Source organism: Gossypium raimondii, chromosome 10 (assembly GCF_025698545.1).
Source record: "Gossypium raimondii isolate GPD5lz chromosome 10, ASM2569854v1, whole genome shotgun sequence".
NCBI lineage: Eukaryota > Viridiplantae > Streptophyta > Magnoliopsida > Malvales > Malvaceae > Gossypium > Gossypium raimondii.
The window spans coordinates 9,870,186-9,941,665 of record NC_068574.1 but is presented as its reverse complement, the minus strand read 5'-3'; the positions used below and the strand labels follow the sequence as shown (position 1 = coordinate 9,941,665).

General features: G+C 32.0%; 8 protein-coding genes and 1 long non-coding RNA gene across 13 annotated transcripts in view; 5 read left to right on the top strand and 4 right to left on the bottom strand.

Annotated features, from left to right (window-relative positions):
• The window catches only part of LOC105778569 (uncharacterized), a 4,086-nt gene extending 3,660 nt beyond the window's left edge, over positions 1-426 (top strand). Inside the window, exon 3 of the long non-coding RNA XR_008189665.1 lies at positions 229-426. This is a non-coding gene — a long non-coding RNA (uncharacterized LOC105778569). The remainder of the gene's footprint in view (positions 1-228) is intronic.
• Positions 427-3,299: 2,873 nt separating this feature from the next.
• On the top strand, positions 3,300-5,998 carry LOC105778128 (uncharacterized). The gene is made up of 2 exons (XM_012601741.2): positions 3,300-3,447; positions 5,340-5,998. Exon 2 carries the CDS (start codon positions 5,350-5,352, stop codon positions 5,743-5,745), a length of 396 nt encoding a protein of 131 aa, XP_012457195.1. The 5' UTR covers positions 3,300-3,447; positions 5,340-5,349; the 3' UTR covers positions 5,746-5,998.
• Positions 5,999-9,443: 3,445 nt separating this feature from the next.
• Positions 9,444-10,346, top strand: LOC105778414 (uncharacterized). Its single transcript, XM_012602106.2, has one exon. The coding sequence runs from the start codon at positions 9,444-9,446 to the stop codon at positions 10,344-10,346; it is 903 nt and encodes a 300-aa protein (XP_012457560.1).
• Positions 10,347-12,456: 2,110 nt separating this feature from the next.
• LOC105775015 (uncharacterized) lies at positions 12,457-16,532 on the top strand. 2 transcript variants are annotated; one of them, XR_008190166.1, is made up of 3 exons: positions 12,457-13,758; positions 14,101-14,290; positions 16,155-16,532. XR_008190166.1 is itself a non-coding variant. In XM_012597560.2 (2 exons), the coding sequence occupies exon 1, from the start codon at positions 12,861-12,863 to the stop codon at positions 13,755-13,757; it is 897 nt and encodes a 298-aa protein (XP_012453014.1). In that variant the 5' UTR covers positions 12,459-12,860; the 3' UTR covers position 13,758; positions 16,155-16,532. The 2 variants fall into 2 exon arrangements, 1 of the variants encoding a protein (XP_012453014.1); XM_012597560.2 differs by lacking the exon at positions 14,101-14,290 and having other exon boundaries at positions 12,459-13,758.
• Positions 16,533-30,689: 14,157 nt separating this feature from the next.
• On the bottom strand, positions 30,690-31,621 carry LOC105775248 (uncharacterized). Its single transcript, XM_012597777.1, has 2 exons — positions 31,372-31,621; positions 30,690-31,258 (listed from the first exon to the last, which is right to left on the bottom strand). The coding sequence occupies exons 1-2, from the start codon at positions 31,619-31,621 to the stop codon at positions 30,690-30,692; spliced, it is 819 nt and encodes a 272-aa protein (XP_012453231.1).
• Positions 31,622-38,789: 7,168 nt separating this feature from the next.
• LOC105778319 (cytochrome c1-2, heme protein, mitochondrial) lies at positions 38,790-42,169 on the bottom strand. 2 transcript variants are annotated; one of them, XM_012602005.2, is made up of 8 exons: positions 42,026-42,169; positions 41,513-41,583; positions 40,707-40,915; positions 40,051-40,330; positions 39,898-39,969; positions 39,417-39,533; positions 39,237-39,302; positions 38,790-39,154 (listed from the first exon to the last, which is right to left on the bottom strand). In XM_012602005.2, the coding sequence occupies exons 2-8, from the start codon at positions 41,567-41,569 to the stop codon at positions 39,038-39,040; spliced, it is 918 nt and encodes a 305-aa protein (XP_012457459.1). In that variant the 5' UTR covers positions 41,570-41,583; positions 42,026-42,169; the 3' UTR covers positions 38,790-39,037. The 2 variants fall into 2 exon arrangements, with proteins under 2 accessions (XP_012457459.1, XP_012457460.1); XM_012602006.2 differs by having other exon boundaries at positions 42,128-42,160.
• A 1,597-nt stretch (positions 42,170-43,766) lies between these two features.
• LOC105775069 (COP9 signalosome complex subunit 3) lies at positions 43,767-47,127 on the bottom strand. Its single transcript, XM_052621553.1, is given in 12 exon segments — positions 43,767-43,944; positions 44,031-44,085; positions 44,225-44,346; positions 44,423-44,581; positions 44,697-44,735; positions 44,737-44,787; positions 44,929-44,994; positions 45,143-45,232; positions 45,333-45,390; positions 45,464-45,710; positions 45,811-45,926; positions 46,935-47,127. Coding segments are annotated over 12 exon segments (1,257 nt in total). The 5' UTR covers positions 47,120-47,127; the 3' UTR covers positions 43,767-43,875.
• Positions 47,128-61,308: 14,181 nt separating this feature from the next.
• Positions 61,309-67,487, top strand: LOC105777003 (uncharacterized). Of its 3 annotated transcripts, none has more exons than XM_012600029.2 (9): positions 61,309-61,476; positions 62,177-62,937; positions 63,230-64,338; positions 64,753-65,047; positions 65,174-65,398; positions 65,763-65,936; positions 66,322-66,498; positions 66,588-66,701; positions 66,945-67,487. In XM_012600029.2, exons 2-9 carry the CDS (start codon positions 62,245-62,247, stop codon positions 67,278-67,280), a joined length of 3,123 nt encoding a protein of 1,040 aa, XP_012455483.1. In that variant the 5' UTR covers positions 61,309-61,476; positions 62,177-62,244; the 3' UTR covers positions 67,281-67,487. The 3 variants fall into 3 exon arrangements, with proteins under 3 accessions (XP_012455483.1, XP_012455484.1, XP_052478042.1); XM_012600030.2 differs by having other exon boundaries at positions 61,315-61,499; XM_052622082.1 differs by lacking the exon at positions 61,309-61,476 and adding an exon at positions 61,519-61,667.
• Positions 67,453-70,693, bottom strand: LOC105775247 (protein LYK2). The gene is made up of 2 exons (XM_012597776.2): positions 70,590-70,693; positions 67,453-69,080 (listed from the first exon to the last, which is right to left on the bottom strand). The coding sequence occupies exons 1-2, from the start codon at positions 70,691-70,693 to the stop codon at positions 67,766-67,768; spliced, it is 1,419 nt and encodes a 472-aa protein (XP_012453230.2). The 3' UTR covers positions 67,453-67,765.
• Positions 70,694-71,480: the final 787 nt, after the last annotated feature.

Here is a 71,480-nt window from a genome sequence, read left to right as displayed (position 1 = left end):
TGTGAATAGTAAAATTAATTTCAAAAGTGAAATTTTATGCCCCAAATTTTTAAGTTAAGTAAAGTAATGCCTCGAGCTCGACTCCGGCAACGGTCTCGGGTAAGGGGTGTTACACTCAACCCTTCATTAGTACTCTAACCAAATTGCTTACTACATCATTGATACAATTTTTCAATAGTTTGAGTTGTTGGATAGTCCATTCATCCAAAACTTCATATTTTGCTGCAGACTTGGCATCCATGGTTTTTTCAGGTTGAAACCTTGCTCCCCTTTGGTGGTGTATTACCAAACTTCCAGTGTAATTGACTAAATCAATCAGGTAAAACATCACCTGCTACCACATTTTAATTTGTTCCGCATCAGAAATTCCTTTCAAATCTTCTGCTGTGATCTTTACTTTTACTAAATCAGTGTTACTATCCTTAGAATTACGTAACAACATCATTTCAAATTGTGAAGCGATCAAAGACTTAACCGCCCCGGGCTGAAAACATGAAAGTAAGGCAACTATCAGATGCCATACATGATGAGGTTGGGTACGTGGACCTTGTTGTCAAAGTTATTTATTACTTTAAACTTAATAACTTCATTTATATGTGTATATATGCATATAAGAGTGAAAATTAAGAATCCATATTGGATTTCTTAGTTGAAATAATGCGTGTTCACGAATAAAATGCTTGCATATTTCTTTATGGTGTGTTTTATTTATGCGAAATCTGGTTATTAAAAATTTCAGCATTGGGAATAATAAGATATGGATATAAGTATAAATTGGGAGCAGTTTGTGAGAAGAAAATCAACTCAGAGTTTCGTTAGCTATTCAAGAGTATGTTATATTTTTCACTTAATCTTCACATATGTTTCACCAGCTAGAAGTTCTTGTTGGTTGTTTCCATGTAGTCAATAATGTTGATGTTAATGTGACACTTCAATTTTTTATAATGATTAGGAACAAAGTGATGGGCCAGATTTCAGATAGTCTCTAGGAAATAATAAGATCGGAAGGTAGCATGAGAACTGAAATTACAGAAACAGTTATTTCCCACAGAAATAATAATGAGAGTAAACTTGCAAGTTGTTTCCCATAGCCATCGTGATGTAAATGTTGCACTATAAATGGATCAGTCGTGAACCACTGAGACGATATACCTCTTTCTCTGCTCTAATGGCCTTTCCTTTTTGTTTTCAGTTGGGGAGGGAGCCTTTTATCTGCTAATTGTAATAACCCGGTTCCATATTCCTTTTTGATAATTTTTTCTATGCTAGCATTCTTGAGAATCAGCAAGGGGTTACTAATATTATAAGAGGTTGTTTTACTAAAACAACCATTCTTATTGTCATCTGTTGGTTTTCACTAGTTCCTAATCTCTGTTGCTTTATTTGATTGTTACTAATAACTGGTTTATTGGAGCTTTTGAAAATGCACAAGGTAGGGATGTGAAAATTAAAATTGTATGTACCTCTTATTTGAATGACTTTCTAAACTTTGTATCGACTCTGTATTTCCCCTTTTTTGGAGAAATTTACCTTAATTCCAGCAGCAAACAGGCTGATTTTCCAATGTTTCTATTTCATATAAATGCACTTTGTAGGACTTCTTTGGTACATGAAATGATCATATTAATTATTTTCATGGATTTTTCTCTCAAACCTTTCTACTTATTGTTGTTGTTGATCTTTTAATAGACATTATTACTATTTACATTTTTTAAGCAACTTCATTATCACGTATTGATTTTGAGTTTAGAAAAGCAAAGATACTCCACATCTATAACTGGATGTAATTGATGAGCGTTAGATATAGGTATGTACTTGACATACCCTTGAGTGAATTCACCAATTTTATATTCTGATTCTGCTCGAGTAAATGTCATTAAGTTACCTTGTGCAAAAGATGAATTTTCCTCACCAACATTTGTCAAAGTCCTTGTGCATATTTGAGATGGTCTTAATTTGACAGAAAATGAAGTATAGTTTAACTCTCCTTGCGGTTTACTTGGCTTTTCTTAGCACTTGGCCGATTTATGTGCAGACATCCCAATATATAATATAGAATTCACCATAAGGCATTATTCTAACAGCCATCCTGTCTGTGGGAAATCTCTCTCAAGTTATAATGAACAAAAAAAATAGAAGAAGAAATTCGTTCATATGATCATTTCTGTAAAAGAAATTATAATCCAAATGTTGCACATCAAAGTTACCAAAAAACAACTTTCCAATTCTCCATTTCATAAGTTGCACAGTAATGGGTCACTGCTCCATGCTAAAAGCAATCAAATTCCTTCAAAATACTTGAAAAACAAACAAAACGGTAAAAGTACTATAGAAGCCATTATATTAGGAGTTGTATTGTATTTTGCCCTCTCCACTAGAAAAATGAGTAAATTACTCCTTATACATTAAATCAAAAAGTAAATTAGTTTTTTTATTAATATATGAATATTATGTTTGTTAATATATGAATATTATGTTTGGATATTATGACATATAAACTAATGAAATTATGTAACTTTTGTTAATATATGAGTATTATGTTTGGATGTAAAATATAATTCTCAAGTTATTTATTACTTCTAATATTTTTGCTTTTATTGTAGAATAATTAAATTATTTGTTTCACTAATGATATTTTAGCACATTAAATATGTATTGCGGTTTAAAAATAATAAAATAGATTATATATTATTTTTATAGTATTATATATTATGATTTTAGTAAATTCATATAAGAATAATTATATTAAGAATTTTATTAAATTATATATTTTTATTAAATTATATTTAATAATAATTATGTTAAAATATGATTAAATTATTTATTATTTATATTAATAATCTTATTAAAATTTAATAACAATAACAATAATCATCTACCTAAAAAAAATTAAGGGTATTCTAGTCATTTTAGTTTTTTTCCTTATGCTATTATAACATCATTCCATTCAACCAAACACAAGAATACTATTACAGTTCTATTCCGTTCCATTCAACCAAACAATTGAATTACTATTACAGCTCTCTTCCATTACACCTCTATTCCATTACAGCGAACCAAACGTGCCCTTAGCTTAGGTACCAGGTTTGACTAAAAAAAGTTTTAAGTACCAATATGGAAAAAGGGATATAGTTTAGGGGGCAATTTTTATATTTAAGCCTTTTTTAAATAATAAAATGTGTTACGGGCTGATCAGAGCCCAACATTTCAACGGTCCATTCTTGTCTTGGACTATAGGTCCATGAAAACTGGGCTATCGTCATATTAAAGGTCAGCCGAAACAAGCCCAAAGTAGTACTCTGGTCCAGTCAAAAGAAACTCCTTTTCTTCGTCTTCCCACTGGAATCTCCCTCAGGTCCTTTTGTCTCGTAAACCCTAAATCCCTAAATCTGAATCCGGAAAAGGGAGGCGCAAGAATTGAATTTTTTAGGAGCTTTTAAAAAAAAGGTAACTTCTTTTAACTTAATTTCCTTTAATATTGCACCGCTTAGTTACTTATAAACAGCTGAAACACAATTAAGAACTGAATTTTCCTTTACCATTTTCTTCCATTGATTAAAAAAAAAGAAGCTTTTTTTTTTTTAAATGCTAACCGATTGTTTGGATATTCTGTGGAATGAATGCTTGTTTGATTTATTTTTTGTAAACTTCGTATAATTTAGTTTAGATGTTCAACTGCATATTTTTAATTTGAAGCTTGCAAACTGCTTTATCTATGTGTCTAAAAAATTGCATTATTTGATGCCAGTAGAATCAACTTGCTTGATTGAACTTTGTTCTTGCCAATAGAAGGAACTTTGCTTGACTGAACTTGTATCATAGATGTAATATCTATGTTACTCGAACTTAGGTGTTAGTTTAGGATACAGATGTATGCTCAATATGGGTATATTCAACTTTTTTCTAGTTTGTCTTGTATGTACAGTGTCCTAGGAAGGTTATATTACCGTATTCGTGTCTTAACATACGTGGGGTAGTTCAAGAAAATGAAGAGACGGTAACATAGGATGCTATAGTGTTATCTTGGGCACTGCATATGACTACTTTCATACTATGAATGAGCTACGATAAGATAGGATGGAGTATAGATGTGTGGAAGATTTTCATGTTTATTGAATATTTTGACTATGATGAAATAGAAATTTCACGGCTATCGTTTCTGCATATCGTTTTTATCTTCTTCAGCATGTGTGATAGGAAAACAATATTCAGGTACTCTTAGTCTTTATCTACTGAGGAAAACTCAATCCAAAGGACTTCCATTGCTTCTTTTTTTTCTTTTCAATTCTGTCATCTTGTGTCTTTTTTATTTCATTAGTGAGCGTTGGCCCCCAGATTTTAAGATGGAAATTTTTTTGAGAAACTTCTTTGCTTGAAAATCAATATGTTGAACAGCTGCAATGTATCTACTATGGATTCTATTCTTTTTTCAAAGCAGGTACATGCATTAAACACATTTCTGTTTATATGGCCTTTACAAGCGTTTTCCATATCTTTAGGGGGTCTTGGAGTTGTACGCATGTCTGTCTAAAGTGACTGCTATGTTTTTAACTTGGGTATGGGAAAATGAAGAATTCAGTGCGAAAATTGGATCCTTTTTAACATCACGGTTGTATATGAGTATCAGAGTAACATAGGTAATTGAACATATTCTAGTAACTGTTTAGAGGTTTCAATTTTTCTTTTTACCATAATCATTACTTGATTAAAAAAAAAGAAAGAAAGAGAGGAAACAAATACTTGGGATCCTCATGGATAGAAAAAAGATTAGATTACGGTTGGTTTGATAATTATCGAGTGTCATTACTTCTTACTTCTGTCTAAGCTAGGAAATCCCTTATATATGATGCAAAATGGATCATATCTGCGGTTTCTGTATAATAATTATGATTAAGTTATTTCTCTATTGAGTTTTGGCGTTTTGGGGAGGGAAAGGATTAGGTTTGCAACTCTTAATTTTGGTTTCCAAGGTAGCATTTTATAGACTCCTGATGCTATAGATCTCTAGCTTTGTGCAATGTTTCTCCGACTCTTCATTTTTCCTTAAGCACCCATGTTCGGCATCTTTATTTGACACACAAAAAGATATGAGTACGAGGATATGATCTTCTAAAAACCCTCTAAATACATAAAAGAAAAAACTTGGAAAAAAAATAAATTTTCCCATGTTTGATGATCACATTCTAATGAGTAACATAGGTTCTGTGAATATTAGTCTTGGTGCCTATAAATATTATTGCTTTCTTCAATAAATAAATAACTAAATACAAAAATAAATGTTTCTTCATATTTCTTTAGACGTTTCTACAATTAGTGAGGATTGACCTAAAATTTTACAGGGACATAGCCATGGCATTAACTCGAAGTGGATCATGGAGAAGTGTCATTGTTGCCAAGGAGGCAATTGCTTTTGGACAACGAACATTTGCTGCTGCGGCTGGCAAATCCAAGAAGGGCTCTAAAGGGGCAGCCAGCGATGCGCCAAAAGCATCAATACTCAGCAAAGAAGTCAAGTCCACAACAGTGGTTGGTGCAAATATACTCAAGGATGGAACTGATCCGAAGATCATGCCTGATTCTGAGTACCCTGATTGGGTATGGCATCTGCTCGACAAACGTCCGGCATTGAGCGAGCTAAGGAGGAAAAACATCGAAACCCTGCCATATGAAGATCTTAAACGGTTTGTCAAGTTGGACAATCGAGCTTTGATAAAAGAAAACAATTCAATCAAAGCCAAAAACTAATAGTAGTAAAAAGTAGTAATGATGAGGCATGATTTTGTTGGTCAAGGACAATGCATCTTTTCTTATGGGTTCTCTTTGTTGATTGAGTTGCATGATGGAATGACAGAAATATATGGTGTGATGTTCTCAAACCCAGGTTGCTGCTTATGGCGGACTTGGACTTTGTAAGAATATTTACAGTACTTGTCAATGATGCTCCTTACCAAGTCATGCAAAATATAAAGCTGTCATGTATCCTTCCTATTTCTTCAACTTATACAAGGGCCATTTCCATTGACAAGCAACTGGTAGTAGGGGTGACTATTCGATTGAGTCAAAAAATTTCAAGTTAGTTAAGTTGACGAGTTCTATTTTAGCAACCGAACTTAATTTGATTTTTTTTCAAATCGAGTTAAAAAATTTCGAGTCAAGTTGAGTCGAATTAACGAATACTATTATTTATACTCAATGTTGCGTTTACATGGAGTAATTATTTAACTAGTAGACGAAGTACAAGATTATTTAACTACATAAAAAATATAATGATTTTGTCTTTTAACTTAATGGGTAAACATTTATCAAAACGATGTAGTTTTGTCTTTTAACTTAATGATTTTGACTAACTTAAAAAAAAAAAAAAGCATTTATCAAAACAACATGGTTTTGTCTTTTTTTATTCGGATTTTCGGATAACTCGAATTGTGTAATTCATATTCAAGTTAAATCGAAAAACTTAATTTTTTATTCGAGTTGATCCAAATAACTTGATTAACTCAAATAATTCGAACTATTTAATTCAAAATTTGAATTTTGCTCACTCCTAACTGGTAGGGCATAGTTGTGACTAACCGTAGGTTTTCTGATTCGTTTTATGGTTTGAGCTTTTGTTTGAATCAAAGGTAATATTTAAGTAAACTCTTTTCAAAAATGTTATTCTAAAACTCGAATTTGTTCCAAATATCTGAAGAAGTTCATTTTTACTCCTTCCAACCACTTGTTAGTATAATTAAGACACGAGTTTAATATCTCTTTAGTCTATCAATTATTGAAGGCAATAGCTTCCAAGATGCTATGAAGAAAATTTTTACTTGTCATAGGCTTCATTTATATCCAGCTTTAATCATCTAAAATATCAATAATTTAGTTCCAACTAATACATAGTTTTAAAAATACAACAATATCATTGATATTATTTTTATTAAAATTTGAAGTATGAATAATATGGTTTTTAATATTTATATTATCACATTATATATTTAATTTCTGTTATATAAAAATAATAATTTATATTAATATTTAAATAAATTTTGTTGGAAAATTTATTAAATTATCCTTACTTTACGAGGTAATTAATATTATTATAAGAGTATTTTCCTCTTTCTATATTTTTATATAATCTTTAAATAAAACAATTAAAAATTTATTTGGGAATCAAATACAAGACCAATAAATTTATATAGAAATCTCTTATCATTCCACCATCAATCGTTTGTTGAATTTTTTAAAATTTTTAATATAAAATATTTTTTAATCAACATCAGTGTTATTAAGTTAAAAATAGGTATAGTTGAAATTGTGTTCAAGCTTAACCCACCTTTTGAACAATTTAATTATGTCATTCACGTTTGTTTTATGACTCAACATTTTGTTGAGGTTCCAAAATTATCGAATGAATGAATGTTTCAGCTTGATTGTTGAATAAACTCATACTTGATTTTGTATAATCTTATATATAAAAGTTTGATTTTTTTCGGTGTTCACAAACTATTAACTGAATTATCTATATAGCATCATTTTAATTTTATATATTGTATAAATAAATAATTATATTTATCCAATATAAAAATAAATTGATATAATTTATTTCTTTAAATGTGTTACAATTAAACTAAACTCAAACTTTTACGTATAAATTTAAATCTCAATTAAATTTCATCTCGTATAGTTACACCAAATTAAAATTTATACATTAAATTACATATTTAATCAAGGTTGATGACGTAAATCTCTTTATTAATTACTCGATTTCAACTTATTTACATTTTGTAGCCAAGCCAAATAAATATTAATTTATATATAGTAAGATTAGATTTAAACAATCAAAGTTGAGCGCAACAAACGCCCAAATGCGGATTTTATTTTTCCATTCATATTGGGACGCACGCGGCTAAATTAGGGGACACCTGCACCCATCAAACTCCTTATTTTCCATCCAATGGATTTTTTTCCACGTCACATCATAAATCTATGCCCAAAGATTCACCCTCCTCCCACACCATGCACGCGTCATTCCAGTACCTCAACAATGTTGTCATCGACCCACATTCCCCCACTCCGCGCGTGCTTACACCATCTTGCTTACTTGCTGCATCCTTAATTAGTTGCTAATTAATTTGCCAATAAAAATTAACTTAATAATAAGGTTCAACTTAGGTTGGTTTATCAATTTGGAATTTAGTCTTCTACTTTTATTTTAAAGATTGGTTTCTCTATTTTTTTAGATTTTAAAATTCAGATTCTACTGTTAACATTGTTAATTTTTTTTTGTTAAATTTAAGTTTATTACAATATCATTATTTTACTTACACTAATATCAAGTGAGATTTTTTATTTCAAAATGTTATACCAATAAATTTAACAAAAAATAACAATGTTAATAATTGGGCATAAATTTTAAATTTTAAAAAGTAAAAGAACTAAATTACTAGAAATAAATTCTAAATTTGTGAAGAGTATAAAAACTTATGGCATATTTTAACTAATTAAAACTATCCAAACACCATCATATGGATTGAATTTTCAAATTTTCTATTTTTCTAACCGCATTGTTTTCATAACCGAACTTGATTAGGTGATCGAATTGAGAACTGATATTAATTTAGTGAGAGGATTGAACTGATTAACTTGTGAATAGATATTGATCGATCAAATTGAATCGAAAAATCGATTAAATCAACTACTAAATTGACTGATATTTTTTAAAATTTTTATAAATTTTTTATAATTTAAATAAAAATCAATAATCTAATAGTGTTTGATTTTGAAAACCTTAGCCTTGAATTTGCAATTTGTTTGAGAAAAAAAAAAACAACATTTGGATTCGGCGCTTCATTGCAAGACAACTGGGTGTGACGGTAAATCAAAACTTACTCTTCCGTAACAAATAAAAAGTTACCACGTGTTTACTAAATCTGGCATAAGATTTCCAAATAACTCGAGAAGTTAACGAACGGCGAAAACAATAAAGCTATCTCACTTGAAAGGGAACATTTCTTCTTTCTTTCTCTCTCTCTCTCTCTCTTTTTTTTATATTTAGAATACATTTATTTCTATAAAAAAAAATTGGGAACATATATGCGATCTCTTGGTATAGCGACGCGTGTTATTCAGCTTTACGGTTTTTAAGACACGTAGTCATAGTAACTTTTATGCAGCCAATCAGAAGCAGTTCTACTGGGACCCACTTATCCAATCAACCCTCGTCATTGTTTCAGGTGTAGAACTATGAGATCTTGACACGTGTGTTCCCGGATCTTTGCCACGATTGCTGCCGCTATGATTTTCGCTTCATTATTCTCCGGTAAACCCTCCTTAGGAGAACAAAATAACAGAAACAGAAAAAAATCTGAACGATAAGAAAAAAAAAACCCAAAGGAAATTTCAAGATAAAACAGGGGGAGAAGAATTGTTGTGTTTGTTTTTTCTTGGAAAAAGGAGAAATGGAGGGTGGGAATCATTGGAGCATGGTAAAATGCTCCGGGGGTGTATACGATAAGACGATAATCAATCGGATAATGCTCAAATTCAGGCCGATTGCTCCAAAACCGGTGAACGGAGATTCGGATTCCAGTGAGTCTATCCTTAATAGCAAGAACTTGGATGTTACTAGCAAGAGAAAGAAGAGAAAGTACGTTAGGGTTTGCGAGAAAAATAATACTAGGAAGAAACGAATCTTGGATAGAGCTAGAGAAGATAACGATGGAAACAAGGGTTTCGTTACTCTACAGTTGATGCCGGAGAAAGCTGATCTAAATAAACCAATCGTTGTTGAAAGATCATTGGATGTTGTTGATGATGATGATCTGGACCGAGCTTTAGGTCGTGATAATTATCGTTTTCAAGATCCACCATCGCTGTGCTTGAAGTTGAAAACAATGGTCGCGTCAGATCACATGGCGGTGATGGGGTTACACAACCCGGGGAGGATGACGGTGGTGGAGTCGTGGGTGATGGTGGAGAGCGTGACGGAAACTTGCATTGAAGAGGAGGAGATGGAGAAGTGTACGGACCAGGAGAAAATGAAGAATCTCGAGAAGGACACGTGTCCCGGGTTTGTATCAGACGGGCTGAACCGGGTTTTCTGGGTGAACCAAGCGTATAGAAATATGGTTGGCTTGGACCAGGACGGGGAGCAAGAACGGGCCGCAACCGCCGTGGGGTTGGTGTTGAAAGACGGGCTCACCTTTCCCTGCGGTGCATTTTCGTGCCGCGTATGGTTGCGTTACGTGGATGGGAAGGGTAAGAATTACTCGAAAACGGTTCCCTGCGACGTTTGGAAGCTGAGCTCCGGCGGACTTGCATGGCGGCTGGACGTCAACGCTGCTCTCAGCTTGGGACTCTAGAAATAATGAAGATATCCTTGTATTCTGCAGGTAAATTTAAGTTTCTTTGTTTGCCCCATAAGCAATGGAAGAAAGTGTAGAACAATGGTTACATATTTGCAATAGGGGTTAATATGTTGATACATATATGTGTATATATATAGTTTTGATTTGATCTTAGATTTCTAATTTTTAAAATGAGTAATATTTGTAGGGGGTGATTAAATACTTAATCAACACGCAAATGCTAATGGAAAAAAGGGTTATGTGTCACGTTTTTGGATAACAATAATGAAGCTTATAAAACCATTAGACTACAACATTTCAAGGATGAAAAGGAGCCTGTTAGAACTATATTGTTGCTGTCCTTGTGATAAGGAGATTAATAGGTTTATAAATTTGTTGGCAAAAAAGACGGGATTTCTTTTTACCAAAAGAGCATTGGAATTTTAATATTCATCTTAAGCCAACAGTTAAACGAGACTTAAAAGAAAGACAATGTACCATCTTCATAAAATAGCTTTAATGAGTTTACCTACTTACCTTTTTATATTTTCCTATTCCGGAAATCATATAGGTGAAATAGGTAGAAGATAAAAAGAGATTTGTTCTTTGCCTAAATTTATCATAAGGATTAGTAGACAAATCAAACTTACAGGCTGCCAATTTATTGGTTATCTATATTTATATTATATCCTTCAAGCGTGGGATTGAACTGAGTAAAGCGATGTTATATGGTTGAGGAAATCATTTACAATTCAAGATAAAATGAAATATTTTTGTCGTTTAATGTTTTTTTTATTGAAAACGTACCCAGTGTCCTAGAAGAAAGTCTTGTGATTTGGTATTATGTTTAAATATATAATCTTGATTTTTATAAGTTGATAATAGCTATTTAAAAAAATTATATCAATTATTTATAATTAAAAAAGAAAAATGGAATTAGGAAACCTTGATATCTACTTAAATTGAATTAATTATTTTTTGAAAGAGAATCTTAAATCCAGCTACAGCAGTCTTCTCATGATACATGATAAAGTTAGGTTTTAAAGAGAACAGAAATAAACAGGTGGAAGAAGCAGAGAAAGCCAGCAAATCCAATTAAAGGAGGGGCTTTATAATGAGATGTTGTCACAAACCTCCACTCATAGGACCACGTCTTTATCGAATCCCGCCACGCACCCCTTTTCCTACTGTCATCCTGTCGTTTCATTATATCAACCCTTCCACGCGCTTTTTTTGGCACGCACCGGATTATGGTGTATTTGTAAGAAGAAAAAATTAAAATTCTTATATAATATCACACTCCTTTTTGAAGTTATTCTTTAAAATCAGAAGATATGTTAGAAGTAAATATTTTAAGAGTTAGGAAACCCTAATTTCATCTTTTACGTAATTATAGTTTGATTTCTATGCAATTTATTTAAAAATTTTAGAACTTCAATAAATGGAATATAAATTAATGCGCGTAGTTGAAGAATGTAAGGAGAGTAAATATAGAAGGCTAATGAAGGCAGACCACGTATGCACTTTCTCGAATCCTCCCCCTTTAAAGTTTCTTTTCTTTCTCTTTTTCAACTCAACAGTAAGAATAAGGAGAAAAAAGGAAACTCGCTTATCGAGATAGCATCCACGTGTGCCTTCTCTTTCCGCAGGTGCTGGACACAACGCTTCTCCTTATTGGTTGTCACCGCGGACCCCACCTCCAAGGCCCCACATTCGTCTTTTACTTTTACGGGAAATTCTTCCTTGTATTTTTTTAATTATTAAATGTTTGATTCAGTTCCGGATAGCATTAAATTAAAAATATTAAAAAATAAAAAAAATCATTTAGTATACTGTTTATTGTTATTTTATTTTGATTTCCCTACATAGGGAGGCAAAATCTCGTCTATATGTTTTGGACTGTTTGCTTTCAATTACAGAGAAAAAAGATTTATATCTAAATTTATTTTTATCTTGTTTTTAGGTCTACTATTAATTTTTTTATATAAATGTGAATTTGAAAATATTTTTTATGTACATGTAGGAGAGTTCTTGCATGGTAAGTCTACTGTAATGGATAGAATAAAATATTTACACATATTATAAATTGTCTAACAAATTATGAAAAATATTTGATAGTTTAAAAATGCCACAAAAATATTCCCAAAAATAATATCATGTGCTGTTAAGTAAAATTAAAAAATAAAAACAAATATATTTAACTTTATTGATAGAAAACATTACTTAAAATCATAATTTATTTTAAGTAATGAAATGCTTCCACCACAATTAATTGTATTAAAAAAATTACTACATCTATCTTAACTTCCGTCCAATCAAACGTCTTCACTCGCCCTATGTTGCCCTAGACACGTGTTGCCACTGTGTTAATTTGTAGCTATGATTATGCTTCTCATAAAAAAAAAACCCTTGAAAATAAAACTGAAACTCAAGAGTGGAAAAAAAAATAAAAAAGAAGGATTGAGATTTTGAAGAGAAAAAGAAGGGAAAACTGAGAAAATCTGCGGTTTGTTTTCTCGCGTGGAAGAGATGAACAGTGATGAGAAATGGAGGTATGTTACCTACAGATGGGATTCGCAAGAGAAGACGGTGAACATCAATCCGATAATGCTAAGATTCCGTCCAATCGCTCCGAAACCGGTGACCGGAGAGTCTGGTTCCGGTGGGGTTCAGTTTGGTAACAAAAACTTGTTGCTTTGTAAGCCAAGAGCTAAAAGAAAATACGTTAGGGTTCGAAAGAATAATATCAAGAGAAAGAAAAGATCATCATCATCATCACCATCAGATCATGAAGAATCTTCAAAAAAAACTGAAAAGGTTGTTACTTTGCAGTTATTACCAGAGAAAACTGAAGCAATTGGATCAATTAACGATGAAAACGGTGTAGTTTTGGAGGAAAATAATCAAGATCTACCTTCGTTGTTTAACTTGAACAACAGCCGTAGGATTAATCGTATCGCTCCTTTGGAGGAGCCTGATCGGAAGGCGGTGGTGAGTCAAACGGAAAGGGCAACGGTGGTTGAGTCGTGGGTTACGGTGGAGTGCGTGACGGAGACTTGCATGGATGGGAGAGAGCTAGGAAGTACTGACGTCGAAAAGATGAAGAATCTTGAGGCCGACACGTGTCCAGGGTTTATATCCGACGGTTTAAATAGGGTTCAGTGGGTTAACGGGGCATATAAGAGGATGTTGATGGCGGGGGAAGGGCGTGGGGGGTGGTTGCCGCCGGAGATAACGGCTTGGCTTGTGATTAAACAAGAGTTGCCTACGTTTTGCACTGCATTTTCATGCAAGGTAAGGTTGCAGTTCATGTGGCGGAACAAGTGTTCCACAATAATGTTGCCGTGTGATGCCTGGAAAATGGACGGCGGCGGCGGTTTTGCATGGCGGCTCGATGTCGAGTCTGCTCTCAGTCTCGGCCATTAAGGTAAACGAGATATTCAAAGGAATATAAAAATAATATTAAAAAACAAAATAAATTAGTTGAATTATAAGTCAATGTTGGACTTTTTTTTCTTCACTAGGTAATGAATTTATATAAATGAATACTAAAAAAGCAAAGCTAAGATGGGAAAAAATGGTACGGTATCAAATGCAGTTGGGATTGTTTTTACCTAACTGAAAATAATTTGTTAACTATATAAACTTTAAAGCAGTCTCTTAATTCATGATTCTTTAACATTTTGTGTTAAATATTCACCGTTGATTTCTTTCAGAAGAATTGGAATCAAAACCTTAGGATTTTGGTGTTATATGGTTTTTTTTTTAGGAACTTTATAGAAGTTAGGTTAGCAAGGCAGGATTTGGTGGCAGCTGGGGACAAAGTACAAGCTTATTTATTATTTATTTTTATGAGGATGATTAGGAGACAGGTGGAATGAAAACTGCCCAATGACAAAGTACAGGTCCATCTTTTTTTGACACAGCATAGTTATTTCCGACAAAACTAGGTAGCTCAGGTAAAATTCAAAGAATAACATATTTAGTATTGTGCTGTCTGAAAATTGATGAGCTGTTTGTTTTGACAGATAGATGGGATGGGAAATACTACAGTTGGTCCAGTAATTCTTTTGAATACGACTGCTTAAGTAGGTTAAAATCAATTTAATCCCAATTAATTCGGGTTTTCAAAGTTAAACCGATTAAAAGTATAATTGAATTAATCAATTTATGTTTATTATTTTTAATTATTTTAAATATATTTATGAGTAGTTAACTGATTGAATTGATCCATGTTAAATTGATGAAGATGATAAAAGTCAGGAGGACGTATATATAAAAAATTGATCAAACTGATCTGACTAACCATTTACTCACCCCTAGGTTATGTTTTCTGAAATTGATCTTTTTTCTTTTTTCTTTTTTTGTCTTGGGAAAATGGGTAAAAGTATTATAGAGGCCCTTCTTTTAGGATTCAGATTGAATTTACCCCTCTATTCGAAAAATAGATGAATTAGTTAATATATATTAGATTAAAGAGTAAATCAGTCCTTTTGTTAAAAATTTCGTCAATTTCTACCGTTAAAAACTATTTCCCGTATGTCAGCATGAGATACACATAGCATGTCACATGTCACTATCTGATATTCTGTCATCTATGCTAGTTTTTTTAAAGAAACATTCATGTCAGTTTAAAACGGTAAAAATGGATGAAATTTTCAAAATAAAGGATCAATTTTCTCTTTGATCTAATGTATAAGGACTAATTTACCCATTTTTAAAATAGAGAAAGAAAAATATAATTTAACTCTTAATACAGGGGCCTCCATGATAATTTTACCGATAAAAATATTATATATATATAAATATCACTATATTATAGCGCAGAGGGTATTTTAGTTTTGGTGTTTTTAGGTGAATTTAAATAAACAGTATGGCATTAATTTAAAACATGATATGATCTGTTCATCCAACTCATTGTAGCTTGATTGGATTTCATGCACTTTCATCCATTAAATGCAGCTATTCTAATTAAGCTACAATGGATGAGGTCATATTCAGTGGGGAAGAACAAAAAAAAAAAATTAGGAGATCGAAATTAAATTATAACTTTTACGATAATAAAAATATAATTTTACTATTTTAATAGTCTATATCTTTATAATTTTTAAAAGATTAAATTAAACATTTATTATTTTAGGAGAAGTCAAAGTGTAATTTTATATTTACTAATTTAAAATTTTAAAGGACCTAAATAGAAAATTTTCCATTTAGGGTGAGTTCCCTACCACCCCAGTTACGCCCTTGGTCATATTACTTAAAAATATCAAATCATAATTTAGATTAACACCACACTATTTAATTAAGTCCATCCGTAGAAATAAACATTTTTTAACTGATCATTTTGCTCATTTTCTTTTTCTAAGATACACAAGGACCTTGATCAAAATACACTATGAAGAGTGAAGACTTATAAGATGCTTTGCCGGAAAATGGTTTGAATTTCATGCCAATATTTTACCCTACACATCAGTATAGAGATGGCAATGAATAGTATAATTTTGAATATTTGTGAATTTAAAAAATTAAATATTATAATTATCTAAAGTATATATATATATATATAAAATATTCATTATCTTACGCACATTTGAAAAACCAAGTTACTACACTTGAGTAATTTAGCTTAGTTGGTTATCCAATGGATAATGCTATTTGATTAGGGTTTGGGTTTAGATAACAATAATCCCTTTTCCAACCCATTTTTTTTAGTGAATTTTGTAATGTTTTTCACTTGTAGAAAAGGAGGATTATATAAATATTATTATATTTAGAAAAATGAATGACTAGCTAATTCTAACGAGTTTTCATTAATGCGACAAGGTAAACTTGTAATGGAGGGCTGATGGATATATGGGCGAGAAAGAAGGGAACATGTACACGTCTCTGCTGGAAGTGTATATATGAATATGCGATGGTAAGTGTTTGAACTTAGAGAATGAATTAATGTATTATAGATTCGATGAAAGGTAGGTCTTGAAGTCTTAGTTTTTCTTTTGGTGAAGAAATGATGAAGATGGATTAAGGCATTGTAAAAAGGGTGAAACTCTGAAGATAATTAAACCCCTAATTTGTCTACCAATATCCATAAATCAAGACTGGTGTGTTTTCTTTTGGGCCTACTACAATTACACCAACAAAAAAAAAACCTTTTTTGCTGCATTTGTGTGTTTCACATGTAGAGACTCCGGTCTAATTCTTTGTTCAACATGTCAGGGGTTGCGTTTGGGATAGGTTTCTTCCAATTATAACGTAAATATATATATTTGGGCTGATTGAGTGTTAGCTCAATTGGTATTATTGTCTAAAACGTATTATCTTCTCATTTAAGGGTTTGTTGATGTGTTATAATTAAGTAGTTTGACAAAGGAAGTATATATTTGGACTAAATATTCAACAGGTTCTTGTACTATAGGGTTAATGGCAATTTAGTCCTCCTCAAAATAAATTAATTAATAAGTGTGTTGAAAAGGATAAGTAATGAGAGCATTCACTACTTTTGCTAAAAACTATCAAACTAAGGGTGAGTTTAGATGGGCAGTACGTTTACCTACAGTTAATGTGGCGGTAAGATTAGATATTATAGCGACACTATAGCGTAAGACAAAAAATAAGCTAGATGAATCGCACCGCCTCACACCGCCCATCCAAACTCACCTTAAGAACAATTTAGTACATAAATTATTCAAAAAATGAGTAAATAAAAACAATTGAATATTACTTTAACCTTTTTTGTTTGAAAAGGTTGTAGAAAGGACAAACAATAAATACAATTGTGAAAAAATCTACGTGCGTTTTAAAAATTCAAAAAAATATTGTTGACACTATTTTTTTAGATGGAAAACGGGGTCGACTTGGGTTTTGAAAAATAAAAACGAAAACGGAAGTCGCCACCAATCTTTTTTGATAAGGTGTGATTGGATCACCCGAAAAGTGGTTATTTTTAATAAAAGGTTTGATTTTATTAAAACAACAAGTTTGGTCCACGAAATTCAGAAAAACGGGTTCGGGAGTCGGTTACGCACGAGGAAGGATTAGCACCCTCGATACGCCTAAAATTGGTACCTAGTTGATTACTTAATGTCTTAGTGTCGAAGATTGAAAACTTTGAAGAAATTTAAAATACGATCCTTAAAAAAACTTGAATGGCATGGATTTAAATTCAATAGGATATTTGGCAATTTGGTTAAACGAGAAATCGAAACCCAGCACCTTAGGGCACGTTCCTCGAATTTCCAAACGCAAAACATTGCCTCATTGTAAAAATTTTAAAAGGATATTAAGCCATTTGGTTAAACGAGAAAAACGACACCCAGCACCTTAGGGTATGTTTTCTCGAATTTCCAAATGCAAAACATTGCCTCATTGTAAAATTTTTAAAAGGATATTAAGCCATTTGGTTAAACGAGAAAAACGACACCCAGCACCTTAGGGCATGTTTTCTCGAATTTTCAAATGCAAAACATTGCCTTTTTTGAAACATTTTTCTTTTTTGAAATATGTACTTATATGCATAATGGAATAATAAATGAGACTAAAATAATATGAGCAAAAACAAATAATAAATAAATAAAATGAAGCAAATTCATCATATGCGTATAATGACCAATAAATAAATAAATAAACTAACACATAAAATGGACATATGAACAAATAAACAAATGAACATTAGATAAAACAAAATAATAATAAAAGGGTAAATTGGCCCAGATTAAAAAGTAAAATAAATAAATAATAAAAATAAAAATAAAAATGCATCGCACATAAGAAATATATATATATATATACATACTTATAAAAACATGAAGACCTACATATATTTATGTTTTAAAGTTATTAAATATAAAAAAACTCATATAGGTATATACATATATGTACGCATGTGTATATAAAAGGACAAAAGAAGAGATATTAATATATGTGTATTCGTAAGGAAAATATATATAGATCTAAATGTATATATAAATTATAGAATATAAAATATATATATATAAATGGGTACATGCGTATATATAAAAAGGTATGTACATATATATATAAAGTTAAATGATATGGGTACGTAAACCATAGTAAAAATAATAATAATAATAATAACAAAGATAACCATAATAATAGTTAGTTTAATAATAATAAGAGTCTTAAAAAATTTAGATTAAACGATAAACAAAACATAGGACGAAATCGAGAGCAAAATGAAATTATAGGATAAAAACTACAATAAAACAAACAAGAAAGACCAAAATAGAAATGCGCGTAAATTCCCAGGACCAAATGAGTAATAAAACCCTTATCAGGACACATGTACGTTGCACAGTGCGCGAGGGGGTCGGGGACGAAATCGAAAAAACACACGAAAGTTCAGGGTTGAATTAAAAGACAATAATATTGAACAAAAGGAGTCAATTTAAAAGAAAATAAACTCAGAAGGACCAAAATCGTAAATAGACCCTTAGGTATGGAAACACGCGGACCTTCATCGGGTCGAGTCGGGTCGGCTTGATCCATGTCAAAACGACGCCGTTTTGGGACTATTGAAGCCAGTCCTAAACGACGTCGTTTAAGGTGTCTATTTAAGTTTGTTTTTGTTTTTTTTTATTTCATCATTCTTTTCTGTTTAAAACAAAAAAACTTCAAAACCTCTCCCCAGCCCTCTCCTTTCCGGCCAAGGGGCCCGGCCGCAGGCCATCGCGCCATTCGGCGCCGGCGCCGCCGTATGCGGTGGTCAGAAGGCGAAAGGTCGGTTTTTTTACCCCGTCGCAAAGGCCTTTCGTAGATCGGGCCCTCCTATCCCCAAAGCCGAGAGAAAAACCCCCAAAAACCGCCATCCCCGTCCATTTTCGGTTACCCGAAGGACTCCGGCGACAACTCAGATGCGGCGTTCAGGTAAGTTTCGTTTTATTACTTTAAACCTATTAACTGTGAATGAAAAGAAAGAGTAAAAAAACCGGATCTAATTGCAGAAAAAAAAGACTAAAAATATCACCTTTAAACTGATTTTTTTTCTATTTCTTCAATATTGTTTTAAAAAATCGGACCCTCTTACAAAGATTTTTTGTTGGCTTTATAGCCGATTTACATGAATTTTTTTAGTCTATTTTACTTGCTGATGTTTCTTTTCTGTCCTTGCAGGCGTGGGCGCACGTGGGTGGAGATGACAGTGGCAGTTGGCGGTGGTTGCTGGCAGAGCAGGTGGGCAGAAGACCAAAGGTCAGAAGACCTTAGGAGCGGCGCCTAGGGTTCTTCTGTTTTCTGCTAGGTTTTTTTTTGTTTTAGGTCTAGTGGGCTACTAGGATTTTGGTTATTGGGCTGGTTTTTGATTTGGGTCGTATCAGGCCCGTTGTACTTGGACTTATAGACTGTTTTTATTTCTGGTATGGTTTGGTTTATTTGGTAGGGCCCGGGCAAATTTGAGCTTCTACAAATATTATATAATATTCTAAAAATTATTAATTTGTTTCCAAATTTTAAAAAATATTTGAAAAACGTTTTTTCAATTTTTATACTTTTTAAATATTTTTTAAAAATATCGGAAATAATTATAAAATTTATAATTTTATAAATATTATATTTTACATTTTCTTAAAAATTAAATTCAATTAATTGTGCATGTTGGCTATTTTTCATAACAAAATTTTTATGTTTTATTTTTACCTTTATAACAATAACAATGATTAAGTATGGAGTATACTCTTTACTAATTAAACCAGTTCTCTTTAACCATCTATTGTAAATTTTAGTAAAATTAATTCTATTATTTCAATAAAATGTTTAATTTTTACATAAAAATTATTAATAATATTTTATTAAATAAAATAATCTCTAATAAATGATACTACATTTGTAAATTTTATTAAAATATGATTTAAATCTAACTACTTAATAATATTATTAATATACTATAGTTTTTAAATTTGGAAGTTTTAAAAAATTTCAAGTATAAATCTCAATTGTTGTTATAATATATAAGAATCATCCTACAATATCCAAAATTTAAAATATTTATTTTAGATATCATGGTGGAAATTAAAAATAAATTAATTTAAATTATCATAAAATATAAATTTTAAATACTTTTAAATAATTAATATAAATTATTTGTAAAACTAATAACACATGAAATACTTAAATAATTTAATATATGGCATAAGAAATATAATTTAATATAAATTTTAAATATCTTTTAAGTAATTAACATAAAGAATTAATGTATATTTTACCTCCAAAACTTGGTCACTTGTACCTATATTATTTAAAAATACTTTAATAATTTTACTTCAAAACTCATAAGTTAAAATTCAAAAACACCTCATATAAATACTTTTAAAGACCTCTTTTATGTTAATTGAGTTTTAGTTCGATTGGTATGGGTATTGTTGTCAATGCAGGAGTACGTGGGTTTGAGTACGTTGAAGCGCATTATCCTCCTATTTATGGGTTGAGGAGGGCTTATGGGTAGTTCTATACATTATGTCAAAAAGAACAGATTGTTAAAAAAAATACCTCTTTTGTCTGAAAGCCAAACGTATATATGTTTGTGGTGCCAACAACCCAAAACCTTTCTTGAACAGACTAAATAATATTAAAAATTTAAAGTTAAAATATATTATTTTTAAAAAAATTATTATTATTTGAACATTAATCTAATTATGAGTTCTTATCATATCTGCTCTTTTTGATATGATATTTAGAATTACTTATAGCCCCTCTTCAACCTTTAAATAAGAGGAAAATGCGCTTCAGCGCAATCGAATCCACGTTCTCTTGCAATACCAATCGAACTAAGACTCAATCGGTAAAAAAAATTTTTTTAATGCAATGGTAAACTAATAATTATAATTTTATCTACCAATGGATCGAATAATGACATATCATTAGCAAATTTTAAAATTAAATTAAACTTATTTAACTTTATTTTTAATGACGTGGGATAAACATTTGGTAGGAGTATTAATTTTATGCATGTTTTAATATATGGGTTAGCAATAAACTAATTCAATTTGTAATATTTACCCTCTCTTATGATTTATTTTTATCAAAGAGAAAGAAAATTTTTCGCTTATTTTGAAGAAGTCTTATTTTTATAAGAGTTATTATTCATATGACTAATAATTTTTTATTTTATGTCTAACTATTTCCTCCCATAATAATCAAACGAGACATTAAATATATAAAATTATACACATAAATGTATGAAATATTAACTTTTTTATTATATGTTGGTTGGTTGGTTGGATCAATATATTATATATTCAACTTAAAATAATAATAATCACAATAAGAAACCACAAATACACGGAATATATAACACGTCTAGTAAATTGACTTTATTTCAACTCAATCCAAATATTATTAATATTTTTCTTGATAATATATATATAATGTAATCCCTCTTAAGAGTATTAATATTAGAAAATCCCATTATATTGATACAAAAAGAAATAGAAAGTTGAATAGAAAGCAAGATGGTTATGTGGGTTTTTTATGGTGGTAAGCAAGAAAATAATTTTTCGTATTGAAGTAGGTGCTATACTTGAAAGACTGTATATAGCATGAGAAAAGGATTTAGGTAAGTAGAATTTGGGGTTTTTTACAGATATAAATTAAAAAAATTTAATACTGAAATAGGTTGTTAGATAGATTAATTATCGAAATGGTATTTTTTTAATGGAGCCTATCTGATAGGCGCCAATGAATATTTTATATTAATTTTTTTTTGGTTTGAATAAAATATTTTTTTATTTTTATTAAAAATATTTAAATATAAATACGGATTAAAATACGGGTGAAAAACGGGTTTTGGGGTGGCGCCTGTCAGATAGGCGCCACTAATTGCGCCTCATAGGGAGGCGCCAATGACCATGGCAGCTTTGCTACACTGCTGCCCGCCCCTGTAACACCAGCATGGTGTTGTCCCTTCAACACCACCATTTTGTGGCCTATAAGTATGGTCCCCAATATGGTCCCAAACCCCTTGCATGAACGGAAGAGAGAAAGAAAAGAGAGAAAGGAGAAGAAGAGAAGAAGAAGAAGAAAGAAAGAAAAAAGATAATGTATTATTTTAGTAAATAATTTTGTTTATAATTTAAGGAGTTTAATTAAGATATTGTGATTTTTTTGTTATTAATTATTAATTATAAATTATTTATGTTTAGTGTTTATAGTTTTGGATTAGTATTTTGTATGAATATTGTAATTTTTTTGCTTTTTATAATTATTTTAAAATTAATTTGTTATTAATTTAGGATTATGTTATAAATTTTTATGTTTGTAATTATTTTAAAATTAATTTATTAGTAATTTAGGATTAAGTTATAAATTGTAGTGTTTAGTTTAGTATTTGGTGAGTTTAACATATAAGTTTATAAAAAATTAAAAATCATTTTATTAAAAGTTTAATTATAACTGACTCTTTTAATCATATAGTTGTTGTTAACTTATTTAATTTTTATATAATATGAACATAGTTGCTGTTAGGTCATTTAATTTTTTTTATATCAACTTGGGGTTTTTTACCCCAATATATTAAAGAAAAATTAAATATTGAAATAGGTTGTCAGATAGATTAATTACCGAAATGGTATGTTCTTTTGTAATCGTGCCTATCTGACTGGCGCGAATCAATTTAAAAAAAAATTAATCGCTCCTATCTGACAGACGCAAATCAATTATTATATTAAAAAATATTTTTTTAATCGCGCCTATCTAACAGGCGCGAATCAATTTTTTATATTAAAATTATTCTTTTGTTTAAATAAAATATTAAAATTTTTTATTTTTATTAAAATATTTAAAATATTTATACAGTAAAAATATGGTTAACGGGTAAAAAGCGGTCGCTACCGTCGGATAGGATTAAGTTATAAATTGTTGTGTTTAGTTTAGTATTTGGTGAGTTTAACATATAAGTTTATAAAAAGATTAAAAATCATTTCATTAAAAGTTTAATTATAACTGACTCTTTTAATCATATAGTTGTTTGTTAACTCATTTAATTTTTATATAATGTAATTTTATTTGATTTTTATTTATTTAACAGCTTTTATTGATTTTTTGAAACAAATTAAATGAATACATTTTTTAATTGCAGATTTGCAGAAATGAGTTCTTTGATTAATAATAATAATCACATATCAAGTACTATTAATGAGATGGTAATAAAATTTTTATTTGATACTCATGTTATTTGCTTAATTAAATTATATTGTATTAACTATTTTGCTAATTTAATAATGTCAGGGTCCGTACCGCATATTCAAAAGATAAGGTAATTCTTTACCCATTCTCACAACTTGTCTCTTCCAGTCTGTATTCTTATAATCTCGCCGGAAGTTAGTTGTCATGTGTCGGATGCAGTAAACAGATCTCCATGTTACACCGGAACGCCTAATGGCTGCAATTAATCCTTTCCCTCTATCGGAGATGATGCAAATATTATTGTTGCTAATAACATACCTCCGCAGGTTGGTAAGGAAGAACTCCCACGATTCCATGTTCTCTTTATCGACGATGGCAAATGCTATCGGGAGCACGTTCCTGTTGCCGTCTTGAGCAACTGCAAGAAGTAGGATCTGTGTGTATTTTTCATATAGTCAGGTTCCATCTACTTGCACAAACGGTTTTCAGTGGGGAAATGCGCGCACAAATTGATCAAACGTCCAGAACATCCGATGGAAAATTCTTTTTCTCGATTGTAGTTGGTCATCCGGCCCTAATAGGGTCGTGTCTGCAACTCAATTACAGTCCCCGGCACGTGTTCCCTCATAACGGCTATCCATCCCTGTAACTCATTGTACGATGCATCAAAATCTCTGTACAATTGCTCAATTGCCATCTGTTTAGCTATCTATGCCTTCCAGTATGATACTCGATACTGGAATCGTGCTTGTATTTCAGCAATCAGTACCGAAACTTTAATGGTCGACATGTCTTTCACCATTGGCATGATGCACGTACAGATAGTTTTGGAGTCAAGTTTTCAATGATCTTCTGTCATACGTGTTGAAGTGCATGTGTAAGGCCCAACAAATTTTCGTATTTCCCACATCTACGACTTCTGGATAAATACAGCTCGCATCCGCCAATTGCAGCCTTTTGCCGACCTCCAACACTCTTCAATATATAATGTTGGTTTAGACATGACGACTTTGTAGTCTACTGATATATTCATGTTATACCGCTTAATGGAAAATATGCATTCTTCCTTACTTTCAAATCTCTAGCCCAAGAACAACTCCTCTGGATCAAAATATACGACCATTCGGTGAGCAGGTAGTATTTCAGGGTACTCCAAAAACTCAGCTACCCGTGCCGCTTCTGGGTCTATCCGCGAGACATGTGTGCCCCAGGATTATTGTGTATCACAATACGACAAATCTGGTTTCCGACTGAAGACGCGTTAATGTTTCCATCCTTATTCACGCCTTTGTCGTCAATATCATCCGAGACCTCGTCCACGTCGGGATCACTCTCACTATCAACTTCGTGATAAATAGGATCACTACTATAGTATACATCATCACCAACCACATCAGTCTCGGGTGCAGCATTAAGATCAATATCGATCCCGTGCATAGTTGATTGACTATCAACATACGATACCGGAACCACCATACATGGCGCTTGAACTCCATATTCTTCACCTAATGGAGTGAGATATTCAGTTGCCTCCTGATAGGTGTCGAATCCACCAATATAAACCTAAGCCTAATTTGCGATTTAAGCAGTATAAGGAGTAGGGTCGATCCTTCAGAGACTGGGTTTACTGCAAATTGTTCCTCTTTTGACCAGATTTATGTCGGGGCGGTTGTCGTGCCCAAGAAGTTCGGGGGGATAAAATTTGAAAACCTGAAATAAATAAATAAAATGCGTGAAAAGTAAAAGTTGAAAACAAAATAATAAAAACAGTTAAATAAATATTAAGAAAAATTAATTAGAATAAACTCAGTTTTAGGCACGAATTTTCCTCGTCTTTGAATCGATCCTCGAAATTAGATGAACTCCTCTTTTCCAATAAGCTAGTTATAGCTACCAAGGACGCCTCGGACACCAACTCTTCATTGTGTAAATTAGTTATGGAACGTCCAACAACTAACTCTTTCCGATCGAACAACCACGAAATGTTCGTGATTTAGAACTCCGGCAGCTTTGCGTTCTAGAAGAGCCTAGCTCGAACCAATGCCCTCAACCGCGTGTGACATTTAAATCCGGTTACTACTTCCCTTGACGGAACCAAACAGCAATCTCCACTTGGCACGCCAATGTGTTCACAAAAAACCGATTAGGCAACCGATCCTTTAGGAATTCTAACTGTACGTCTAACCATACTAAATCAAACGATGTCTTTTTTGACTTAGTGTTGATCTGACTTTGTGAGTTGACAAAATCATACTCTTAATCCGGAGAAATAATAAGTACTGGAATTTAGGAGTTAAATTGCTCGGTTTCGTAACTCACGAGTTTTGATGAGGCTAATTCCGGCCTAAAGCTGAAAATGGATTTAGTTTACTAAGGTTTGGGGCATGTTGGTATTGGATAAATTAAATAAGGTACAATGGGTGAAAGGAATGGGTGGTGTGATTTAGTTTGGGGGCTGGAATTTTGGTGGTGTAATAAAGTGAATTAGCTACTGGATATGGAAAGAAAGTTTGAAAAAGAAATTGAAAACGGTTTAAGTGGTAACAAGCTGGAAATTAATGGATTGAAAGTAAAGGAAACTTAAGACAATAAATTCGTGAATAGAAATGAGAGAATGTATTGAAAGATGAAAGCTTGATATTTCAATTGATTGATGATTAAAATGAACAATGTAACCTCTATTTATACTAGTGGCCTTGCTAAATTAAGAGCCAACTAGTATAGAAAATCAAGGAAAAATATTCCATGATATAAAAAATATCCCAAAATAATCTCCCACTAAGTCAACAATTTCAGCTAATTATTCTTGGAAAAATTCTACTTTGGCTCTCCTTCTTTGCTTCCTTCTTCAATCTAGCCCAATTGTTTCCTTTTTCTTCTATTTAGCCCCAAATTGCACCCCTACACAAAATTCAACAAAAACATGGAAAAATTAGTGGTGCACTCTCATAAATTAACCAATTTAATTACATAAAATATGTAACTTTGGCATTTAATCAAATCCCCCTACTTAGCTTATGCTAGTCCTCGAGCATTTTGTATGAATCTGCAAAAGGAAAAATTTTCTCCAAAATAGGACTTGACCCCAATGGTTTGCACAATTCAACAATCGGAATTATTAGAGTTTGATAGGCCTACCCCTAATTTATTTTTATTTTATTTAATATAATATTTTTTTGTGTACTTAGGACATTTTCGAATTTTTTTGCGCGAGACATAATTACAACCCAAGCACCATGTTCCGGTTACTCAATTCGGACGTCTCTAAGCGGGTTATTTTGCCCTACTTGTGATAGCTTGTTAGCGGAGTGAGTGCAAAGAAATTAGACAGTCACACAAACCTTTTTACGCGAGGTGTAATGACAACCCAAGCACCACATTCCGGTTACTCGGTCTGGTGTACAGCTCTAATTTTTCACTCTTAACATTCGTATCAGAGGAGTATTATTTTTTTTTGAAAGATGAAAACAATAAGGTAGGCAGTCAAGCAAACTCATAATTCCTAAAAATTTCTTACCCACTAAGTCTAGGTTATTGAAAAGTTTATGTGTAAAGAACTAAATAGCTAAATAGGTCAAACTATAAGTGTACCATCCCATCTTATCAAAATAAAAATTTACCTTTTACCGAAAACATGCAAAAATAGCGATGACAGATAGGCAAATTCCAATTTATGTTTCCCTCCCCCTACTTATTTTACATTGTCCCAATGTAATTTAAAGAATAAAAGTAAAGATAAGTAGGAGAAAGAGAGAAAGAGAAACTCCCCATGTATTTCAACGTCGTGGAGGGTGGTCTCGTAGGTAGAGTGGGCCTTGGCTGAAATAAAAAAAATTTTGTCGGTTGACATGTGGAATTTAATTTTGTCTTGGAATGCTTCCTGTAAAAATAAAAATGAAAATTAAATAAAATAGTAAAAATAAATAATAATAGGAAAATTAAAATGTTTTTTTTTTCAAATTTATTAGCTAAGCTATAAACTCGAGAAATAAATTATTAAAAACCAAGATTACGAGATTTGGTAAAACAGTCGTGATAAATGCTCCAAGTAAGTTCCCAGGAAAGAGAGGTGAGTCACAATGGACATTCTTAAGTACCAAGTCTTTCCTTAGACAGAACTAATCCTTGACATGCATTTTCATTTTCCATTTTACCAAAAATTTTATTTGCATAGAGGAAAAGAAAATTTGGGTTGCCTCCCAACAGTGCTTTGTTTAACATCGTTAAGCTCGACGACCTGTTATTCAAATTCTGGGCTCCTCGAGAACAATCTCCTCAACTGTGTGCATTTGAAAATTCTCATAGAAGGGTTTTAGCAGTTGACCATTCACCTTAAAGCACTTCCGTGTTTCTTTCTCTTTGAATTTCCATTACACCATTCGAGAATAAATTAGTTATAATGAATGGACCTATCCACTTGGATCGAAGCTTACCAGCGAAAATTTTTAAGGTGGAGTCGTATAGGAGAACTTTTTATCCTATTGAAAACTACTTCTTAGTGATCATCTTATCGTGGGACGCCTTTGTTTTTTCTTTATACACTCGAGCATTTTCATATGCATCATTCCTAATTTCTTCGAGTTCCTGAATGTCCAACTTCCGAGCTCTTTCTGCAGTCTCTATCTCCATATTACATTGTTTAACTGCCCAAAATACTTTGTGCTCTAACTCGACTGGGAGATGGCACGGTTTGCCACAAACGAGTCGATAAGGTGACATGCCTATTAGTCCCTTGTAAGTTGTCCTATAATCCCAAAGTGCGTCATTTAGTCTCAAGCTCCAATCCTTTCTGTTAGGTTTAACAGTCTTCTCCAAGATGGACTTGATTCCACGGTTTGACACTTCGGCTTGTCCGTTTGTTTGTGGATGGTAGGCAGTGGCAAATCGTTGAGTCACTCCATATTTTTCCATAAGTGCACTTACAAGCTTGTTGCAAAAATGAGTTCCTCTGTCACTGATTAATGCTCGTGGAGTACCATACCTGGAAAAGATAGAACTTTTAAGAAAGTCAACCACAGTCTTAGCATTATCATTGCGAGTAGCCTTTGCCTCTATCCACTTAGAAACATAATCAAAAGTTAAGAGTATATAGAAATTACCGAAACAAGAAATAAAAGGACCCATAAAATCGATGCCCCACACATCGAAAATTTCACAAATATGGATAGGAGTAAGGGGCATCTCATTTCGACGACTAAGGTTACCCACTTTTTGGCACTTTTCACAGGTTTTGCCAAATAAGAAGGCGTCACGAAATATATTTGGCCAAAATAGTCCACATTCGAGAATTTTATGTGCGGTGCGTTTAGGTCCAAAGTGTCCTCCACATGCATAAGAATGACAAAAAGTTAAGATAGACTGTACCTCTATTTCTGCTACACACCGTCGAATTACCTGGTCGGAGCAATGCTTCCAAAGGTAAGGATCATCCCAAATATAGTACCGTGCATCCTTTTTGATCTTATCTTTTTTAGACCTTGGTAATTCTGAAGGTATAGTACCTGTTACGAGGTAATTTACTATGTCTGCGTACCAAGGATGAACCGCTTTTGCTGAAAATAGGTTTTCACCAGGGAAGTTATCTTTCAACGCTGTGCCATTTACTAGATTCGGTAATCGACTCAGATGGTCAGCTACTAAGTTTTCGCATCCCTTTTTATCTCGAATTTCAAAATCGAATTATTGCAGAAGTAGAATCCACCTAATTAGTCGAGGTTTGGTCTCATTCTTCCCTATCAGATATTTCAAAGCTGCATGATCAGAAAAGATAATTACTTTAGTTCCCAATAGGTAAGATCTAAATTTATCTAAAGTAAACACAACAGCTAATAATTCTTTCTCAGTGGTTGTGTAATTACTTTGGGCAGCATCTAGTGTCTTCGAAGCATAGTAGATAACATGAGGCTCTTTCCCTATTCTTTGGCCAAGAACAGCTCCCACACTTCGATCACTTGCATCACACATGATTTCGAACGGGAAGTTTCAATTTGGTGGTTGCACTATGGGAGCGGAGACCAATTTCTGCTTCAGTAAGTCAAATGCGTCTTTACAAGTTTGGTCAAATTCAAATTCTTTATCCTTTTGTAATATACTGCAAAGTGGTTGCACGATCTTCGAGAAGTCTTTTATGAATCGTTTGTAAAATCCTTCATGGCCAAGAAACGAACGAATTTCCCTCACAGATGTGGGGTAAGGTAATGAGTTAATAATATTTGTTTTTGCTTTATCGACCTCAATGCCTTCTGAGGAAACTATATGACCCAAAATTAATCCTTTGTCAACCATGAAGTGACATTTTTCATAATTTAAAACAAGATTAAATTCTAGGCATCTTTGTAATATCTTAGCAAGATTATCGAGACATTCATTAAAGGAGTTACTGTACACCGTGAAGTCATCCATGAAGACTTCAATGATTTTCTCGACATAATCGGAGAATATGCTTACCATACATATTTGAAAAGTGGCCGGAGCATTACAGAGTCCAAACAGCATTCGTCTATACGCAAACGTTCCAAAGGAGCACGTGAAAGTTGTTTTGTCTTGATCCTCAGGCGCCACCGGAATTTGGAAAAATCCTGAATATCCATCGAGACAACAATAATGAGTCTTACCAGCTAATCGCTCGAGCATTTGATCGATGAAGGGAAGTGGAAAATGGTCTTTTCAGGTAGCTGCATTCAACTTTCTGTAATCGATGCAGACCCTCCATCCATTCTGGACTCGGGTAGGAACTAGCTCTCCTGACAAAATTTCCACCTCTGTCACGCCAGTTTTCTTGGGCACGACATGAACCGGGCTAACCCAATCACTGTCGGAGATCGGGTATATCATTCTAGCATCCAACAGTTTCTGGATTTCCTTCTTTATTACCTCCATCATGGGTGGATTAAGGCGCCCCTGAGCATCTCTCTTTGGTTTCGTGTTATCTTCGATAGAAATTCTGTGCATACAAGTGGATGGACTTAACCCTTTTATGTCGGCTATTGTCCAACCAATAGCTTCCTTATAATCCTTCAAAACTCGAACTAGACTTTCCTCCTCGTCTTTGGTTAGCCTGTTTGACACTATCACCGGTAAGGTGTCTTTCTCTCCCAAAAAGACATACTTGAGGTGGTCCGGTAATGCTTTAAGCTCCAAGGTTGGTGACTGCAAAATTGAAGGCAACATTTTAATTTGGAAAGGTAATAGTTTAAGTTGGTTACCTCGATTAGTCAACGATGGCTACTTCTCCAAGTGTTTGACAATTTCTCGCAACGGATCTTCTATAATTGATAATTCTTCGAGACGACTTAAAGCATCCATGTCAATGTTTCTGTAAAGGACAGTTTCCAACTTATCTAAGTCATGATATTTAGAATAATTTTGAGTTAAACAATCTATACTATCGATACTGGAAATATTTGATAATGAGTTAGGATGACTCATGGCTTCGTAGACATTGAATTTTACGATTTCGCCATCAAACTCCATTGTCAATGTTCCGCTCTGAACATCAATTTTTGCGCTTGCGGTACTTAGGAATGGTCTTCCAAGCATAATGTCAGACGAATTAGTTGAGTTATCGTCCTCCATATTAATAATGTAGAAATCTGCAGGGAAAACTAATTCGTTAACTTTAACAAGGACGTCTTCAAGTAACCCTTCGGGATAGATGACTGACCTGTCCGCCAACTGGATTATTACTCCTGTCTTTTTCAAATGACCCACGTTAATCAACTTATAAATATGATAAGACATAACATTAATGGAAGCCCCTAAATCACACATGGCTTTCTTAATGCCTACATTACCTATCTCACAGGAAATAGCAAACATACCTTGGTCATTGCATTTGAGCGGAACTTTCTTTTGCAGTACTGCGGAGACATTTTCTCCTACATTTACTCTTTCGTTACCTATTAACCTCCTCTTGCTAGTGCACAATTCCTTGAGAAATTTTGCATAGCGAGGGATTTGTCTAGAACTTTTTCACTACGAAGAGTTATCGCACTTACATTCAGCCTAGGATTCGGTTCTGTCTGGGACGGTAATTTACCTTGAGATTCCAAACGATTAACTGCCATCGAGAGTTTACTAACTTGATTAGTTAACTCCTGTATTGATGCGTCTGTCCTCTGTTGGTATTTTGCAGCATCGACGGCAAGTCTTTCCATAACAGCTTCTAGAGATGTGCTCAGCTTGGGTAGCGGTTGCGGAGGTCTTGGTTGGTACGATGGATTATATCAGAGATTAGCTCCGTAATTCAAGTTGGGGTGATCCTTCCACCTGAGATTGTAAGTGTTGGAGAAAGGATCATAGCGTCTTTGTGGAGGTCCCGGAAAACCTCCGACAACGTCGACATGTGCCGTTGAATTTTCGTTAAGGATTGAGCACAAATTCATCGGATGTTCAGACGTAGTATATATTCCACACAGTTGGGTTAAATTCTTCTTTTCTGTAAGCATAGATTGAACAACATTAGTAAGCTTATTCAATTTATCTTTTAAGGATGAAACGTTTACCCCATTAACCCGTCTTGTGGGTTCTGAATTTGGTCGATACTGTTGAGAATTTGCCGCTATGGTTGATATCAGTTCTCTTGCCCTTTGAGGAGTCATATTGACAAGCGCCCCTCTACTAGCAGCATCAATCATTTTCATTTCCATAAGGAGCAAACCCTCGTAGAAATACTGAAGATGTGATTGTTCGGTCAAACCATTTTGAGGACAACTTGCATACAATTTTTTGTATCGCTCCCAATAGTCGTAGAGCGATTCACTCTCTATTTGGCGGATTCCTACTATGTCTCTCCTAAGTTCAGCTGCTCGCGATGCTGGGAAAAATCTGTCAAGAAAAACATGAGATAAGTCATCCCACATTGTAATAGATCCTGGAGGTAAGTAAAATAGCCATTCTCTTATTGTATCAAGTAAAGAAAAAGGAAATGCCCGAACTTTAATTTCATCTTCGGTTACTCCCTGAGGTTTCATGCTCGAGCAGACCATGTGGAATTATCTCAAGTGAGTGGGTGGATTTTCATTCTTCAATCCTCGAAAAGTGGGAAAAAGGTGAATAAGGCCTGACTTCAACTCGAACGGAGTTTCTCCGGTTGGATAGTTGATACATAACGGTGTTTGCTCGTTGGGAGCAGCGGCTAGTTGACGAATGGTTCATTTCGCCATCCTTTCTGGTTCACCGAGGTTGTCTTCCATTTCTTTTCTTTCAGGAAGTGGTTCGGTCTCAGGATCAACCACTTCGACTTGTTTTCCACGTCGAATTGCCTCTGCACAAATTGCTTGTCTCAACTTTTCGACATCGGATTCTAGGATCCCTTGTCCTAGCTCAACTTCTACTTTACTTGCACGTTTAAGAGCTTCTGTCTTTTTTCGTCGTGCTCGTGCTAATTTCTCGATCTCTGGGTCGTATTCGAGATCTCCGGATGAAGATCTGGTCATAAAGATGATTTAAACAATTGTGAGTGTTGCCAGTCCCCGGCAATGACGCCAAAACTGATGGGTGTCGAGTCCACCAATATAAACCTATGCTTAATTTGCAATTTAAGCAGTATAGGGAGTAGGGTCTATCCCTCAGAGACTGGGTTTACTGCAAATTGTTGCTCTCTTGACCAGATTTATGTCGGGGCAGTTGTCGTGCCCAAGATATTAGGAGGGAGGATAAAATCGAAAACCTGGAACCTGAAATAAACAAATAAAATGCGTAAAAAGTAAAAGTTCAAAATGAAATAATAAAATCAGTTAAATAAATTTGAAGAAAAATTAATTAGAATAAGGTCAGTTTTAGGCACGTATTTTTCCTCGTCTTTAAACTGATCCTCGAAATTAGATGAACTCCTCTTTTCCAATAAGCTAGTTATAGCTACCAAGGACGCCTCAGACACCAACTCTTCCTTGTGTAAATTAGTTATGGAACGTCCAAGAACTAACCCTTACCGATCGAACAACCACGAAACGTTCGTGATTTAGAACTCCGGCAGCCTTGCGTTTTAGAAGAGCCTAGCTCGAACCAATGTCCTTAACTGCGTGAGACATTTAAATCCGGTTACTACTTCCTTTGATGGAACCAAACAGCTATCTCTACTTGGCACGCCAATGTGTTCACAGAAAACTGATTAGAAACGTTCCTTTCGGAATTCCAACTGTACGTCTAACCACACTAACTCAAACGACGTCTTTTTTGACTTAGTGTTGATCTGACTTTATGAGCTGACAAAATCATACTCTTAATCCGGAGAAATAATAAGTACTGGAATTTAGGAATTAATTTGCTCGGGTTCGTAACTCACGGGTTTTGACGAGGCTAATTCCGACCTAAAGCTGAAAATGAATTTAGTTGGCTAAGGTTTGGGGCATGTTGGTATTGGATAAATTAAATAAGGTAAAATGGGTGAAAGAAATGGGTGGCGTGATTTAGTTTGGGGGGCTGGAATTTTGGTGGTGTAATAAAGTGAATTAGCTACTAGAGATGGAAAGAAAGTTTGAAAAGGAAATTGAAAAAGGTTTAAGTGGTAACAAGCTGGAAATTAATCGATTGAAAGTAAAGGAAACTAAAAACAACAAACAAATTCGTGAGTAGAAAAGAGAGAATGTATTGAAAGATGAAAGCTTGATATTTTAATTGATTGATGATTAAAATGAACAATGTAACCTCTATTTATACTAGCGGCCTTGCTAAATTAAGAGCCAACTAGTATAGAAAATCAAGGAAAAATATTCCATGATATAAAAAATATCCCAAAATAATCTCCCACTAAGTCAACAATTCCAGTTAATTATTCTTGGAAAAATTCTGCTTTGGCCCTCCTTCTTTGCTTCTTTCTTCAATCTAGCCCAATTGTTTCCTTTTGCTTCTATTTAGCCCCAAATTGCATCCCTGCACAAAATTCAACAAAACATGGAAAAAATTAGTGGTGCACTCTCATAAATTAATCAATTTAATTACATAAAATATGTAACTTTGTCATTTAATCACCTCCACACCTGCTAACTTAGCAAATAACTGAATCGGTGCATTTTTGTTGCTACGAATCCCACAATAAAGAGCGGCCATTGTTACCACGTCTTCATTGTCTACAAGTTCCATTTCGATAAATTTTATTGGATCTGTCGAAACTGAAAACTTGTAGAAAAATTTTGATATCCTTCTCCCACAACATCTATAAATTTTTTCACTAATTTTTTCCTTCATATCATCAAACGAGATATTTCTATTAAATCTCATTGCTACTTATTTGCGACATTCAAATATATATCCCACGGTTGTTGTCAAAATTTCTCCATCGAAATAAACGCATACAAAAAATTGATTCTCCATCTTTAATACTAGATCTGTTAAAAAAATTTTAAAATTCTTAAAACAGTTTCGAAATGTAAAAAAATTACATAAAATTTTTAATGCAAACTTTTTCATTCAGAAGCTAACAAAATTAATAACCTAACAAAATAACTTTCAAATAATAAAATTACTAACAATACTCTACATTCTATTTAAAAAGAAATAAACCAAAATATCTTATCCTTCTTCTTGTTTTCCTTTCTTTTTTTCTTCTCCCTATCTTCTTATTTCCGTTCCTCTGCTAAAATTTATGTATGTGTTTCGGGGGTATATATAGGGAAAAAATCCACCATTGGCGCCTCTCAACATGGCACAACTTTTGGCGCCTGTCAGATAAGCTCCACCATTGGCGCCTCTGAGATAGGCACAACTACTCTGTATCTATACTATATGACCCGGGAAAAAAAATTAATGATATTTTATTAAAAGAAAAAAATTTAATATAAAAAATTCATTGGCGCCTGTCAGATAGGTGCCATTAAAAAAAATTTAATATAAAATATTCATTGGTGCCTTTCAGATAGGCTCCATTAAAAAAAAAACATACAATTTCAGTAATTAATCTATCTGACAACCTATTTTAGTATTAATTTTTTTTAATTTATATCTGTAAAAAACCCTAAAATTTGAGTGTGGCAACGCTCTTCTAGTGGAGACTATACTAATTGGTGGAGCTGCTTTTAATGGGTTGGTAGAACTACGTTTAATTAACAGTTTACTCTAAAGAAATTGAAAAATAAAAATTCGGCATATCTAAATATCTCAAAATATAACTGCAGATCAAATGACCATGTATGTAAATAATGGTACACCAAGACTATTATTATTAATGGATCACCAAACTTAATTCAAAAAATTTTAGGGGAAGACAGAAATGCTTATACAAAGAATTGACATTTTAATATAATCATTTATGGCCAGTGGCCACACTTTTCTACCAAAAAAAAAATTGCTAGTTTCTTGGGTGAGTCACGCAACACTGAGCATCAAGGGCGAAACCCTTAAGATGGTATAAAATCTAAGCAAATCAAACAGTATCTAATACAAGGGGTTAGGTTAGATTCTTTGCGTCTGTCATCAAATCCAGCCATTAATACTTGGTGGACAATTTAATTTAAAGGGTAGAATATAAAAAAAAGTTTATCGACCGATTGAGTTTTAGTTTAGTTAATATTAGTAGAATATAAAAAAAAGTTTATCGACCGATTGAGTTTTAGTTTAGTTAATATTAGTATTATTATAAGTGTAAGAGGACATAGATTCAAAAACTTTCACAATTGAATTAGATTAAAAAAAACTATTGAACGTGTTTTGTTTTGATCACTTGAGTTTAAAAAGAATTTTATCACTAATATTAACGAAATTTAATACTTTGACCACTCATCTGGTAAATAATTAACCAAAGCTTTTTTATTGGCATTATAATAACAAATTTAGGCGTCTAGTGTTTACTGATTCTATCAATGTGATCCTAATTTAAAAAATTATCAAATTTAACCACCAATTTTACTAATTCATTAGTTTAGCCTTGATTTTAAAAATATTAAAAACTTTAAAAAGTAAAAAAAAATTAAAGTTTATTTTTCGATAAAAATACATACAAAATTATAAATAAATGAACACCCATTTTTCTAACATCAAATTTATTTATTAAATACTATTTTATAAATAAAATATTTTAAAAAACTCACATTTAAACCAAATTCAAACTTTTATTCTTTAGTTTTATTTTATAAATAATAATTTATTTAGTATACATATGGTCTTATTCCTTAGTCCTTGCCCAATTTACCGAGCGTTGGGCACCACCTTCGCCCACAACCATCAACACCAATAACTCTTACAATGAATTCCTCAATTTCCAATATCCTTCTTTGTCATGCCATTCGATTAAGAATTGGTTGCGAAACCTTCCATCTATTGGCTCTCGAAGACTTTATCTTCACCCATATATCCCTAATTGTACTCGCCCTTAGGCTCTAGTTTTTTACCCAACCTAAACATTGTGGTCGCTAATGTTGAAAAAAAGAAAAAAGTTGAATCTGTTTAAGTTTTCTTCATGATTTTTTCCCTTAAATTATTTTTTAATAAAATTATTATTTCAATTAAAAAGTTCATGTTAGAGAAATTGAAAAATGAGCATTCATTTGTTTATAAATATTTTATAATTTTATGTATTTTTATCGATAAATTAAGTTTTTATTTTTAAAGTATTTTAACTTTTTTAATTTTAAGAATCAAGATTAAATTAACAAGATGTATAAAGTTGAGGTTGAATTTATTGATTTTTCAAATTAGGATCAAATTAATAGAACTTGTAAACATTGGAGGAAATTTTTATTATTATGCCAATAAAAAAGATTTTCGTTAGTGATTTAATGAAGAGCCACCAAAATATTAAAATTTGATAACATTAATGGCTAAAATAAAATTTTAAATTTAAGTGATCATAATATAAACACGTTAATAGTTAGGTGACTATTTTTATAGTTTACCCAATCTATAAAGTATCGTTAATTTTTGAGTAAACTACATCCTTGGTCACTCAACTCTTTAAAGTTTTATTCCGGTCATTTAACTCCAAAAGTTACAATTGAATCACTTAATTATTCGAGATTGTGTTTTTTTGTCACCTAGCCATTAGATGGCTAATAGAAGGATGAAGTGATTGTTTTTAAGTTGGCATAATAACAAATTCGAATAGTTGAAAATGTGGAAAAGTTTTTTATTTTTCAAGATATTCACTAAAGTAAGTCCAATGATTAATTTTTTGGGTTCTGGAAGCCCATTAATCTAGTTATTCAAATTGTCTTCTTCTTTTTTTCTTTAATGAATAATTGATAGTTGAATTTTTATACTCATATTTTTATTATTTAAAATGGCTTAGCATGACACTTGAATTAACAAATTTTTAGTTTAAAAATCTTTCTTTTTTACAGTATTTATGAGGTTGACCCCTGTAGGTGTAGGTTAAACTCGAAATTTATAAACTTCTTTTGTTAGTTCCTACTTGTGCTAAAGCTTGTGAGCGTATAGTATACTGCAACAGGTTGTCACAACTTACAGCGAGATGTACTAATAATTGGTAGCGGAGTTTGTCACATAATGTAATTAGTGGAGAGGATAATTGGATATTAAGTATTAAGTGGAGGACGAAATGGACATGTTTTTATGTACAAGGAAACTAGATTTAAAAGAGTTTTAATTTTCTTTTATGTGACAGCATGGATGACAGAATTTAAGGATTCAACTTTGACTAACATTTCTTATTATCTTAGATTTACTTCAAGTATCCTTGTCCGACTTGAGATGAGATTATACAAAGCCTAGACTGCGGTATAGCATAGCTAGGTGTGCCTTTTGGCATTATTTGCTTTCTTTTGGAGAGTTATACGTATTGTATTGTGAAGTTTATGGGAAAGTAATCGTAACAATTTTGAGTTCGATTTTGAAGCTACAATTATCAATCGTTGTAAGGGTATGGGCTCAAGCCAATAATTATACCGAGTAAATTATTGAATAAAATCACTACAGTAGGTTGGATATTTCTCCTAGCCTTTCTCTCATTTCATATTTTCGCATAACAATCTTATTCCATCTTCTTGAACTCTTATTCGGAAAACTAATAGAATAATAAAATGGAACAAATTGCAAACCGAAATAATTTTCATGTATTGATGGTGCTACTGCTGCGTTGTTTTTTATGTTGCAACTGAAGAAACATACTGGAAGTTGTTGAAATAGACTTAGAGGAGCAACTTCATTTTTTGCAATAAATAAAGGATTGCCAAAGGCTAAGAGGGAGGTTGTGGCATTCTTAGTTGAGTTGAAAGGAGCCTTTTGGACAAAAAGGGAGCATATGACCCTGCTGCTGCACTACTATTTTGATTTGGTCTATAATTTTTTAAAATTATTAAATTTCCTAAGGTGTTGCTTTCTGATGGTTTCATGTTTTGGGCAATGAATGAAAATATTAAGAACGCCTCACTGTTTTACCAAAACAAATGTGTTTCATGGCCATTATCATAAAGAGAGCATTGAAAAGAATGAACTAAACAAAACTTCATGTTTCAAAGCAAAACTTGATGTATGCTGTTCTTATTTCTTCTCAGGTCACTCCATTAACATTTGAGAGAAAGAACCGGTAATTGGTCAGGGCAGAAGCTAGATAATCCCAAAATTCTATTATTGCCAAATCCGCAGAAAAGCAGATTAGCATGACAGAAACCGGGGGACTGCTAGTTGACAACATCTAAGACCAGCCTGCGAGATTTGAGAACCGACCACCTCAACCGCCGATAATAAGCAGCTTGAAGCAATGCCAATGACAACAAAAATATCCATTTAAAACCCATCTGCATTAGATGACACAAATGTCAGAAATAGGTTCATTCAGCAAAAGTTGGTCGATGAATCGTTTGTTATAATAATACACACCAGCTTCCTTTCTTCCATTTCAGGTTCGGCTGCCCATGACAAAAATGTAACCACATCTTTCCCCATCTACATGATGACAATACTGAAGTGTGAGCCATATACGCCAAAAAAGGATGCAATACATTGAAGGGTTTTCGAACAGAATGGCAATATGAAAGAAACAGAAAAGTTAAAACCAACCTGAGCTTCAGTTGCAGGCGTGCCATCTTCATACTCTAAAGCACCATCAATAAGCATTTTAGGCATGGCAATTGCTCCCCCGGGAAAGTACGGGTTATAGTGTAACCCCTCTCGAATCTATAGAGTTGGGGGCAATGAGTAATTATTTTTTCAACCAATTCATTGGAGACCAGATATGTTTAGCCTAACAACGTGTAAATTCATGTCATACGCAACATGCATACAAAAGTTATTCAACAGAAAGATTCATAGTCAAGTGACACCAATGCTTCATTTTGGAATTATGTCTATATCCAAAAGCAATAGCATTTCTCATTGAAGAGCAGCAGTTAACACGGACCAAATACAAAGAGAGATGAAACTTCATCCCGGCTTTAGAAGAAATATGATCGCCTAAATCACTTTTTACAAAAGATATAGAGATCTAATATTCAATATTTGTAATGCCGTGTTATGCAAGATAGTGTAAGACAAAATTTACCGTAACACCAGCAGGAGGATCATGGTAACCAGTTAAAAGGGCAAACACATAATTCTGACCATTATGACGAGCCTGAAAGAATAAAAAGTAAGACACCTCAGTGATGTATATCCATAATTTCCATGGTTATGTAAAAATCAAGGCAAGAATTACTTTGGTAATGAGACTTAGATCTGGAGGATAAGCTCCTCCATTAGCAAACCTAGCTGCTGCTTCATTTGCATACGGCTGAGGAAACCGGTCACTGAGTTTACCGGGACGAGTAAACATCTCACCCTCGTCATTAGGTCCATCAACCACCTCAATCTCAGCTGCCATAGTCTTTGTCTCCTCCTCTGTGTATGCAACACCCACCAAATCACGGAAAGATATTAGAGACATAGAGTGGCAGGATGCACACACTTGTTGGTAAACCTGGTGTCCACGACGAATCCTGATCATTCAAAATCAATCTAACATCACGAACACTGTGTACTATAAACTTAAAATATTTTATCAATGCTTAACCTAATATCAGAATTATGCCGAAAGATTTTAATTTGACTCCTAGGGAAGAGAAGCAGCCTATTCTTGCAATCGGACACTGAAACTGATTTACGACGTTTCTCCTTGAGCAGAGAATGGGACGTCATAGAAGCTAAAGAGGAAGAAACCATCACTAATTTGAAGACTTGATGGTCTCAAACTTAAGTGATAGGCTGATAACCTGGTTTCAAGTTTCAACTGTATATTGTGGATCATTAAGATTCATATTTGGAGAACCTTTTTGAAAGTTTATTCGGTTAAGTAAGGAGAGGCGTAAAACTTACGAAGCATGGTCATATGAGCTGAGGATGCCACTGTGAGGCCAAGGATAATTCGGAGCTTCTAACCCATGTTCTGACTCATCAGCTGACGCTATTGTTGCAAAACCTAGAAAACCAGAAATACCAGCTCCAAGAAGTGCAACTGTCCTCATACCAGCATATCTTGCTTCCTCATTAAATTTTCTTGATGTAAACCATGAAAAGGTCGGAACCTGTAAAAAAACATGCGAAAATATATGTTACTCAGACTCAGCTATGAGTTTCAGGAACAGGCATGATTTTTTTTTCCCGAGTTGTTCTATATGTTTGGAAAGTTCTTGGAGGATCATAGCCTCGTACTCATGTCCAAAAATGTGTTGAATAGGGGCGTTAAAAACATAGGTGAAATTATATTTTCCATTTAGTTGCAAACCATGAAGGACACACAATTGAATCATACATAATCAGACAAAAAGAATCCTCATATAAACTTATTATTATTATTCAAAGGCAAAGACGTGTAGCTCAATTTCCTAGATTATCTAAGAAAATCCAGAAAGAACTATGTAAATTACAGTGTCTTCATATGTTCATTCCACGTGTAAGTACAGTACAATATCCTATGTTACTCAGTTCGAGTGTCGGATACGAATATGGTCTACCACGTGCAAGGTCAGGACGTGCTACGGATTTGTTTCATCTATTTAAAGGTTCCTTGGAGGTCATATCTACGTGTCAGACTCGAGTGTTGGGTTCGGGTAAGAAAAATAAAGAACCGGAGCAGCATTATATAGATAATGTGAACATCAGGAAAGGGCGAAACGTCTTACAGTAGATTGAGACTGAAGTTTCCTCGTTAAAACCTGGTGGATCAATCGTCCAGCCATTTTAGCTGATATTCCTGTGAAATTGGCTAAATATCAATAAGAAAAACAATCTAAATAAAAATAACATTAAAAAAGCAGAATAAATTAAACAGAGAATTCATATGAAATATATTGGAAAACTCCTAAAAGGCTCCCTTTTCAGTCAAATATTCATTAATTCTCCAAAAAGTGAGGATTTTTAAAGCCTTCAAACAACTGGGTTTGGGTAAATTCATAAGATAAATGACCATACACGCAGAAAAAATGTCATATGTTTGGATTTTTAGCATAGAAAAATGAAAAACACAAATTAAAAGAATAGCAGAAAGGACCCAAAATGGTTCAGCTTAAGTACAAAAAGGAACACTTGAGAAACCCTAACAAGGTGAGGATCTAATGGCAGATCCATACACTGTGAATAAAATAAATAAAGAAAATATAAACCCAAAGATGAGAGAAGAGAAAGAGCGAACTGACTTGATCAGAGGAATCCCAAATCAACTAAAACGAAAAAATGGAAAATAAAACTAAAAAAAAAAAGAGAGGCCAAAATGAGAAGTAGTTAAAGGAAAATCAGACTTTGGTCGAGTCTTCACCGATCTTCCGAAAATTCAGACAAATTATTTTTTGGTTCGATTAAAATATTTGAATTTCGCTCGCTAATACTTTTTTTAAGGTTAAATTTTAGGTTTAGTTGCTTATGTTTGTTTGAAATTATATTTTGGTCATTAAATTTTTTAAAATTACCTTTTCGTCACTAACAATATGTTAGGTTGAGGACAATAAGCCCTTAATTTTATTAACGGTGTAACAATAAATTAATACGACATATTAATATCATCATTTCAAATAAAATTTTTAGATTAAATTGTACAATTAATCTTTATACTTTTTTTCCTTTCGAGAAAAGTCCTTTGTATTTTCACTAACTAGGTTGCTGATTGGGTTGCAAAAAACAATAGATTGCCGGAATGACACTTTTTTTTGTCCAATTTGGTACTCAAACTTGACACTTTTTCTTAAGTTGGCACTTAATCTTTTTTGGGGTCTAATTTGGTATCTGAACTTGACTCTTTTTTCTAATTTGGTATCTAATCTTTTTTTATTCGATTTGGTACTTGAACTTGTCAAACTTTTACAAATTACTCCAATATACTAACAATGTTGTTTTTTATGAGGCAATAAAAATAATCAATGTATGACCGACATGTGATAAATAATATGATTTTTTTGTATTTTATATGTTCAATTACTTTTAGCTTTATTTGTTCAATAGATTGCCGGAATGACACTTTTTTTTTGTCCAATTTGGTACTCAAACTTGACACTTTTTCTTAAGTTGGCACTTAATCTTTTTTGGGGTCTAATTTGGTATCTGAACTTGACTCTTTTTTCTAATTTGGTATCTAATCTTTTTTTATTCGATTTGGTACTTGAACTTGTCAAACTTTTTACAAATTACTCCAATATACTAACAATGTTGTTTTTTATGAGGCAATAAAAATAATCAATGTATGACCGACATGTGATAAATAATATGATTTTTTTGTATTTTATATGTTCAATTACTTTTAGCTTTATTTGTTTAATTAATTAATTATTAATTGAAAATAAAGAATTTCTTTTGATTTGGTTTTTAGCACCGTTAGTGTATTGTGTAATTTGTATAACATTTAATAAATTTAGGTACCAAATTGAACTTAAGAAAAGTTTAGCTACCAAATTAGGGAAAATGCCAAGTTCAAGTACCAAATTAAGAAAAAGTGTCAAGTTCAAGTACCAAATGTTATATTAAGCCAAAGAAAAAGAAAAGCTTTTTCAATTTATATGGAACTAAAATATCTAGGCTTAATATAACATTGGTTATTTTGCTACCTCATAAAAAAAATAACGTTGTTCGTATATTGGAGTAATTTGTAAAACGTTTGATAAGTTTAAGTACCAAATCGAATAAAAAAAAGATTAGGTACCAAATTAAGAAAAAGAGTCAAGTTCAGTACCAAATTGGACTCCAAAAAGATTAAGTACCAACTTAAGAAAAAGTGTCAAGTTTGAGTACCAAATTTGACCAAAAAAAGTTTAGATGCCAAATTAGAAAAAGTGTGAAGTTCATGTACCAAATATTATATTAACTTTTTTTTTTTTGCGAGAAACAGGGCGTTACATGAAATCAATTGAATGTATTTATGTGCAAAAGCTAAACTCTTCCATTACAATGTTCAAAAATCTCACTTATTATAAGACCAAAATCCAGAGTACAGTTGAAACATAATTAACAAAAAAAATTCGTCACCTCTTTTAACAATTTCCAGCAAATGAATCAGCACTCATACGTTAAACCTTTGAGGAACACTGTCATAGTCATCAAAATCGAACTTCTGTCGCTCTCGGCAACCCTGAGTTATTTGCAGTATCATGTGGTGTTCTTTCTAATCGTAGTGATAGCTGAAATTGTTTTGATGAACAAAAATGGCAACCTCACCTTAGATAGATACGATGGATCCGTAAGTGTTATCTTCTTCGACAGGATCATCAACCTGTAACACAACACACAAAACACCTTTATTAATGCTTTTATTCATGACCATCAGACATTATATCGACCTTAAATGTCATATTCCTTCACTCATGTCCGGATATTGTCACAATTAATAACATTCATATATTGAATCATACCTTTGGATCGATGAGTCAATTCGCTCGATCATTTCAATGGTCTTATATTGTTCAGGATCCTCTAGGAATCTGACCATCCCATCCTTCTGGTTGATGGTTGCATATATCTCAACATCTTGAATCTATAAATTGATATCAAAACTAGGCAACATGTTAAATACGAAGCCGCAGTCTTAAATTAACTGAAACAGGAATTACCATTTGAAGAACATGCATTTCCGCCTCTCGAACGCTACTCAGTTGCACCGTGCTGGCAATGTCCTGAAGGGAGAGAGTTAAGTATGTCTGGGTCAATCTCTGGATATTTTGCTTATACAACGATGATACCACCTGCTTCACCAACCCTAGATTGTTGTCCTGATAAAAAATACAAAGCCTCTATCAGATGGTCAGAAAATGTAACTACAACTCTGGATGTGTCCGCTGGACACATATCAGCATCCATCACTCACACTCGAGAGTGAGCACTCACATGTTCAAATCTCTCCTTGTTTGACTGTACATATGTCTCTTAAGTCCCCAATTTTTCCATTGCTATAACTATTTTCCATATCAAAATATAGCTGCTCAAGGAGCAAACATGTAAGAATTCAGACAATTAAGTACTGAACTTCATTTTTTATTATTATGTAGGTATAAGTCTATGATTTTATTTTATCTTCTTCAAATTCGGTATGAGTAGTAGTCTTAGAAATTATTCGGACCTGACATAAGCTCCTCAAATTTCTCTGAGCAGCCGAAGAAGAATACTTGGGGAGGCTGGTAGAAAACTGTAACCGAAAGAACCGAAAACCGTACAACAAATCACCATTCAGAGACGAAGAAGAACTTGCAAGTACGAATTTTTGTCAAAAATGATGAAATTATTCTCTTACAAACCACGGCATCCGCACATTTAATGTCAATTGCAGAACATACCTGTCCATGGAGAATAAGAGAGACCAATATGTACTTTTTGTAAGCTTCAACGGCTATAGCATTGACGGCAAACATAGGAGCGGTCACAACCTAGACAATTACCCAACAATAGACTAATTCAAAGTCCCTTTTTTCGTAATTTTCATATTTGACCAATAATTAAAAACAGAGCACTAGTGAAACAACATACATTGTGTAAAAGCTCCAATGCTTTCTGAAAATGCTTTTGTCCAATGCATATCATGCCTCTGTAAAGTTATAGATTGTAACATTAGATGCACAATTGGAGATGCAAATTGAGTAGATTGAGAAGCAACCAACCCATAATAGCAATAGAGGAAAAGGTCCTTTGGCTGATCAACCTCGAAGATATCTTCTTCCAGAACGGAATGACCGGTCTTATAGGACTTTGCAAGCAAACAAAGCAAAAGAAACTCCGGGTGTAAAGCAGTCAAATGTTCGGTCAATGACTGAAACTTCCGAATAGCCGTCAGCATCAGAGCAACCCCACGCAAGGGCTCTCCGAGTAACACAAGTTGGTCCTTGAACCTCTTACAAACAGATATAACTGGCAGTCATGTTGAGATCAACATCAACAATACCAACATGAAACAAGCAGAGAATTTGGTAATCTTAATATATAATTTGATTCAAAGTAAGAGTTATACACTTATGAGAAGCCAACCGAATTTGCTCGGAAACACATGAACTGAGAAACCTAGCAATGATTAGCACATATGAACTAGCTTGCTCTTTTGTAATTGGACCAGCAGTACATGCCTCACTGTTCAACCATTAATCAAATTTCTTTATGGAGTAAAGAAAAATTTGGAATGATTAAAACAAAAATAATCTCTATTTAGAATGATTAAGAAAGTAATTTATCCTTAGAAAACAAAGGAGCATTAAATGGTTTGCTGAAAAGCACATGAAGACATCAAAGCCTCACAATAAATTAAGTACATAGTTCTGCAAGAAAATCGAAACAAAATTCAAAAGTCAAAATAAAGAGACAAAACAAAATTAAGGAGCTGAAGAGTTGCATTAAGAATCTGATCCTATTAACTGACATTATTAACTATTTATTTTATTTTTATTTTTTCAAGGTATTCACTAGAACAGAAGAGTGACATCAAAAATATGATTTTTCGCGTTTCGTAACTCCATTAATTTCGCTTGAAACAACTCAGTTATTGATACATACATTGTTTTGAGAACCTGGACTCAATTATTAATGCCAAGTTCTCTTAAAGTCAACGTTTACACTACACGATTTTTTAAAAAACTAAGAATTAAATGTTTCTTTAAAAAAATTGAACTAATATAACAAAATATTTAATATAACACAAGAGCACAATTTTTATTTTCTCTCTAAAATGAATCACAATAATAACACAGTACGCAAAATATTAAAAGAACGGATATATGGCCCTTAACATAACATATGCATTATTAACATGTATATATATGTACGACTACATGCATAAATTTTGTTTGCAGTTTTTAACAATAATACCATATCATGGTTGTTAGAATCATAAAACTTTAATATAAAACTTAACAAATTATGATTTGTCAGATAAGATAATCAAGAATAAAATTAAATGTGAAAGTATATATGAATTCATTGATTTTGTAAAATCTTCAATTCTTGTGTTTTTCATCCTAAACATAAAAATATATATATATAAAATAGATTTTATATTTCTTTATTTCTCAGCAACCAAACATCAAATTCTAAAAAAGACCAAGAGTCAACAAAAAACAAAATTTTACATAGAAAATAACTCACAGGAAATAGAGGTAACCGAGAGAGTGCTTGGAAGGGTCCAGTTGGTCGAGAAAAGGCAACAACCGAGTCGACTCGGCATGGAGGGAATCATTAGCTTGTTTAAGCAAATTTTGCAGCATTAAAACATCAGAGGCAGTGCTTGATAGCCCCTGGATTTGAGTCACTAAACCTTCCACTGAGTTCATACCTCCTCTCGCAGCTGAGTTTTCTGATCGATTCAACTCGGATACACCGAACAAAACTAATCAAAAGATTGGTTTTTGTCTTCCGGTTAAATATATACAATACCCCATAAATCTCTCTGATGCATCCTATTTCTTAGCTTTGCAGTTTAATTAGTTTTTATTTATTTATATGAAAAGAAGAATAAAATTTTGTTTTTATAGTATTCGTATTTGATGATTTTCCACATCTATACCATTAAAGTTGTTGATGGTAATAAAAAGAAAGGTTTTATTGAGTCAATCGATCGGACATCAATTCGGTTAAAAATTTACGAAAATATTTTTTTAGTTAAAATAAGTTATATATTCAAAGGTTTACTCTTTTTATTTTAAAAATAAAATCTCACCAAAATTTCATGTGGTTTGATTTAAACTCATACTATTTACATCAATAAAACATTAACTTTATCACTAAACCAAAACTTTATTCAATAAAATATTTACATTTGAATCAGTATTATGCATAGTTTATTACCTCGATCAATTATATATATTGATAATATTGTTGATTGAGTTGATGTCATAAGTGAACTCCACACTACCTTAAGATTGATGCAAAACCATAATAAACAATTGTAGCGCATTTTGTATTCTTATTATGATGTATTTACATGTTTAAATTTTTATTTTACTTACAATTTAATTTTTTTCATTTTAATATCATACATATTTCATATCTTATTATTAATTAGTTTCAAACAGATGCGTTTCATTATTTATTGTATGTTATTTTTAAACTAGCATTTATGTTCTAATTGCATAGTTTCTACACGCATACGCGTATGATAGAATTTTTTATTGATAATGTTGTTGATTGAATTTTTAACGACCCAGTTTCTAGTGGTGTCGGAAAATACGATTTTGAGACCTCGTTTTCATAAGCCGAGTCTGTAAATATTTAATAGAGATATTTATGGAGTAATAGCATTATTGAATTGAAAATTTGTTAAGCCATTTAGCCAAAATCGTGAATAATTAGGGTCTAGGGACTAAATTGTAAAATCTAATCATTATAAATTTTAATTAGTAAATGGCTTGGGGACTTAAATTACAATTAACAAAAGGTTTAAAACATAAATTATACCAGGTTAAATTATATGTTAGTGGATGTCATGCTTAATTAGTTATTAACTTAGGTTAATTAAGAATTATTTAGTAAATACATGATTAATTAAACTAATTTACAAACTAATCCAAGTATATATATGTATGTGCGATGGAAAGAAGAATTTCTTCTTCTGCACCGATTCTAAAGAAAAAAAGAAAGAAGAGAAAACATCATAGCAAAGGGTTTTTGAGGTTTTGGCTTTAATTTCAAATATGTCCCTAGCTATTTTTCTTTGATTTTTATGGAAATTGAATCATGAGAGCTTGATTTAGCTAACTCATGTACAAACCAGTAAAAGTATTAGAGTTTTAGAAAGTTCCATGATAGAGAATTGAATGATTTTGGTGTTAAATTGTCAGAAATTAAGCTCAGTATAAGAAAATGACTAAATTGTAAAACTTAATTGTTAGTTTCGTAAATTAGAGACCAAATTGAATAAAATGAAAATTTTCATGAATTTTTGGTAGGGATTCAAAATAGAGGGTCCCTAATGAGTTTTGGTGAAATCAGATTTTAATTCGAGGCTTTATATTGAAAGTTATGCTGGTTCCGGTTTTAGAGACTAAATTGAATAAATTGAAAATTTTGTGAAATTTGATATTTGATTCTGATCTGGCTAGAAATTGATAATGTAATATGTTTTGTGAGTATTCGTAGCTAATGGCAACACCGATTCGTCGAGAGGGAGAGGAAAATCAAAAATCGTCGACGAGTGACGCGCAAAACCTCGGTTTGTACTTTTATGATTTGCGATAGAATTACTTGATTTAGTATACATATTTATTGGATGATGAGTTATTAGGATGAGTTCATTGCAATAATATGAAATTTTTTATTGAATTGTTATGTTTAAGATTTTACATCGAACAGGGACTAAATTGAATAGAATAGAAAATGGTGTAATTAATTGATATGTAATAATTGGTATGAAATTAAATTGAGATATGTTGTGTTACATGATAGGTTGATGAATTGTGACTATGGAATATGAATTGAACGTTAATACCCTATTAACTAGTCAGGCTGAGTCGGATATAGTTGGCATGCCATAGGATTGGATTGTGTACAGGTTTATGTGCTTATGCGTCGAGATGCACTTCATGCATTAGTACGAGCTTCATGCACCAAGATGCATCTCAAGTACTAGTATTCACGTTACGTGCCAGTTTTTCTTACTCAATTATTCTATTATTGCACTTCGGTGCTAGTTGGTGTGTTGGTTGGACGATTCGTGCATCCGTTCGAGTTGTGTTAATAGGGATTGATAATACTATGTTTGATTGTTTATAATAGAATGAACTAATATAATGCTTAGAATTTAAATGTGTGCATATATGAAATTGAAACAGAAGGTAAACATCTTAATGTTCAAAGCAAAAAAGGGAATCGAGCCTTAAAGGCCGAAACAAATGTGAACGACTCAGTAGACTCCAAAATTGGATTAACCGGTAAGTATGAGCTAAGTAATGGAATGATTTAAATAGACTGGTTGGATTAATATCTTGTGTTGTTTGTAATTGAAAGATAATTAATAGAAGTAAAATATGAATGACAATGTTGAAAATTTTGGTAAACTTACTTACCAAATTTTACCAAATAAGTTATGCATGTTTTTTATATTGTACATGTATAAGGACATATGTAGGCTACATTTTGAGTTTATATGCTTTGTGTTATGTTTTTTGTACTAAATTGAAATATCTTGAATTATGTAAGTACTATTGAGCCTTATTGTTTAGTGTACGGGTTGTTTTCTCTATGCTTAGGTTTAGGTATCTCTTGAAACCCTGGGAATTGAAGCCAGCATCCAGGCGATCGTTTCCGACTCAACAAAGTTTGTAAAGTACCCTTTTTTTATTGTAAATGGCATTTACCTAGGGTTTTAAGTCGGTTTTGTATTGAAATTGTTAAACTTGGAACTTAGTTGTTTAAATGCTATTTCAATGTATCGTTTTGGTATGTTTTGTATCATATGCGGTTGCGGAATAGGTGAATTGGTTGAATGAAATGTATATATGGAATTTTAGGTCCTTTTGAACTTGTAACAGGTTGATTCTTGTGAAAACAGTGAGTCACGTCGTGACGTGGGACATCTGACGTTGCAACAAGAAACAAAGCAAAATTCTAGGTGGCGATGTCATTGCTCAAGATCATGACAAAGCAAAACAATTGTAGTTCATTTAGTAATGATGTATTTACATGTTTAAATTTTGTTTTACTCATAATTTAATATATTTTTTCATTTTAATGTTGTACATATTGAATGTGTTATTATTAATTATTTTCAAACCATACATTTTATTATTTAATGTATATTATTTTAAACACACTCATATATTCTAAATATGTAGTTTTCACACATATAAGCGAGATAGAATTTCTAGTATTAATAATGTTATTGATTGAATTGGTGTCACAAATTAACTCGACACTAACTTAGAATCGATCACAACACTATGATAAACAATTGTACTCATTTAATATTCTTAATATAATGTATTTATATGTTTAAATTTCGTTTTACTTACAATTTAATCTATTTTTATTTTAATATCATACACATTTCATGTGTTATTATTAATTAGTTACAAACCATACATTTCATTATTTATTATATGTTATTTTTAAACACGCATTTCTATTCTTAATAAGTGGTTTTCACACGTATACACGTATAATAGAATTTCTAGTAAAATTATTAATTCTATTAAAATTAGTTGTATAAAAGAATCTATGAAAAAAATTAAAAAAAACAAAGGTAAAAAGACCTCTTTAGACCCTCTCAAATTTGAAATTGAGCAAGCTGACCCCTCTAAAAAAATCGAAACAATTTAATTCTTGTCAATTTCGAAAGTGAGCAACTAAGGACAATCAATTATGACGTTAATGTCTTCCGTCAATTGTACATAATTTTGATTGGTATAATAACAAATTTAGTCTTTGATGCTTTTGATGCTTACATATTTTGTCATTTTGACCTTGATTCTAAAAAAAATCAACAAATTTAGCCTCAACATTTACACATTTATACAAATGTTGCGGACTAAATTTGTTAAATTAGGAGCAAATTGACTAAATGTGTAAATTTTGAGGTTTAAATTTATTATTATACTAATAAATGTTTGAGCAAATTGACAGAAAATATTAATGTCGTGATGAATTGTGCTTAGTTATTCACTTTCAAATTGACCAAGATTAAATTACTTCATTTTTAAAAAGGATCAATTTATCAATTTTGAAATTAAGACAAAAAAAAAATACTTAAAATGTTTGGCAAAGCAAGAGTGTAATATTTTTTGAAATCTTTTTGGTTAATTTATTCTAAATACTATTATCCTAAAAAATTAAATTAAAAAATTTAAAATACAATTTTAATTATTTATTAGATAAATTCAACGATGAAAATTATTCATCTAGGAGTTGGGGAAGAGATCCCTTCAATATCGTGTGCTGGGGTATAGGAGAAAGGTCCCTTTGCCTGGTAGAGCCACGTCATTAATCAGGTTGATAGGTTTGTTATAACCTGATTGTCATCAATAGAATTTACTTTGACATTTCTTTTATTGAGGTAATACAAGATTATTATGCCTCAATAGTCTCTTAATGGTTTCCTCCTAAAGATAAGAGCTTGTCACTGAAAACGGGTGGTGTAATGGAGATGCTAAACGTGCGGATGGCTAGTAGTACTAATCGAGGGTCATTCGAGAGCGCTTCTTAGATCGCATTTCATACCGTCATGTGTCAGTGTAGAACAACAACATTAAACATTTAATGAAGATGAGAAAGATGAAATTATTTAAGTTAATAAATTACAGAACTAATGGTTTTATAATAATTATTAATACACGTAAGAAGATATGGCAGTTGAAGATAATTCACTCGGTGGAGAGCCATAGGTGCAGGGGCGAAGCTATATTTTGGGGAGAAATATGTGTTAAAATTATATTAACTTATATTTATTATAATTTTTAAAAAAATTATATTAATTTTTTATTATTTTGGGTCAAAATGTAATTTAACTATTTATTAACTTATAATTTTATAAGATTTAAAAGAGTTAAAGTGCCATTTTCCTATTTGCTATTGGGAGGGCCGAGCAAGAAAAATCAGATCGAGATGTTTGATCAAGTTATAGAATATAAGTTTAAAAATCACGGTTACTCGAAATCGAACTGAAAATTTTAAATTTATATGATATAAAAATTAATGTTTTATATTTAAAATAATAAAAATAATTTAAAAATTCTTGAAAATTTATTAGTTTTTAAAAATATTTATAAAAACTTAAAAATTTTATCAAATAATATTCAAAAGCTATAAAATAAAACTTATTTTTTTCAAAATAAATCAAAAAATTAAAAATTAAATTACATTATGATGAATAATTCAAAAAAATTTAAAATATCCAATTCAACTGAGCTGATACCACCCTTAGTTAATGGCGTCAACTCACAAGGGTTTGGCGAGGTCAACAAAATCGTAGGGTCGCAAGGTGGAGAACTAATGGTAGGTGTAGCAATAATTAAAACTACAAAGTAATGTACTTTTTTTTAAAAGGTTACACGTTTAAAACAATAAGTTATTTATATTAAATAATTATATATTTAGTTGTTTTTCTTAATTTGATTCATAAATTTGGATTCTGTTGAGATTCGATGAGTTGATGTTATGAGATTGCATCATGTCATTATCTAATTTTTATAAAAAATATTTTTATATTTTTAAAATTTTTTATTTATTTAAGGAGGATGATATAATACAATCTCAATGTTAAATCATCACAGCATTATGGAATTTAAGTTGAGGGACCAAATTAAGAAAATTTGTCAAGCTTTAGGACTAATGTAAACCAAAAATTTAAAAGTTAAATTAAAAAGAATTATCAAGTTCAAAAATTAAAGGTTGTTTTATCCTCGAAAATTAATGAATACGACACTAACAAATTTTTAATTACTATTTTTGTGTCTATGACGTTTAAAATCAGTGGCGGAGCCTGAAATTTTTTTGGGGGACAGAATTAAATTGTATATTTTATGATAGTAAAATACAATTTTATCATTTTAATAGCATATATTTTATAATTTTTAAAGGGTTGAATTAAATTTGTATTATTTTGGAGGGTCAAAATACAATTTTACCATTACTAATCTAAAATTATAAAATTATAAAAGATGTAAATTAAAATTTTACAATTTTAGAGGAGACATCCCATACATCCATTATTCTCATGTTGGTCAAAATGTTGAAAGGAATATTATTGAAGATAATAGAAATAGTTAATTAATTTTAAAGTGACTTAAAATAACTTTAAAATTCGATGAATAGATATATTATTTACTTTTAAAAGTAATTCTTTCAAATGATTATTGATATTTCATAATTTCCAATAAATTTTAAAGTAACAATTTTATTTAATTTGTTTATAAAATTTGTAATCCAGACTAACTTTGTGTTATTCCGAACTGTTTTAAATGTTTGGTAGATGTCAATTAGAAAAGTCAACATTGGCCCCAATAGTTGCTGAGAATAAGTTATGCGTAGTTAAAGGAGTAGTCACTTTTTTAAGCATTGTGATAACAAAAACAAAACAAGGGATTCAAAGATTGTTTAAGTAGTGAAATATTCACTACTTTCAATACTTACAACAAGTGAATCTAATTTTATCACACATTGTAATAATTTCCTCATGTTTGTACCTTAAATATTGATACTCTCACCACTAAATTTATCCCTATAAACTTAATACAATCGCAATGCACTCGTAATATAATAATAACAAACCTTGTAAACAAGGATTGTTGCAGCTAAGTTTTCAACGATCCAATCCAATCTAACTTCCTTGATACAAGGGATTAAATAAATATGATCTGATTCGATCCTCTATATATGTTTCATTCAAGTGTTACAATCTTCATTAATGAGTTAGATATACAACCCCAAAATTTGATTCAATAAATTTCTGATAATTAAAATATAGAAAGAATTCAATCTGTGGCAGTTTGTCCGAGGGTGGACACTACCTTAGACATTTCTTCAACCTTTTCATATTTTTCAACAACAAGTATACCTTAAATTATTTCTTTTCTAATTGATGATAGATGAGAGATTAATATTTTTCCAAGAAAAGTAAAATCAAACTGAAAATAGAAAAAGAGAACACAAAAGTTACCTAAGAATTGGATATGGAAAAAAAAGAGAAAGTTATAGGTAAAGTGGGTAGTTTTAATTTAAATACTTACATTTTTAACAAAGTGGTGGAATGAGTTATGTTTTATTTAGGGGTGGATGTTCGATCAATTTTAAGTTGACGAATTTTATTTTAACATCCTAATTCGATTTGAAATTTTCTCGAATCGATTCGAGTGAGATGAAATTTGAACCGATTCGAATATATTTGTTAAAGTTAAAATAATAAAAAAATGACTTTAGATCCTTATAACCACTGTCACCCACCGTAATCAAATTTGTTATTAACTTTCATCTCCTCATAATTTATTTATTAATCTTTTATATACAGGTTAGCTTATTTGCTTGCTTAGTTGCTTCAATTATCTTCTGATTTTTGCCACTATGTATTTTGAAATTAAAAATATATTAAATATAAAATGTGATTTTTAATAAAAGTTATCTTAAAGATAAAATGTGAAATTGATACCAACATAAAATTTTAACACGAATATTTTATGGCACATCAATAATTCAATATTTAATATAATTAAAAAATTCAATAATATAAATAGTTAAAAAGTGAAATTTAATTTAATAATATAAATAATATATATAAATAAAATTATTACTATTTAGGTTTAGGGATTTTTTTGGATGATTTTTTATTTGGGGGTAAAGGGTGAAAAGAAAAAGTTTGGGGAGAAAATAAAAAGCTTTGAGGGTTGGGTAGTAAAATTTGGGGGGGGGGGAACATTCAAAAAAAAATTTGGGGTAAAAATGGGATTGGGGTAGATAGGGGGTGGGATGGGAGGAGAGTAAAAGTTTTGGGGAAAGTAAAAATGTAAAATATTATAGTTTGGTATTAAGTTTATTCGAATTATTCGAATTCAAAAATTAAACTTGATTCGAACTCAAAATTTGGAAAAAAAATTGAGTTGACTCGAATAACTCGATTCATTTAACTCAAAATTCAAAATTTTTTTGAGTCGAATCGAGTTTTACTCACTTCTAAATTTATCTAGGCTTATTGCATTATTATTGATAGTAAGAAGTGGTTTGGTGGAGAGCATGGTAAAATTGAGGATGGTTTATCTGTTTGGGTGGTGATCAGTGGTGGAGTTTGAAATTTTTTTTGAGGGGGTCGGAGCTAAATTGTATTTTTTACGATAGTAAAAATATAATTTTATTATTTTAATAGTCTATATCTTTATAACTTTTAAAGGGTTAAATAAAATTTTTATCATTTTTTGGGATTAAAATATAAATTTGTCATTACTAATTTAAAATTTTATAAATTATAAAAGGCTTAAATTAAAAATTTACTATTTTAGGGAGGCCATGACCCTCTAGGTTTTCACTACACTCCGCCACTGGTGGTGAATAGTATTATTTTGGAAGAGATTTGTGGGAGAGAAGAGATGTTAAGTGTAGGATGAGTGAATACACTTGATCTTTGGGTGAGAGAGATATAAATTGGTCTCAAGGGACATGTGTCCCCTTTTTATAAGCTAGTTGGTCTTTTTCAATATTCATATTGGCATTACTTAGATTATAGGGTATGCAGGCGATAAATAGTGGTTATTTTGTGGGAATGACCTAAATTTTGGAAGTAGATGATTTGCATGTTCTCCAAATTCTAACAAAACAATACCCAACGTTAAAGTTAAGTTGATGAAACTATGAGAGCCATTATATCCTGAAAAATTTTCCATATATACCAATTATGAACCTACATCAAATTGGCAAAACCCATAAATATGTGTATAATGTATCTTTAATTTTTTTTTTTATATTTTGAGGGTACTACCTTATCTTATTTCTTTTATTTATATATCATATATAAATATATGTTAAATAAACACAAATACTTTAATAAGAATGAGAAATTGTTTTATTATACATTTAAACATAATTAGATATTTATTAAGCAAAGATTATTTTCTTTAAAAGTAGTAGGCTTTGATCCAAATTCCAAACTAAATATTTGAGTTTTCTAATGTTAATAGTTTTAGTGAACAGATGTTATCTTGGATATGGATGAAAATATATTTATTTAAAAGGTAAATTATTTAGTTAGTCACTCGATTTTTGGATATTTTAATTTGGTCACTTAAAATGAAATTTTTACAATTTTGTTACTCCAACTTTAAGGCATTTTCAATTTAGTCACACAAGCTTTAAATCTCTAATGACAGTTAATTGTATATGCCACATCATGTTACATTTTTATTCTGGTCACTCAACTTCTAGGTCTTTTTTCATTTTGACCACTCAACAAATATTATTTTTTAAGTATTGATCGAGGTAAAAAAATATTAAGGATTAAAGTAGAAAAGCATGAAACTAAAATAATGTATTAAATTTTTTCAAATTGTACTTGTTTACCCGTTACCCAAAGTTCTACATTTTTCAATATTAAAATTTTAAATTTTAAAATATCAAAATTAATTAAATAATTTGTTGAAAATTTTATTCCTTAACATGTTAGCCGATTTGTTACTATAATATTGAAATAAATTAATTTAATCGCTTCTAAAATTTTAAATTTTATTTTATGTTTCCAAATTAAAATAAACTCAAATAATTTATCTTTAATAATTTGTTATGGAACACAAATTTTTTTGATTATATGATCTTGAATATTCCATGCTAAGCTAAAAGTAAAGAAAATCCTTACAATTAATTAAATTAATTCATTTTATCTTTCACGCCAAACAAAACTCATAATTTTTCATCATTTATTTACCCAAGCAAAGAATGATCGATTAATTAATTGCAATGATTTTTTCGTTAAATTTAAGCTTGGTAAGCAATTATTAAATATGAATTATTTGAGTTGATTTCATTAAGGATAATTTGAAACATAAAATAAAATTTAAAAATTTAGGAGGCGATTAAATTAATTAATTTCAATATTATAATAACAAATCGGTTGACATTACCAAGGGATAAAAATGGAATAATATTTGGTATACGACTGGTAGATTTTAGACTCTACAAACAGGGTCAGAGGATTGATAAGTATCCTTAGAAGTATAGTAAAATATTAAAAAAATAAATTTTTTAAAAAAGAGACGCATGACAGTTTTTAAGGCGGCTTGTGGAATAAAAAAAATACACTCTCAGTGTACCTAATACTAAGTCTAATATTATGTTTGGTTGGAGTATTATCTTTTAACGCATGTATAATAAACTAATATAATTGATAATATTTAACTACTCCCATGACTTATTTTTAGAAAAGAGAAGGAAAAATCTTAGCATATTTTGAAGATGTCTTAATTTTTTCAAGAGCTTTAATCTTATTTCTAATATCAAGTTTAAATTTGTATCAATTATTTTTTATTTAATGTCTAACTATTGAAATACATATGTAATAAATAAGCTTTTTTCCTTATGTTATTTTATGTCAAATTTATTTATATATTTAATTTTATTTTTACTACACTCTATAACACACTTGTCAAACCCTAAATTTACTTGTGCCGTATGGAATAAATTTCTTTTATTTATTTTGTTAAAATTTCAATACTAAAAAGGGAATTTAGAATGAGATAAACAAGTATAAATTTTTATGCATACTATTTTAGTTTCTACCATTTTTTACTTTAATAATTAAATTTTTTATCACAACCAATACTTAAATAAAAGATATCATTTTGGGTGATTAAATTGAAAGCGACTGAAAAATTAAATAAATAAAATAAAAGTATAAACATTATGTTGTATATTAATAGCCGCTAGAGATTAAATGACTAAAATATAAACACCTTAAAAATTAAATAACGAACCAAAACATCAGGTACCGAGTTTACCTTGTTTATAATATATGTAGCCGACATTCAACTTTTAACTCCAGCAAAGCTTGATTAAATTTCACGGCTTTCTTGCAGAAAATCAAAAAGAAGAAAATCATAAAGGGGTTCGTCAGAGAGACGGCAAAGTGGTGTACGCCAAAACATGCGATAAGGACGCTCGCCAGATTTGTTGCTAAGACTTCCTTTGGATACAAAAAATCTCCCGTTTCAGTGCGTTTAGACTATTTTTTTGAAATCAATCGCACTGATATTGGTGTTTGGATTTTACCCATTGCCGCACTGTAGTCTTCTCATCATGCTGTAGTATCAGTGGCGCCACTGGAGGTTTAAGTTGTGTTCGTCAGGTTCTGACTTCTGCCCCCGTTTCTTTCATGTAGCCTCAAAAATGAAAATCGAAACAGAGCCGTTTCTAAAGGCAAAAAGGAACTCACTAGAAGTAGTGGAATACTGTTCGGACTGTCTTTAGAATTTAAAAGCATAATAATCTTTTTACTCTCTAATTTTAAAATATTTAATTTTTCATATATTTTAATGTTTAAATTTATATTTTCTCAAATCTTCCCAAAATAAATAAAAAGTTGACATTTGTTGATTTTGTTGACGTGATTGTTACATGTAAATTGTCATATGGATTATATGTAAGCATTTAATTAGTTTTTAAATTTTAAAAATATTAAAATTTTTTATTTTTAAAAATAACTTTTATAATTGTCTTGAATTTTTAAAATTTAAAAATAATTAAACATTAACGTGGCATTCATGTGTATGTCACCTTAATAAAATTAAAAAAGTTAACTTTTTTATCTAATTTAGAGTGACTTGATCAAAAAACCATAAATTTAAGTGTTAAAAAGACGAAAAATTAAATAAAAAGTTATAATATATTTTTTATAAAATTAAAGAGTCAAATAGGTAACACAGAGTATCAAATACTTTTACGTGCCTAGTATAAAAATATTTCATCATACTTACAAAAATAAATAAATAGATGGATTTCATTTGTTGTATATTTAAAAATGGTTAAATCACATTTTGGGGCTTGAATTTGGTAACTTTTTTAAATTGCGATCTAAATTTTTATCCAAGTTACACCTTGAACTTAACAAATATTTCCACATTGGGACTTCAACCTTTTTTATCTATTAGTTATTAAAAGCTCTAAAGTTCAAGGGTAAACATTAAAAAAAGAAAAACCTTAATATGAGAATGATTCTACTTAAGAAGGACTTTAGTCATCTAAATTGTACTACTAAAAAACATTGGTACTATTAATAAATAATATTATTAATAATGACGATTATCATATTTATTTGGTTAAAATGTGTTATAAGATCCTACACTTTTATAAATTTAGAATTTAATTTTATATTGAGGAGATTAGTCTTTTATTTTTAAATTTAAAATTTAAGTTCATCGATTAACACTAATAAAAATATTTGTTAAATTTAAATTTATTACGATGTTATTTTTAGTCACAGTGAATATTTTTATTTTAAAATGTCACACCAATAAATTTAACAAAAAATAACAGATTAACAATTGGACTTAAAATTTAAAATCTAAAAATAGAAAGACTAATTTCCTGAAATAAAAGTACAAAAACAACATTTTAAATTTATGAATAGTACAATGACCTATAACATATTTTAATCTATCTCTATTGTTATTATTTTTGGTTGAAACCAAGGTGTGACTAATCCCTACCACAAATGATCTCTAAAAAGAAAAAATTGGTTATAAAATTCCAAAGTTGGATTCTCAATAATTTTAAACATTCTTATAAAACATAATCATCAACATCAAATTATTTTAATAAAAAGTCGAACATAAAGATACAAAATTTCCCATCCCTGTCCCCAAAATGAAATTTTTTATAAACCCTTTATAATTTATAAATTTTAAAATTTATACTTTAGCCCTAAAAATTATACAATTTCGATTTAATCCTTTAAAAGTTATAAAGATATAAAATAGTGAAATTACATTTTTACTATAATAAAAATATACAATTTAATTCCGATCTCCAAAAATAATTTCTAACCCCGTCACTACAAATGAGGCTGGGCTGTCAAATGCAATACTGAAGTTTCAGAATTTAAATTGTGTATATGTGAAATTCTCATAAATAGAAGTTGTTTTAGTTTAAATTTTATTATATATTATCTATTTAAAATTAGATATATTCTTATAATGTTTAAACTTTTAGATGATTAAACCCAAAAATTTTGGGATTGAATTTGCGCGAGTGTTATTGATTTGGAAAGTGAAAAACAACGGTATCTGTCGGCGGAAAGAGCCAACCGAGATAGAAGATTCAACCCCCACGCGCAATTCCAAGGAGTTAAATTAACCACAAAGAACCCAACCGAGAGTCTTGTTCACTTTCCTTCTACCCGAGTCTTAAGAAGCTCATCTTACAAAATAATTTTAAGTGGAGCCATTTCCGACAACGCGTCACAAATTAAAATGGAAAACGACGACTCAAAACCAAACATCTCAAAACAACATCGTTTTTATTACCAAAATTCTCTTCCATTTATATTTCTTTCCTAATAATTCAATTTATAGTACAAATTAATAAATAATGGTTAAGAGAACACTAATTAAGGTTTTTGTTAACACTTCAATAATCAAAATTCAACACATGTTGAGTCCAATGTTTGTGTAACTGTGTATATTAACAAATTTAGCTCTCAAAGTTTAAACATGCTGTCCATTTGGTCTTAAATTAAGTATTTAACAAACTTATCCTACAATATTTGTGTAAATGTGTATATGTTGAGGCTAAATTTGTTGAATTTTATAGAATTAAGGCCAAAATGACATTCAAAGTTAAATTTGTTATTATACCAATTAAAATCATGTACAATTGATAGAAGACATTAATTCCATGATTAATTTTCTTAGTTGCTCACTTTCGAAATTGATAGGAATTAAATTGTTTCAATTTTTTTATGGGGACTAGTTTGATCAATTTCGAAATCAATAGGGACTGGTGGGAATTTTTACCTAAAAATTTCTATATTTATCATGGCTTTATTGGCTTTTTTTTTTCTTTCTTTTTCAGCCAGTCTGTGGTAGAGTCAGACCCAGCCAGCCAACCGGCCAGCCTTTCTGCACCTCAAGAAAAGAGAGCTAAATAACTCAGTTTCTTCCATGGGAGCCACTCTAAAACGCTGCGTTTTACCTTCCCCATTTCTTCAGTTCTTCTTATAATTTTCCTGGTAATTTTCTTGCCACATTCAGTGTAAGCAAACTGAAAACTTTTTCCCAGTCTCTTTTTTCTGCCTTTTTTAATCTCTGCATTGTAAAGATTCTTGTTTTTTCTCAGCTAATTTTAGCTAAAATTTTAACATTTTTCAGCATACGTGGTTTATAGGAGTTGGATCTGATGCTCAAGAATCCAATTGTTTCAGTTTAGTAGCATTTTTGGGTTTTTTTTATTAGTTATTTTTTAATGAGCTACAAAGTTTCTATTTTTAGTTGCTGTAGCTCTGTTTAGCTTATTTAATGTTTAGGCTTAGAGCTATGATTATAAGTTGTTTTTCTGTTTTTCATTATTTCTTCCTTTTTTATGTTAATGATGTCTACTTTAGTGGCTTAGTAATGGAGTGCAATTATTATTTGTTACTTTTCTCTTTCTTTTTGTTCTTTTGGAAACTATGTCTCCCTGGGCTTGGTTGTTGAGAAAATGCAGGAAAGTTTAAGGAAAAAAGAGTTTTGCCTTTAATTTGTTTTAGGGTATACAAATTAGTCTTGTTAGTCTTAATTTGCGGTAGTTTCTCATTTCCCTTTTGCTTGATCCTTTGTGGTACAATGCATTAGGGTTTAGGATTATTAGGCCGGGTTTAACTAAATTTACATTTATGATTTATTTCTTGATGCAAAGTTTCCTCTATTATAATTTTACTTCTTGCATTGTAGGAATTTATCTATCTTGTGCATTGAATGGTTTAAGATAAACACATCCTTTTGAAACACGTCAAACAACGATGCTTGGTTCAAGTGCGAAGATTCGGAGAGGGCCAACTGTTCATGTTGATTATCTAATCCACATTCAAGAGATTAAACCTTGGCCTCCATCGCAGTCACTGAGATCAGTTCGTTCTGTACTGATTCAGTGGGAAAATGGTGAACGTAGTTCGGGGTCTACGAAAACTGTTTTGCCAACTGTTGGTTCTGTTGCTGTTGAGGGAAAAATCGAGTTTAATGAGTCATTTAAGTTACCTGTGAACCTAGTGAAGGACATGTCTATTAAAGGCAAGGATGCTGATGTTTTCATGAAGAATGTCTTAGAATTTAACTTGTATGAGCCTCGAAGGGAAAAGATTCAGTTGTTAGGTACTGCTATTGTGGATTTGGGGGAATATGGTGTTATTAAAGAGACACTAGAGGTTACCGCTCCGGTGAACAGCAAGAGGAGCCTAAGTAACACTGCTCAGCCAATTTTATTTATTAAAATTGATCGAATTTATAAGGGTCGAAACAGTGCTTCATCATCAAGAGGCAGCCTCTTGCTGGAGAGGAAAGAAAGCGGGACTGTTTCGTCTCTGATGGATGATGAGTATGCCGAGGAAGCTGAGGTTGCTTCATTTACCGATGATGATGTTTCCTCACACTCATCTCATACCGTTTCTTCTTCAACTTTGGAATCTAATGGAGGTTCGCATCCTCAAAATGAAGAGGTAACTTTTAGTTATTCCCTTGTGATTGTGGCATTTGTTTACATGATGCTGGAAAATTTGTCTGACACAGAATTGTTTAGGCATGATGAACCTTTTTCATTGCATCTTTTATTTTGCGGGTGGAATCAACATGTCTGTGTGTATATGTATATGTATATTTATATATCTGCCCTTAGGGCATGATTATTTTATTCTGCGGCATGGCCTTAAGGTCAGCCTAATGGGATGCCTTGATTTTTCTTTGATAAGTTAAACTGCCTTAGGCAATATAGTAATCGGTGCTGAATTGCAGAATGGACCAGTCAGTCAAATTGATTGCAAGGGAGATGCCAGAGGGGCTTCATCTGAGAACTCAGTAGATACTCGTGCTTCGGCATCTGACTCTTATAGTTCCAATTCTCCTGTACGAGATAATATTGTTATCCATAAAGTTCACTCTTCATCATCCTTGCCTAATGACAATACACAGGATGCAACCAATACCAGCATGAGAAGTGATGATTGTGAAGATTTATCTCAGAAGGTTCATGAAATGGTTGCCAACAAGGGAACCATGGTTACATGCGATGTTCAAAGTACTGAAGGTACATCTGATAGTTCTAAGGCCAAAATGGCAGGCTCCGCTAAGAGTCCTCAAGTTGATAAGCTTGAATCTGTAGATTTTAGTGATTCTATTGTTGATGGAGAAGATGATAGGAAAGCTCAAAGAAATGGAAAAGTTTCCTCTAAGGAAGCTTCAGCTGCTGATGACGCATATGATAATTCTCGGGAAGGAAACTCAGGATATAATTGGCAAGAAAATGGACATGAAGGTCAATACTGGGAAGCGAAAAAGTATTCTACTGAAGATGAGCAATTGAATATTCATTCACAAGAAAACTCTTCAAGCCAAGGGAATCTTGGAACAAAGTCCGATGCCCTAAAAAGTGATAGACTAAAGCATGTGAAGTCTGTTCGATCTTCATCTGACTCAGTTAGGAGCAATGGGTTGGTGAGCGATAACCAGCATGCAGAATTGAAGGAGGCTGGTGTTTTGGGGGATGCGCAGCACGGGCCTGGGACCTTAATAAACAAATCAAGCAATGGAAGTAAAGATGCTAAGGTATACCCAAAGGACACGAGAAGTGCCATATTGGATAACAAAATACAGCAGTTGGAAAACAAGATAATGATGCTTGAGGGAGAACTAAGAGAAGCTGCTGCCATTGAAGCTGCCCTTTTCTCAATAGTTGCTGAGCATGGAAGCTCCATGAATAAGGTGCATGCTCCAGCTCGGCGCCTTTCTAGGCTGTATCTTCATGCTTGTAAGGAAGGCTTCCAATCAAGGAGAGCAAGTGCAGCTAGAAGTGCTGTTTCTGGGCTTGCTCTGGTTGCAAAAGCATGTGGAAATGATGTTCCAAGGTATGATCAAGTCATATATTATTCTTGATGTTTTACCAGAACAACATTCTTCACCATCAGTTTGCATTAACATTTTAAAGTTCTATTACTCTAATTTCTCAATTCTCCAGCATCCGAAACTGGATTTTTTCCCCAAAAATTTTGGTTGTAACTAGCCTTTTTGATTGTTTATTTATGGTGGATGAGACTTTCCTTGAAAATTTCTGAGCTATTCTCCTTTAGATGTTTTAAAAGGTGAAAATTCTGGTGATATCTCTTGTCAAGTCCGAAGTTGGTGAGTAATATTGTTGGTTAAAGGCTGGTCTATTTTACATTGTTTCGCTTATTAAAAGCACAACATATGGAGCCTATGATGAGTTCAAGGAAAGTATCATGACTTCTCATGAAATCATGTCATATGTATGGTGATTACAGGTTGACATTTTGGTTGTCAAACTCTGTTGTACTGCGAGCAATTATAAGTGAAAGTATTGGAGATATGGGGTTACAACTTTCTGCTGGACCCATGGAAGGAAATGGAGGTGGAAAGGAGAAAAAACATGTATCATCACCATTGAAATGGATAGAAACCTCTCCTGGAAGAAAGGAAAATAAACTTATCTCATATGGAAGTTTTAGTGACTGGGACAGCCCACTTGCCTTTACTTCCGCCCTGGAAAAGGTTGAAGCATGGATCTTTTCTAGAATCATCGAATCCGTCTGGTGGCAGGTAGTACATTTAACACTTTCCCCCCACTTTTATTGAAAAAAAAAATCCATAAATACATGATGACTCATTGAATGTTACAAACTCTATTGTCATCTGACCAACTTATGTCCTGTATTTCTACCTCAGACCCTCACTCCACATATGCAATCGGAAGCTAGAGAAGAAGTTGATATAGGTATCAGCTCTGCCTCAGGTAAAAGCTATGGTAGGGTATCTAGTGCAAGTGATCAAGACCAAATGAACTTTTCGTTAGATCATTGGAAGAAGGCTTTCAAGGATGCGTGTGAAAGACTTTGCCCAGTTCGAGCTGCGGGGCATGACTGTGGCTGCTTGCATTTGCTGTCTAGATTGGTAATTTTTTTTGATGAATTAATTAAATGGAACACAAGCATATGGTACAGTAACAATTCATTTTTGCAGTGGGAGGACGATGGCATGTGAAACTAACAGCTTTCTTGTTAGTATATTAACATTTTAAATAGTATTATGTTATTCGTATACAGGAGATTTAATGTATGCATTGAAGATAAAAGAATTATGCATTTCTCAAAGAGTTGAAGTGACTGTTACTTTGCTTCTTACCCTGATGACTGCTAAATAATTGGACATTTTTCATGTCTTTCTGACTGTTGCTTTTTCCGGTGTTGGTTCCTTACTGTAATTATTATTTTTTCTTCTAAATTAAATTTGTTATAATTCATCCTTATGCATTTAGATAATGGAGCAATGCGTGGCTAGGCTAGATGTGGCTATGTTCAATGCTGTTCTTCGTGATTCTGGTGATGAGATCCCTACTGATCCCGTGTCTGATCCCATTAGTGATCTTCTAGTACTTCCGGTCCCAGCTGGTAAAGCAAGTTTTGGTGCTGGTGCACAACTGAAAAATGCGGTAAGCAATGCAAATATGGTAGCCTTTAGGTTAATCCTTGAGTGAGAATATTGTATATTATGCTATCATAATTGATTAGTCATAACTATTCTCCACTGGTAGTTAGATCTAAGTTTGCTAACCTTTTTTTGTTACTTTTCCTCTTCGGTGTGGGCCTATATCGCTTTGGTTCTTCATTTTTCTTGAAATGTCTGACGCATATTGGACATGGGGATATGACCTTCCAACGGATCTTTGAACTATATGGAAAAACTTAGAAAAAACAGAACATAGTCATGTTGGAAACTTATCCGCATCTGAGACTCACACCTGAGTCCAAATAACATAGATTTTAACCTTGGTTTCTCTAAAGCAACTCTTGTTGAATTTCATTTGTGGATGTCAGATTGGAAACTGGTCTCGATGGTTGACTGACCTCTTCGGTATCGACGATGAGATCGACCAGGATGGCAGTGACGAGCGACAAGACACATCCATAAAGTCTTTCTATCTCCTTAATGCATTGAGCGATCTCATGATGCTTCCTAAGGACATGCTTCTGAGTAAACCTATCAGGGAAGAGGTTTGGCACCCACTTCTGACTTATTGTTTGATCTCCAGGGTTGAAATGCTCTTTACTGGTTTTTCATAGTGCTTTCTTTATTTTCAAAGGTATGTCCAACATTTGGTGCAACATTGATCAAGAGAGTTCTTGACAACTTTGTCCCAGACGAGTTTTGCCCTGATCCGGTTCCAGATGTTGTGCTTGAAGCCCTGGAGGCTGAGGTTAGTCTTTTAATCATGTCCTATGCGGCTCCAGTTCTTCTTTATTGTTTAAATATCAATGTATGACACATTTTTATGGATATGGATACAAGGACATAACCTTCCAAAGACCTCCTAGTACATGGAGAAACCTATAAAAAATTGAATATACTTGCATGCAAGTTTGAGTAACATTGTATCTGTGTGTTTGAAATGTCTAAAAAGAGCAAAGTACTTCTGCTTTGTGCCTCTATTTTGCTTCAGGATCCTGCCGAAGCCAGGGAAGGGTTTGTCACAAGCTTTCCCTATGTTGCATCTCCTCCAATTTATTCACCGCCTTCTGCAACATCTGTTGCTAGCATCATTGGTGAAGTTGGTAGCCAATCTCAGCTGAGAAGAAGTCGGTCATCGGTCCTCAGAAAATCATACACAAGCGACGATGAGCTTGATGAATTGAATTCACCCTTGGCTTCAATCTTCAATGATGGCTTCCGATCCTCACCTGTTCAATCGAAACCTATCTGGATATCGAAGGGGAACAACTACCAAAATGCTATTAGATATGAACTCCTAAGAGATGTATGGATGAAATCTGAATGATTGCAAGTTGTATTATGTTTATGAGTGTATAAATGGTTGACAATCCTTTTGTAGGTAAATATTGGTTCCTTATTCTACATTGATGTTTCTGTATATAGAATAGATTTGACATTAGCTTTTAGAACTTTATATGTAACTCAGTGACTTTCCTTTAAACTTTTTCCATATATTTAGAAAATAATACAACATATCTATGTGTTACTTGGATTCTGATGTAAGTACGCATTTAATATGGATATATTCGTTTTAGAAAGAAAAAAATTCTATGTATTTGAAGCATTATACACTTCTTTTATGTCCAAATATTTGTTGGATACATTTGTGAGAAACAAAGTACTACAAAGAAATGAAGAAATACCTGTGTGAAAATAGATAATTTTATGATTTATGATTTATTATTATTACAGCAATTGTAGAGAAAACATACTATTATTTATTTTCAAGATTTTGATTTGGAGTGCCAGGGATACTTGCAAGGACATGGATCATTCAGAGGAATTGTTTGTTGATGAATTTACCAGAGGTTTGCAAGAGCTTTCACAGATCAACATATGTTCATCTTCAGGAGATTCATCCATCAATCTTGATAACTTCTCTACGATCTCTCCAGCATTGGGTCTCAAACAAGGGTCTTCTTCAGTGCAAGCTCTCGCAAGATTTGCCATTGTCAAAGCTGTATCAAACCAGTAATTCTCCCCTAATGCACAGTCCATCCATTGTCTTAGCTCATCTTTATTTTCAGACACCAAAATGGTCTTGATTTTCTCAGACAGCCAAACATTGGCCCCTCCCTTGTTGTCTGGTCTGGTTATGGGTGTCTTCCCAGACAAAATCTCAAGCAAAACTACCCCATAAGCGAAAATGTCAACAGCTGGTGAAACCACACCTTGATGAAGATATTCAGGAGCCAAGTAGCCCAAGTTCCAAGTGGCTGGATTAGTTGAAACATCAGGATACTTGGTTTCATCTTCAACACTACTGTTTCGAATACCGAAATCACCAACCTTTGCATTAAAATCTTCATCCAGGAAGATGTTTTTGCTCTTTATATTTCTATGAATATAGCTTGGATTCATAACCTGGTGCATGTACTGTAATGCCACTGCTACATCACGACTGATCCTTAACCTTTGCTTCCATGTCAAAAAGCAATAACAAGAAGCAATGAACTGGTTTTTCATTGCCAATCCACCATGTAACCAGTCTTTCAAGGAACCATTCTTAGCGTATTCGAAAACCAAAAACGAACTCGAACCCTCAGTCACACAGGTCCCCAGCAGTCTAATTATGTTGGGATGCTGGTGAGTTGCATCACTGAAGAGTCTAACTTCAACGTTTGAAACATGTTCAGTTTTAATGAGCTTTATAGCCATGTTTTTCCCATTGAGACGACCATGATACACCTTTCCCTGGATCTGATTACCGGGATTAAAATCCTCAGTGGCTTTCTTCAGCTCTTCAATGGTGTATAACTCCAGCAACCCCTTTCGAGGCGTAAGATGAACATGATCTAAACCTTCCTGGGAACCCTCAAAAGATACTTTCTTATCACTTGCTGCTGTTCTTACACTGAAACCAAGTTGCTGCAGCTCCATATCTGAATCAATGCTGCTTAAGTTTGGCTTCTCCTTCCTCTTCAGTCGGATCACGAAGACCACCGCTGCCGCCGCAACCGCAATGATAGCTCCAAATATAGCAATAGTTAAAGCAATATAAACTCCTACATTCCACATCCTTGGCTTTCCCTTGGGTGCACTAATAATGAGGATGCTGGTTTCAGGAAAATGCAGGTTTGGTTCACTTGGTTAAGTAATATGCTTGGAATACATACACCATTGTTGCATTTCCAATCAGTTGGCTACAATTAAGGCTGAAAAGGGGTGGTGATATGAATTAAGAAAGAAGTTCATAAGTAAGGCTCACTGAGTAAAGAGGGTTATATGAATGGCCGACCAGTTCAACTTGAACAATTGAAGAAAGAGCTCACTTCGAGAGAGTGAACATTTTGGATCCATAAAATTTATATATATAAAAAAAAAGTGTTAAAAAATAAGAGCTTTTTTGCTGTTTTTTCCCAAGGTTTTCAAGGACAAGATTCTTGGGATGACCAAGAAAATGTATATATTTTATCTGCTTCTAGCTGTTCGACAACCTCCTATAGGCTATAGGGTTATAGCATTGGGGATTGATTCGTTTAAAATTTGAGATTTATAAATATATGGCTTAATTTACTATTTGGTCCTTGAATTATATCTTTTTTCATTTTAGTACCAATTGAGCTAAAACTCAACCGGCAAAACTAAATCATTACTTAACCTTATATAAATGTTCCATTATTTACTGCAATATTATTAATATCTTTTCAATTATCTGTCAATAATTATTTAATAATTCATTAATTTTAAAGCTTTTAGTGAGAATTATTTAACGCACTAATCAAATTGTGAATTAACATGAAGATTAAAATAATTTTAGAACATTAAATTATAATTATGATATCATGCTACAAAAATTTTGATATTTTTAATATAAAGTTTATCTATTAAATATTATCGGATTCAATATCTTTAATAATTAGTGAAGTTATCCTAATATTAAAATTAATTTTATCAGCTTTTGCAAAATTTTAAAATTATATGTAAATATTCCATCATACATTTGTTTACTATAATTTTATTTATAAATTATGTTGAAAGTTTTCTTGTTATAAATTTTATCAAAATAATATTTTAAAAGTTAGAATTTAATGACTTCATTTTAGGTTAACAAACTATATTATAATTATTTTATTTTATCTTATTTTTTAACATAGAGAAAATTATCGATTTGAAATTTAAGTTAATTAATTAAAATTCATATTAAATTTTTTATTAATCTTAAAGTAGATTAATATTATGTGAATTCTTTTTTAAATACTAATTAATTTAAGTTTAAATAAAATAATAAAATTATAAATTTAGATAGCTTAACTCTGTTAATTTTAAGATTTAAAAGGTATTTATGTTGTTCACTTTTAATAATTAATTTGATATTCACACTTAGATAGATAGATATTATACATACCAAAGGAAGCATAGGGAAACATATAGTATGTCAAGCCCTCATGAATTTATGTTGCAGAACTGAACAAAAATCGCCCAAGATAGGATGGCTTCACAATCGTATACAATTCGGTCTCTATGTTGATCTTACCCAAAAATATAGAGGTCACACCTCCTACTGGAAGGACGAAATCAACCTAAAGGTCATTCATAATACCAAGATCGAGATGTGCATTAATAGTTTCACTAATTAGTATTACTGTAATACCTTTTACTCAGACCAACAACAGTTCCAGATAAGCGGCGTTGTATTCGATGGCCGGAGGCATCACCAATCCATTGAAACACTGTTATGGATTGAGACATAAACATCAGTAAACGATTGTAATTCTAGTTAAGACAACTAAAATAATTCAACCTTCTCAATGTTAGGTATCGGTATTGATTTTCTCAAGAAAACTTAATTGGATGTTGACTTCAATGGGTATCAATACCCTCTATTTAGGCATGATATTTGAGGAAGTGATATCGATATACAACCCCTCTCAAAATTTCATTTTACTACTACCTTGCATTTGTATTGGTACTCTTGCTTGGGTATTGATACCTAACTACAAAGTTACCCTTAGCTTGTCTTCTAAGCTACTTCCTAAGCAAGGTAACTCATAAAATTTGCCGAAATTTCTTACTAAAATGCTAATTACCAACACTTAATCCATTTATCACATAGCTACTCAAATATATATGTTAGGGATAGACTCGAATTAACGACGAACAAGAACGCATAGAGAAAATTGGGCACAAATATTTACGTGGAAAAATTCCTTCGATGAAGAGGATAAAAAATCACAGGCAAAAAAAGACTTCACTAAATGAGCAAAAAATCGAAGACTACAAGATGAAGATAATCAAAACAAACCCTAACCCAAAATTCAAAGCTCTTTGGTTAAAACATAAAATTTTCTTAAAGCTCTCTCAAAGCCTTTTCTTAATCTTGATGTTATGAAGATGATGATGTTATTCTATGGTTACTAAGGCCCTTTTTATAGGCAGATTAGAGTTCTAATTTGACTAAATATTTTTTTGGAATAATCAGAGTTAACTAGGAAAAGTAACTTCGTTGAAAGTTTAATTACGCAGCTGCTTTGAGACAGAATTT

Excerpts from the sequence above, each read along its gene's own strand:
- LOC105778128 (XM_012601741.2), top strand. The coding sequence starts at position 5,350 with ATGGCATTAACTCGAAGTGGATCATGGAGAAGTGTCATTGTTGCCAAG.
- LOC105778414 (XM_012602106.2), top strand. The coding sequence starts at position 9,444 with ATGGAGGGTGGGAATCATTGGAGCATGGTAAAATGCTCCGGGGGTGTA.
- LOC105775015 (XM_012597560.2), top strand. The coding sequence starts at position 12,861 with ATGAACAGTGATGAGAAATGGAGGTATGTTACCTACAGATGGGATTCG.
- LOC105775248 (XM_012597777.1), bottom strand. The coding sequence starts at position 31,621 with ATGGAAAGACTTGCCGTCGATGCTGCAAAATACCAACAGAGGACAGAC. Across the intron at positions 31,259-31,371 it reads TTGTGCACTAGCAAGAGGAG|GTAATGTAGGCATTAAGAAA; the intron begins GTTAATAGGTAA and ends CCTGTGAGATAG.
- LOC105778319 (XM_012602005.2), bottom strand. The coding sequence starts at position 41,569 with ATGGCTGGACGATTGATCCACCAGGTTTTAACGAGGAAACTTCAGTCT. Across the intron at positions 40,916-41,512 it reads AACTTCAGTCTCAATCTACT|GTTCCGACCTTTTCATGGTT; the intron begins GTAAGACGTTTC and ends GTTTTTTTACAG. Across the intron at positions 39,970-40,050 it reads ATCTAAGTCTCATTACCAAA|GCTCGTCATAATGGTCAGAA; the intron begins GTAATTCTTGCC and ends TTATTCTTTCAG.
- LOC105777003 (XM_012600029.2), top strand. The coding sequence starts at position 62,245 with ATGCTTGGTTCAAGTGCGAAGATTCGGAGAGGGCCAACTGTTCATGTT. Across the intron at positions 65,048-65,173 it reads TCGAATCCGTCTGGTGGCAG|ACCCTCACTCCACATATGCA; the intron begins GTAGTACATTTA and ends TTTCTACCTCAG. Across the intron at positions 65,399-65,762 it reads TGCATTTGCTGTCTAGATTG|ATAATGGAGCAATGCGTGGC; the intron begins GTAATTTTTTTT and ends TTATGCATTTAG.
- LOC105775247 (XM_012597776.2), bottom strand. The coding sequence starts at position 70,693 with ATGTTTATGTCTCAATCCATAACAGTGTTTCAATGGATTGGTGATGCC. Across the intron at positions 69,081-70,589 it reads GTTGTTGGTCTGAGTAAAAG|TGAACCAAACCTGCATTTTC; the intron begins GTATTACAGTAA and ends TACTTAACCAAG.